The sequence below is a fragment of the Mesocricetus auratus genome, unplaced genomic scaffold, assembly GCF_017639785.1.
Source record: "Mesocricetus auratus isolate SY011 unplaced genomic scaffold, BCM_Maur_2.0 Super-Scaffold_100010, whole genome shotgun sequence".
Lineage (NCBI taxonomy): Eukaryota > Metazoa > Chordata > Mammalia > Rodentia > Cricetidae > Mesocricetus > Mesocricetus auratus.
The window spans coordinates 33,341,761-33,407,892 of record NW_024429194.1 but is presented as its reverse complement, the minus strand read 5'-3'; the positions used below and the strand labels follow the sequence as shown (position 1 = coordinate 33,407,892).

Sequence of the window (66,132 nt, the reverse complement as noted above, 5' to 3'; positions counted from 1 at the left end):
TTCAAGAGCTAGTTCCAGGCCAGGCTCCAAAGCCACACAGAGAAACCCCCGATTTGAAAAGCGAGAGAGAGAGAGAGAGAGAGAGAGAGAGAGAGAGAGAGAGAGAGAGAGAGAGAGAGAGAGAGAGAGAGAGAGAGGAAAGGAAGGAAGGAAGGAAGGAAGGAAGGAAGGAAGGAAGGAAGGAAAGAAGAAAAAGAAAATGCCCTACAGCTGGATCTTAAGGAGGCATTTAAGTTCTCAAGGCTAGCTTGTGTCAAGTTGACATAGCTTTCGTCAAATTGACATAAAATTAGCTGTCACAGTATGATGAAAAAAACCCATAGTATATTGCAATATGTATCTTTTAAAAGGTGAATAGAATGTGAAACATAAAAAAGAGAGAAGTAAGCCGGGCGTTGGTGGCACACACCTTTCATCCCAGCACTCGGGAGGCAGAAGCAGGTGGATCTCTGTGAATTCGAGGCCAGCCTGGTCTACAGAGCGAGTTCCAGGACAGCCTCCAAAATAATACAGAGAAACTCTATCTCAAAAAAATGTGTTGAAAGTTAACAGGAACTCTAGAGGCCCGTCTTTTCTTTTTTAAATAGGTCTCACTATGTAGCCCTACTGGCTTCAACCCAGTTATCCCATTGTTCCAACCCTGAGTGCTGGGATCATAGTTGTGTGTCACAATACTTGGAAAAACACCCTTTTTCTATTTAATTTTATCTATCTATCTATCTATCTATCTATCTATCTATATTTGAGGGATGGTTTCTTTGTGTAGCCCTAGCTGTCCTGGAACTAGCTCTGTAGACCAGGCTGGCCTCAATCTCACAGAGATCTGTCTACTTCCCGAGTGCTAGGATTAAAGGCATGCACCCCCACCACCCAGAAAACATGATTTTTATTAATATGGGTAATGGTTAAAGATATAGGAAAACACCTACTCCTCCTCCAACCCCTTTTGAGACAGGGTCTTATTATGTAGCCATGGTTGGCCCAGAACTCTGGACCAGATTGGCCCAGAACTCACAGTGATCATCCCGCCTCTGTATCCATGTGCTGGGATTAAAGGCACAAAACAAAACAAAATACATCTACTTTAAGACTGGCTCTAGCCGGGCGTTGGTGGCGGCACGCCTTTAATCCCAGGACTCAGGAGGCAGAGGCAGGCGGATCTCTGTGAGTTCGAGGCCAGGTTGGACCGACAACCTCCAAAACAGAGAAACCCTGTCTCGTAAAAACCAAAAAACTTAAAAAAAAAGACTGGCTCTAGCCAAGTAGTGGTGGTGTACACCTTTAATCCCAGCACTCGGAAGGTAGAGGAAGGAGGATTGATGTTAGATTCAGGCCAGCCTGGCCTACAGAGCTAGTTCCAGGACAGCCAAGGCTACACACAGAGAAAACCTGTCTCAAAAAACTCAGAAAAACAAAAGCAAAATACAATTGTTCCATATATGATGACTAAGGTTTTGTCTTTAAGAAGGGAAGTAGGGCACCACCCCACCACAAAAAATTTAGAGAGGGAGGGAGGGAAGGAGGAAGGAAGGAAGGAAGGAAGGAAGGAAGGAAGGAAGGAAGGAAGGAAGGAGGGAGGGAGGGAGTGGGGGAGTGGATATTGGACCGACAACCAACAGAGCCAGGTCACAATAGGAGACTGACAAAGTAACACTAAATCCTGTTGTTCTCCAGATCAAAATTCATAAACCAAGAAAAGCTTACATGACCTAACATTTGCTTCTTTACTTCAAGTTTAGCAAGTTCTCAATACCGGAAAAGTCATCCTTTAGTTCCCTTTGTGACACCAATTGTTGTACAAATATCTATTCTTTCTGAAGTTTTATCTGGGCACATGGTCACCTGCATTTTCCATCTCCCCTGGAGCTAAGAATGACCATGTGACTAAGTACTAGCCAATGCAGAGTGTCCAGCAATGATACAAACTGACTCAAGGTCAAGGCCTCAAATGGCTGAAGAATTATGTTTTCCTTTTCTCTTCTCAGAGTCTGCTGCCTGAAATAAGGACTTACATGGAAACACATGGACTAAGGCAGCACCTTAGAGAGGGTAGAGCAACAAATTAGGAGGAACTGGGCCTTCCGAATGTCATACCAGTTCAGGATTACCATGCAAGCAAGAAGTTAGACTTCTTGATTGTGCTACTGTTGGGGTATGTTGTAGCAGCTTAGCCCATTTCCCACCTATTACATCTTTTTTTCCAGACAAGATTTCTCTGTGTAACAGCCTTGTCTGTCCTGGAACGTGTGTAGACCGGGCTGGCCTCAGACTCACAGAGATCATCTGCTTCTGCCTCCCAAGTGCTTGGATTAAAGGTGTGTGTCATCACACCTGGTTTTAAGTCTTTTTGTTTATTTATTTTGAGACAGGGTTTCTCTGTGTAACATTGGCTGTCCTGGAACTCTGGCTATGTAGACCAGGCTGGTCTCAAACTCACTGAGATCCAACCACCTATTCTTTCTGATTGTTGAGATTAAAAGCATGTGTCCCCACTGCCTGGCTTCAGTTTTTGACTTTTTTATTAGCATGCTGAGGATCTATTAACAGAGAGTCAGAGAAAAGTAATTCTTGCCAGTGAGATGTACTGTTTACATGAAATGGCTTGAACTTTGTCCTTATCATTTTTTCTTTCCCCATTTGTGTGTGTGTGTGTGTGCATATTTATGTATGTATGCTTGTGGGTGTGGACATGCATTTGCTTGTACCTTGAGGCTAATGTCAGGAATCATCTCCATCGATTGCTCTTCCATTTTATTCATTGAGGCAGAGTCTCTCAATCAATCCCAGAGCTGGGTGATATGACTAGTCTTGGTCTTGCTCTGACGATTCCTCATCTCTGTGACTGGAATTACAGAGGAGCCTCTAGACTCATTTGAGTTCTGGGGAATCCAAACTCTGGTCCTTGCACTTAGGCAGCAAACACTGTAACTACTGAGCCCTTTGCTTTGTATTTTAAAATAGGTCCTTTTTTTTTCTAGACAAAGTTTCTCTGTAGCTTTGGAGGTTGTCCTGGAACTTGTTCAGTAGACCAAGCTGCCTTGAACTCACAGAGATCCACTTCTGGGTCACTAATGCTGGGATTAAAGGTGTTCAACACCATAGCCCCGTCTAAAATAGGTAACCCCCCAACATTTTAAGTGATGGAATAATAGGCATCACCACTATGGTTTGTTTTGTTTTTTAAGTATAAAAAATGGTTAAATATATTTTTTCAAATAAAGCTCTCCTATAAAGAAAAAAGTTAAATATTAGAAATGTCAAGTTTCTGGGCTGGAGAGATGGCTCAATGGTTAAGAGCACTTCCTGCTCTTTCAGCGGTCCTGAGTTCAATTCCCACCACATGGTGGCTCACAACCATCTGTAATGAGATCTGGTTTCCTCATTTGGCCTGCAGGCATATATGTAGACAGAACACTATATACATAATAAATAAAAAAAAGAAATGTCAAGTTTTAGTTTAACAGAACTGATGCTGAATTTCACAGATGGAGAAGTCCTGAAATTTGCAAATGTGAGCTCTTTAGTAGGTTTATGCCAAAGCTGAATGTCCTTGTTAGAGGGCTCTTAGATGTACATTTGAATAGAGCCTCCTCCCTAGCTTGTTTGCATCTTTACTTTGTTACCACCAGAGACTTTTGACAAAGCCTTAAACAACTGTTCAAACTAATATCTGTAGTCATTGTAAAGGAAAGTATCCTTACAAAACAAAAGGTATCGAAAAACATGTGGTGGCTCACACTCCCTGTGTGAAGGAGGCTGAGGCAGGAGAATCTCAGAAAGCCTGGGCTATCCTGTGAGATCCTGTCTTAAACAAAACTGAAGAGTTGAAGATGCAGAAACGATTCAGTAGTTACAAGGGCTAGCTGATCTTCCAAAGGGCCCAGAATTCTGTTCCCAGCATCCAAGCTGAGTGACTCCCAACCACCTATAACTCTTAACAAATTCTTCTGGCCTCCAAAGGCACCTGCACACTCATGGAATACACCCACACATACAAATATAAAGACAAGAAAAAACCTGGAGAGAAAAGCAGGGGTGTGGTGAGTGGGGTGCATTGAAATGCCTCAGTGGGTAAGGGCATCTAACCTGAACACTCACATTTCATTCCAAGGATCCATGCGGTGGGAGGAGAGAATGACTCCCATTTGTCCTCTGACCTCTACGGTTTGGGTTTGCAGTGCTTCCTCCCGTCCACCTCCTTCTACAAGTGCCTATAACCACAGCATGGGAAGAGGACAGAGACACACGGATCCTGAGTGTGTTGGCCAGCCAGTCTGCCTAACTGAAAAGGTGAGCTTCCAGTTCAGTGAGACCCTGTCTCAAGGCAACAGGCAGACAGCAATAGAAGATGACATCTGACATCGTGTTCTGGTTTCCATGAGGCATGTGTACTTTCAGACTCATACATATGTAACACACACACACACACACACACACACACACACAGGTGAAAATAAAGTAGTAGCAGTGAGCTATAGTTTTGCTGGGGCTGGAGATGCAAGGAAGAGACAAAGACAAAAGAGTCGGGTAATGACTTAAATCCTTGGTACAAGCTGCAAGATTCGTGTCTTTCTATGGAGCTGTGTTCTGTCAGAGCATTTCAGTATGGCAACACAGCAAATAGTCATACCATAGATTATATGTTACAGAACAAATTTATTATGAATGCTGATTCTCTTGGCCTTGATTCTAAACAAGGAAAGAATCTGATTGACCATATATAGTAGATACTCCAGATGCCCTGAGCCACACCTGCCCAGCCCATTTCTAACTTCAGCTTTCCTCGCAACAGACAGTTCCTGTGAGCCTTAGTGTCGAGCCTAGCCCCAGTATTTCTGTCTCAGGGCATTTTGTAAGGCCTCTGAAGCTCCATCAGCAAGCATATAGGTGTGGCAGGCATATAAGTTAGAAGATGACCCAAGTCAAGGTGATTGGGTGCGGGGCTTCTACCTGAGGTAACCAGGAAAGGTGGTTTTAATTTCTACTGGCCTTAGAGTTGTGAAGGTCCAAGAAGTGGCCACAGTAAAAGCCAAAGTTGGAAGATGAGGGGAGGGTTCACCTGTTTGCTTGTTTCCATGGCTACACCTATGCGAAGATAGACTGACCACCAATGCCAAGTAGGAGGAGCCATGGAAGAAGCATGTGGGAAGCTAGTGTGCTGGACCAGGAAGGTCTTAGTCTGTGGTTCCTAAAGGACAGTAGTCTAATGACTTCCACACTTCATCCAAGAAACATGCCAGAGACAGAGAATATACCAGGCTAGTGCTTTTCCAAAATGAGATGTATGAGAAATGTGTATTAACACTCCTTCAGGATCTTCCCACTGAACTAGAAGTTATTGGACCCAGGAATCTAAACTAGCTTTGTAGGTGATTAGGCTTCACAGGACATCTGACACCACCACTTTCTAGGTAGTTAGGTGCTGGTATTCAACACAAAACAAGGTAGACCTGGTCCCTGCCTCTTCATTATATTTTCCTCTCTCTGTCTCTCTCCCTCTTTCTGTGTGTAAGTCAGAGGGCAGCTCTCCGAAGCTGTGGCGTCAAACTTAGAGATCCACCTGCATCTGCCTCCCAAGTATTGGGATTAAAGGCGTGAGTCACCACGCCAGGCTGGTGAACAGCTGATTTCAATGAACTGGAATGGAAGGAAGGAGATGACATAGCAGGTGTGCCTAGGTCAAACTGAAAAGGGCCAGGGAGATCTTAAAGGATGGACATCAAACCTAAAACCTGGAAAGGAATCTGCCCCACACACAATAGCTGTCACTTCTAAAAGAAAAGAGGCGGCGTTGGGCTTGAGTCAGAGAAAAGGAACGCCGTGAGAAGCAGACCAAAGACAGAACTGCCTCCAAACAACCCTTGTCCACCGATACGCCCATCCTTCGCCTTCACTGATCATTTTGCTCATCCCTGAGGCTTTCGAAAAAAAACTCTTCTCCAAACTGCATAGGCTCCAGGGACGCCAAGCCCCAGGCGTGGCTCAACTCTTCTGGGATTCTCCGCCTGCATCTCACTGCTGCCCGGAACGGGCCTGCCCAACGTGATGACGTCAGTGTGCGCGCGCCAGCGGGAGGAGGAGTAGGGACCGCGGGCCGGCAGGCGCCCAGGCTTCGGTAACCTGTGCTGGGCGGGGGAGAGGAAGGGGCGGGGCGGGGAGCCCCCCAGAGTTGCTGGGTTGCGGACCCGACCCGGAGCGGGAGTCCTCGGCACGCTCAGCGCTCGCTTCTTTCCTGCAGCAGGCCCCGCACGGTCCGGCGATGGAGTTTCCGGACCTCGGAGCTCACTGTTCAGAGCCGAGCTGTCAGCGCTTGGGTGAGGGGCGGAGCGCGCGGGGGGGCGGGGCCGGACGACTGGGGCTGGGGACTGCAGGTGGGGCGGGAGGGTGGGCACTGGAGCTGGCAATGCCAGGAGGGCGGGGCTCGAAGTTGGGGGCGGAGGCTAGGGGCGTGGCCAAAGACATCGTGACCAGTGGAAGGGTTGCAATGTGCGGCAAAGAGGGCGGAGTTTTTCCTTTAGCAAGAGGAAAAGGACAACCAGGTTAGTTTCCCTTTGAACCTGCAATCCGACCCATTCTCTGTAGACTTTTTGCCACTCAAGTGCGATGCGTGCTCCGGCATTTTCTGCGCAGACCATGTGGCCTACGCCCAGCATCACTGTGGATCAGCTTACCAAAAGGTGAGGGGGCGATCGTGAGGGTGAAAGGGGGTGGTTGTAAGGAGAGGAGAGCGGGAGCAGATGTATTTCCCACTCTTAGTTATTGTGTTTCTAAGCCTTGGTACTGGGAAACTTTGTTTTCTAGTGTATTTGTGAGTGTATATCCAGGTTCTTTAAGAGTTTGGTTGTTTCTCAGACTGACTCCTGCCCCTTGATTATAGGATATCCAGGTACCTGTGTGCCCCCTCTGTAATGTGCCTGTGCCGGTGGCCAGAGGGGAGCCTCCTGACCGGGCTGTGGGAGAGCACATTGACAGAGACTGTCGCTCAGATCCTGCGCAGCAAAAACGCAAGGTAAATAAATAATGCCTGGGCTAGTGATGGACAACCCAGCTTCAAATACCGATGTCTGCCACCCGAAAAGGCTAGCTCCATGGGGCTAGAGGAGGAGGTAGGAGTTTCATAAATAACAAACCCTGCTTCATCTCAGATTTTCACCAATAAGTGTGAGCGTTCTGGCTGCCGGCAGAGGGAGATGATGAAACTGACCTGTGACCAATGTGGCCGAAACTTCTGCATCAAGCACCGTCACCCACTGGACCATGATTGCTCTGGGGAGGGTCATCTGACCAGCCGGGCAGGGTAATTGCCACCAAGTATTCTACTTGCTTTGCTTCGGCCATGCCTGCCTTGACCAAAGGAGTCTTTCTTTATGCTTCCCCCTGCCCTTTTGTTTCTGAATTGAGCCTAGGGCTGCAGACCTCAGGTTCTGAGATTACATATATTACTTCAGTCTCTTTTTATGCCTTTGAGATAAGAGTTCACTTTGCCCAGGCTGTCAGTGAACTCACTTGGCCCTATAGAGTTTTCAATTTTCCTGTCTGGACCTCCCAGGTAGCTGAAATTACAGACTATATACAAAATTGGGCCCAATTTAACTCCTCCTCAAAGTTTATGGTTTTGCAGAGTGCTTAGAGCAACTACCCTCTTGACTTCCAAAGCACACCCTGAGAGGTATGTTAGAATGCCTTTCTTCCCTACAGGCTAGCTGCTATCTCCAGAGCACAAGCTTCTACAAGCACTGTCCCCAGTCCAAGTCGGACCTTGCCTTCTGCTTCCTCTCCCAGCAGGTAAGTCTGCCCGTTCCTTCTCTCCCCCGTTAAGCCCCTTCACATCTCTAACCACAGCCTGTTTGATGTCTGCTGTAGAGCCACATCCCAGTTTCCAACCCGGACATCCCCTCCAGTGATTGCTTTGCAGAATGGCTTGGTGAGTTAGGGAAAGTATGGATATACAGAAGTACTTCTACATAGAGTGAAGTCCGAGGAAACTGGTCTTTTTTTTTTTTTTTCTCCCTTTGCAGAGTGAGGATGAGGCTTTGCAACGCGCCCTAGAACTATCTCTTGCAGAGGCTAAACCCCAGGTCCCAAGGTACCTACTCTGAATGAGGGCAAGATCTGTTTGGAAGGATGGAGGTGGGACCACTCCAACCCACTACAATAGCTAAAAACTTGGTTTCCAGATTAGATGAAATATCCCCAAAGGCTTTGATTTTCTCTGTGGCAATGGCAACATATGATAATATCCACCCTGTTGGTTACAGTAAAGATTGAGGTCACACTCAAGAGGTACTCGGCACCATGATGCTGACCGGATCCAATCCTGGGATTTTATATATTACAGTCAGAAACTTAAGCTCTCCCCTTCTCAGTTCTCAGGAGGAAGAAGACTTGGCGTTGGCACAGGCACTGTCAGCCAGCGAGGCAGAGTACCAACAGCAGCAGGTGTGAGGACTGGGTAGAACGGGTCCTGTGTTGGAGGGTGAGAAGTTAGGGTTGCTCCCTCCCAGTTGTGGAGAGTATTGGCGTGGTTGATTGTCTCTTTGCTTCCCTCCAGTGACTCCAGCTCATGCTGAGCCCTGACATGGGGCCTGCCCTCTCCTGTCTAGACGTTACACTGTCTCCTCCTTCTCCTCTCCTTGCTCCAGGCGCAGAGCCGTAGCTTGAAGCCGTCCAACTGCAGCCTGTGCTAGGGTCCTGGGCTTGGGGAGGGAGGCTCACCTGAGGACTGTGGCCCTCACATCTCCAGGGTACCCAGGGAAAGGAAGCACAGAGAAGCCCGGATTGCAGAGACAAACAGGAGTGACGTGGAGGACACTCCATGGAGCCTGGAGAGGAAGTTTGTGCAGCCAAGCCAAGGAAAGACCCTGTTAGCTCTGCTGCAGCAGGGAGGGTGGCTGGGAACCAATTCTCTGTCTGGGGCCTTGGTAGACTCTATCCCCAGCCCCTTTTATCATGTCTCCCCCAATATGTAATGGACAGGGAGAGGCCTGGGAAGAGTAAAGACCTTGGCAGTTAGTAAGATGTCTGTGTGTTTCTTTTTCCTCTCCAACCTAGAATAACCAGTGTCAGGAATGTTCATTCAATTCAATGATAGAGGGCCCCTTGCAGTCCCCCACACAACCCAGACACAGCTATCGTTGCACAGTCCATTTATTTCCTTACAGTGCTTTCTGGAAGACCCCTTTCTCTTACAATAGCAAGCACCAAACTCCTATAGCAGGATGAAATAGGCCAGAGAGGGAACACATCTTTTTCTCCTGAGTTAGCTTTTGGGAAAAGGTCACTTTTGTCACTATGCTATGTCCTGAGGTTTAGAGTCTTCAGAGACAGTTTCTTGTCCTTTCTGCTGCAACTGCCACATCTCAGCATACACACCACCTTGGGATAACAGAGCTTCGTGCCTGGGATGATAAAGCAAGTGTAAGTCTCACCCATGGGCTTCACCCCAATCTCAAAGAGAACAGAGGGAGACACCCTCCAGCGGCCTCTGCCCTGTTCATCCTGCATGGCTCACCTTCCTCTCTCTATGATGCAGCCGTCCTTGATGACGAGAATTTGGTCAGCACTGACCACAGTTGAGAGCCTGAGAGGTCAGACATCAGTTATCTACTACCCCCATCCAAAGTGGTCCAGTGGGCCAGCCATCGGAGCCCTGTAGTCCTGTACCTGTGTGCTACTACGATGGTGGTGCGGTTGGTGCAGACTTTGGCCAGAGAGGCCTGGATGGCTCGCTCATTAGATGTATCCAGTGCTGATGTTGCCTACAGAAAGAGCTTGGGTGAGATGGTCTTGCTACCCAGAGACTCCAAGGAGAGGAGGATGCAGGCTCCTAGTGGAGGCCTCAAGGATAGTTTGGGTTTATGAATTACAAAATGTTTTCTGTAAAAATGGACTGGTGCTCCCTTTGCAAGGTAGGGAACTGCTCAGGAAGTGGCTTAGCATGGATGGGAGAATGGCAGGCAGGGTTGGGGCCTCACCTCATCCAGCAGAATGATGTCTGGAGCCTTAAGAATGGTGCGGGCGATGGCCACTCGCTGCTTCTCACCGCCGCTTAGCTTCAGTCCCCGCTCGCCCACCTGCGTCTCATACCCTGTGGACAGTAAGCATCTCCCCACGTCACATGTGAATACACTTGGTTTCTTGGGCAGGTAGGCAAGGAAAGGGTGGAACTGAATTCAAGGGAGCAGCAGGATTTCACTGGGCAGGGAGAAAGACCTCACCTTCAGGGAAAGACAGGATGGCATCGTGAATGCCTGCAGCTTGAGCTGCGGCCTCTACCTCACTGTCCCCAGCTGCGATGCGACCGTAGCGGATATTGTTGGCAATGGTGTCATTGAAGAGGACAGTGTCCTGGGGCACAACTCCAATGTGAGACCGGAGAGAGATCTGGGTCACCTGAGTCCAAAAGACCAAAAGTACCCTGTCCTGTGAGACCCCTTCAGGCTTCCAGGAAGCACCAGGGATAAGCTGCCTAGGGGAAGATTAGACATGGCCACCCCTAATCCTAGTTGGGTGGGCAAATCACACAATTTCTCCAAGTCTTCCCCATTCATGAACAGAAAACATGGCTTCTGCCTCTTCACAGACAGACATGCATACTTCACATGGCACACTGTCCTTGTGATTACTTTCGTGGGTGACTGTCGGTCACATGACACTAAGAAGGTCCAGGTTCTTAAACTTTTGGAGGTCTGGGGAGTAAACCCAGGGGCCTTGGCTAGCTCAGTAAGCTTCAACTCCTCTCTCCCCCCCATTTACTTGGAGACAGGGTCTGGCTGAGTTAGTCAGGTTGGCCTTGAACTCATTTGTAGCTCTGGCAGAACTTGACCTTGCTATCCTCCATCCTGGGATTACATGCACCATCTGACCATACCAGGACCTAGCTTTTCTGCAAGGCTGTTATCTCAGGCATGCCTACCCTTTGTTGATCTTCCATAGATCCCTAGATCAGTCTTCTCTACAGTAACTTCACCTGTGAAATGTCCTGTCCATCTATTCGGATGCAGCCAGAGCTGATGTCATAGAAGCGAAACAGCAGGCGTAAAATTGTGCTCTTTCCAGCCCCAGATGGCCCCACCTGTTATATTGGAAAAATGGGAAGAAAATTCTCAGGCCCTCTGGCTTTTAAGGCTCCCTCTTTAAAAGGCCACCAGGGTCCAGGAAGGCTGCTACATTTGATCTTGTTGCCCGTTACAACCAAGCTCTGAATGCCTAGCCTGGGTCATGATGAGCCATCATCAACACTGAATGAGAGAAACTCAAGGAATTCGGGTCAAGTAGCTAGGTCTCCCCTCACCAGAGCCACCGTCTGTCCAGGCATCACAGTGAAGGACACATCCTGTAAAGTCTCCCGCCTGCAAGAAAGAATGGTGAATTCAGTAGTGGATCTCCTGAATCACACTAGTAGATGATTCTCCATCCCCAAAGCTACTAATGGTCCTTACCCTCTCCTGCCTATGATCTGTGCCCTATACCTCAGTGGTGGATTGCAAAGCTGGGCTTCAGAGCAGGATGAGGGTCAGGAAGGTGGTGTACAAGTAGATGGGGGGGAGAATAAAGGCAGGGCTCACCCATCAGCATAGCTGAAGTGTACATTTTCAAATTCAATCTGGCCCTTATGAAAACGAAGGGGCCCTGCTCCAGGAACATCCTTCACCTGGAGAAGAACACAATCAACATGTGCTACCATCACTGGCCTGGGATCCCAGACACAAGAAAATGCCCTCTCTCCTATCTCACGCCTCGCGCTACTCACTTCTGTTTCCTCTTTCAGCAAGTCAAACATGTTCTCCATGTCAATGAAGTTAGTCTGAATCATCCTGCAAAAATGAATGAAGGCTGGGGCTCGCTCAAGGAACGGAGAAATAGCAGTGCACCCTGAGCAGATGTGGGACAGGGATCAGGTTACCTGTAGTAGGTGCCAAACCAGTTGAGAGGCATGTACAGTTGAGTGATATAAGTGCCAAAAAGCACAAAGTCCCCAACCTGTAGAGACCCACAGAAGCAAATGTGTCACAGGAAGCCTGCAAGTTGCTCTTGCTGTCGCTTTATCTTCATCCTATCCAGGAGCCTGGCGGCCACCCACGGGCCTCAGGGCCCCGCTTCTCAGCCATCTACCCTTTCTTTCATGAGTCTGCCTCACCTGCAACTTCTGCTCACTGACAAAGTATGCACAAAGTAAGGAGCCGGCCAGGAGCCCAAGCCCAATCACCAAGTTCTGGGTCTGATTCAATACAACCAGTGAAGCACTTGATTTCCACTCCAAACCCTAAGGACAACAAACAAACAAACAAACAAACAGGAGGGAGGAATGACCTGTGGGACAACCACCACCAAATCCCACTCTGGTCTAAGCACCTTCAACTTTACCCCCTGGATTTCCCTCTTCTCAGTCCTGTTAATGACACAGGACAGCTCACATGAGTATCCTCACCTGATACTTGATGATGGCCTCTCGGTAGCGTTCTACTTCATAACCCTCAGCATTGTAGTATTTCACCTGAGGGGTTCACATAGCACAGAATTGTGGGATCATTCCCTCCAGAGTCCAGATCCCTTCTTCCCAATTTCTAAAGTTATTTTATTTTTATTTTTTTGGTCTTTTGAGACAAGGTTTCTCTGTGTAGCCCTGGATATCCTGGTGCATACTCTGTCTGTAGACCAGGCTGGCCTTGAACTCACAGATTCACTTGTGAGTGCTGCCTTCTGAGTGCTGGGATTAAAGATATGTACTGCCACTGCCTGGCATTTAAATTTATTTTTAGTAATTTTTTTTGTTTTGTTTTTCGAGACAGGGTTTCTCTGTATTGTTTTGGAGGCTATCGGTCCAGCCCAGCCTCGAACTCACAGAGATCCGCCTGCCTCTGCCTCCCGAGTGCTGGGATTTAAAGGCATGCGCCACCACCGCCCGGCTATTTTTAGTAATTTTTGAAAATGTTTTTGAAATGGGGTTTTATTATGTAGCTGGTTGACCTGGAACTTACTATGCTGTCCAAGCAAGATTTGAACTCAGAGACTCTTCCTGCCTCTGCTTCTTCCCAATTTCTAATGTCCCCTCCAATTCCTTTATCATCACGCTCCTCCACCTCTGCTTCTTCCCAATTTCTAATGTCCCCTCCAATTCCTTTATCATCACGCTCCTCCACCTCTGCTTCTTCCCAATTTCTAATGTCCCCTCCAATTCCTTTATCATCACGCTCCTCCACCTCTGCTTCTTCCCAATTTCTAATGTCCCCTCCAATTCCTTTATCATCATGCTCCTCCACCTCTGCTTCTTCCCAATTTCTAATGTCCCCTCCAATTCCTTTATCATCACGCTCCTCCACCACTCCTTGCTTCCCACCACCATCTTAGGGCTCCCTCTGTTACCGTCTCAAAGTTTAGCAGCGAGTCCACTGCTCGTGCCCTGGTGATGTTTTCCTGTGTGTTCATAGCACGGCGAAACTTGGCTCTCCACTCAGTGACCACAATAGTCAGGACTAGGAGAGAATGACAGGGGGGAGAAGAGCAACCCATCATCCCCAACAGCTGAGGCCAAAAATAGATGTCCATGCCCTGCGCCACACACACCAATGCTAGCACAACCTATGCTAGCACCCACGGTCCTAGACCCAGAAAGAGTGAGAACTGTACATTCGCCAAGGAAAGCAGATATCTTTGTAGTCTTGCAAAGTCTCGTGTAGAAAATGCTTCTGATGAACACATGTAAAGAAGATGCCACACAGTTTTCCCTGACTGGTCACACAGCCAGGACGTAATGTGACATACATACCCTTCCCTGGCTTTCATCTAAGATTCACCATTGACAGGGGAGTAGACTTCCCATGGCACCAGGAGTAGACAGCATAATTAAGGCCACCAATCCTCAGCCTGCTGAAGGTCAGTAGGCTGAGTTGGGGTAGGGCTCACAGCCAGTTCAGGAGTTGGTTCCCTGGGCAGCACTCACAGAGGTAAAGACTCATGCACAGGAACACAATGAGGCCAAACCAGGCATTGAAGAACATGCTGAAGTAGATGATGCCAATAATGATGTCAGCCAGGGTGGGGATGATGTTGAACACCAGGTAGCTAGAAGTAAGTCAGGTGAGAGCAAGGTTTGAGGATTTAGACCCAGCAATCTTATCTCTATGAACTTATTTTAGTGTAGTGTTTCATTTTCAACAGCAACAAATCTAAATACCTTTCAAGAGGTAGATGACTAATAAGGCTTGGTGGCAAAGGCCTGTAAACCCAGCCCTCTAGAGATTTAGGCAGGAAGACTGAAAGCTTAATGCTAGCCTGGGTAAAGACAGGGCTGAGGATAGGGACAGAGTGCTTCTCTGCCTCCCAAGTGCTGGGATTAAAGGCATGCGACACCAATGCCCAGCCCTCCAGGCGGTTTTGTTAAAGCAATTTTGAGAAAGAACCTATGTTGTGGTATCTTTTGGTTTAAAAAACAATAGCACAGCCAGGCATTGGTGGCCTCCAAAGCCACAGAGAAACCCTGTCTCGAAAAAACAAAAAACAAACAAAAATAACAACAACAACAAAAAAACCAATAGCATATTAGTTCTGAAGCTTCAGAGATTTAAAACAAAATATAAAAGCATGGCTTAACATACTAAACACAGCAGGGAAACCCTGGAGAAATGAATGGAATTCAAGATTTGTTCTATCAACATTATATTTCTTTTTAAGTTATATGCATATGGTTGGTGGGTGTGGGAGGTGCCTTAGAACGACAGAAGACAGTGTCAGATCTGGAGTCAGAGTGACAGGCGGTTGTGAGCTGCCTGAGGCAAGAGGTTTGGGGAACTGAATTCAGGTCCTCTGCAAAGCAGTATGTGTTCTTAACTGCTGAGCCTTCTCTCTAGCCCTCATTTTTGTTTCTTGAGATAGAATCCTAAATCATCCAAGACAGGCTCAAACTCATTATGTAGCCAAGGCTAGCCTTGAACTCCCGACCCTCCTGCTTCTACTGGGAGTATAGACATGTGCCACCACATGAGTGATCAGTCTGCATTATTTGAGTTATGGGACCTACTTCTTCCTGTGGTTTGCCAAAAAGACCTTAAACCAAGTCAGGTAGGAGAGCAAAGCAGTTCAAGCTCCGTCTTCCCAGCCCCCCCTCCCACACTCGGCGTCACACCTGAGCAGTCCTGTGACGCTGGATGTCCCCCGGTCCACAACCCGAAGCACCTCCCCTGTGCGCCGGCCCAGGTGCCAGCGCAGTGAGAGCTCGTGCAGATGGGAGAAGAGGCGCAGCTCCACACCTCGGGATGTGAACTGCTGTACCCGGATCCACAGGAAGGTCCGCAGGTTGCTCACGAAACCTGGGGAGACCAGGGAAGCCTTAGCGGGTCTCGGGGGAAGAGACACATCAGCCCAACACCAAGATGTGAGAGGTCTAAGAGCCCAGGGAACCTGTGGAAATAATTAATCAGAAGCAGGACAGTGTGGGAGTTCCCATGGGAGAGACTGATGTCAGCCAGGGTAAGGACAGAGTCCCTCATACCTGTACTGCCAGTGCCACCCCCCTGGAGGAACTTGAGGAAGACATAGGTGGTAACAGTCCAGGCCAGAGAGCTCCAAGGAGCCTTCGAAGTCAGTAAGTTCACTGTGGATTAAAGGTATCGGGGTTCACTGTCAACAACCAGGGCTCTCTAAGGCAAAACTGTCCCAGGTTCTGACCACCCAGCTCCCATCTTTTTATAACCTCCCCACTAAGGGCCACCCCACCACTAAGCTGAACATACTCTTCCACCCCCTCACCAATGTCCCTATAGAAGATGGGGACCAACACATTGAGTGCTCGGTCCAACCCCATGAGTCCAAGGCAGATGAGCACAATGAACTGTAATGCTGGACTCCCCCGAGGCCATAGGTAGCTACTCAGTAGGCGAAGCTTCCTGCCGAGGTCTCTCCAGGTGGATGTCCGGTCTGTGGATTGGGCCTAGGAAGATGACACACAGGTGGAGCATTAGAAAAAAGGACGACAGACAGGACCACAGTTCACAGGCATCTGAGGGTCACAAGTGGTCCCTCTCAGAGCTAGGAAAGCCACTGAGTCGCAGATTGAGCTTCAGCATGAGGACTAATTCACCTCTGGGGATAGGGATGATCAGGCCCCCCAAGAAATTTCTTCTCCTAAAGTTTGGCATTTAGACAAAAGCCAGCATTTGCTCAGAGGCATGAAGATAGTTCTACTTGCTAAAAGGAGTTATTCTGATCTCTGGCGAAATAGGCATCATAGTTATACAATTCAGGTATGACTATGGTCCCTATTGGCATGCCAACACTAACCTCTAAGCTCCGCCCTATTCACAAGCCCCGCCCTAGCTCATATATAACTTTGCAGACACACCCTCTCTCACACACCCCTGTTGCTTCTCCCTGCTTTCCCCAAAGACAGCCTTGGTCATTTGGAATACACTTTTCCCCTTTCACCCACACTGAGGCTGTTTGGTGTCTTTGCTGTGCCCATTTCATTCAGGAAGACTAATAAAACTAAACATTTACAAGGGACTGTGTTCTACCCCCAGCACAGCCACGAAGATATACTCTTGACTGAAAAAATTAGGTATACCTGGCTCCTTCCTCTCTCTCCCTCCCCCCCCCCGCTTTCCTTTTTGGTTTTTCAAGACAGGGTTTCTTTAACATCCCTGGCTGTCCTGGAACTCACTTTGCAGACCAGGCTGGCCTTCAACCCAGAGATCTTCCTGGTTTTGGAATTAAAGGCAGGGGCCACCAAACTTGTCATACCTGGTTTCTTTCTACATCTTGGTCTTCTTCATGAACCCGCAGGGTGTATGACTGGGGGCGAAGTCCAGGGGCCCAGAGCCCCAGGATAAACAGTCCTCCAGAGATCACATACCGCAGGACCCACAGGCCAAACTGAACCTAGAATGAAACAAAGTGCAGGTGTAAACCCCATTGTATTACTTCTTACAACGCTCAGATGCTTCTCAGGGGCCTAGCAACAGGTTTTAATAAAACCACAGTGACTCAGCACAGACACACCCATTCAAAGCTGGCTACCCCCACCAGTTGACTATCAGCTTCCAGACACCGCCAGACACTCCATTATTTTTTCTTCAAAGAGTCATCCTAAAGCATGGAGCCAGCAGGTCCAGAAACAGTACTTGTCAAACATCAGTGCTTCGCCTCCGCCCCATAATGCCCCTCACCTGCTGGCCCAGATCTGCCCTGGCCCACCACCACTGTGGGCTGTTCCACGATACCAGGGCCAAGTTCTCGGCTGCGAATGCCACGGTCCAGAGGAGCAGGAGACCCGAGCTATGCCTGAACTTCATCCAGACGCCCATTGCCAAACTCTGCCGTGCCTGGCGCCGTTCCGCCACCAGCAACCACAAGCCACAGGCGCTGGCCAGACTCCCCAGCATGGAAGCCAGCAGGAGGTAGCCTGGCAAGCGGACCCCCCGGGCAGTGCCCACTCGGCCAGCCAGGCCGGCCAGGGGCAGCGCCACCTGAAGTGTGGCCAGAAACAGCTGCAGGGCATAGGGAGCCACCCGAGAGTCAGCCGCCCAAAACAGTTCCTCTGTGCCAGAAGGCACATCCCGACGCCTGCAGGGAAGAACCAGCACCAAGGCCAGTGCCCCCAGAGCCATGAGTGTCGAGGGCACGAGTGTGAAGAAGAAGCAGGGACTCAGGCCATTCTGAGTCCAAGCCGGACCCAGCGGCCCTTCGGCCTCGCAGTAGTTGCCCACAGTCACCATGGCGATGTGTAGTTGCTGGCCGAACTCGAGGTCACTGCAGTATCGGAGAGTGGGCTGGCCACTCAGAGAGAGCCGCGGAGGCCAGGGTGTTTTGGGACATGGAGCTACGCCGCTGGGGCTGCGGGGAGGGCCGCACGTGGACCTGCCACACTGCCCACCCTGTCCGCGCACGCGTCACCTCCACGCACACTCACGCAAGCCACGTACGGCGTCCTTATCGATTCCCACTCGCTAGCAGATGGGACCCTCAGGCCCAGAGGCGCAGCACAAAAATGTTGTGCCCTTTACGGCAGCGGCCCCGCCCACGAGACCTACCCCGGGTTCTCATTGGCCAAGCGTGAGGAACGCAAATAGAAGGGCTGAGAGCCGGCTGGGTCACGTGTTCAGGGCGGGAAATCTGACCTGGAGACCTTGACCTCTGCAGAATTGTCCATCAAAATCAGCGCCTCCCGCCCCCGTTCTTTAAATAGCGATTACACTGGTCTCGAACCACTTCCGTTCCCTGGTCTTAGCCTCCTAGTACTGGGATTTCAAGCATGAGCCAACGGGATGACTTAGGTTTTCGGCGACAAAACCCTGAGCCTAGCACATCAACAAGCTACTGAAATACACAGGAAACAACAGCCCTTCTCTGAGCTCCAGCTCTGTATCCCCGCGGTGCCTCCGCTCTACTGGTTTCCAGAGTCTCCCACCCAGGTCTCTCTTACAGTCCTAAGAGCCCAGACGCTGCGTGAGAAAAAGAAGCCACAACCCGATCAAAGTCCCTTCTTTATTAAGGGTTATCAAGCTGTACAGGGTTTCCCACCCTGTTCTGCTGTGGCCTGCGACAGCAGAGGGCACCACCTTCGGCATAGTTTACCTCCCGCGGTCGAGCAGAGCTGGGAAAGGGGGTGTGGGGGAAGGACAGGAGCTGGATCCCAGCATGCAATGTCAAAGCCCTAGGCTAGGCGAGTCCGTTTTGCCTCCATCCTCCTTTAGGGGAGTGAGGGCAGGGCAGAGCTCTCTTGCTGGGATACAGGTGACTGAGGTCACAGGCCTGCCCTGTCAGTCCCCTACGCAGGTGGCAGAAGTACAAGCAGCAGCAGGGGGCCCAGGAAGGCCTCACACTCCCAAGTGCCCACCCTGAAAGTTGAAGAGGGCAGTAATGACTTTTCCTCCTGTTCCTGCCATTTAGATACCTTCCATCTTAGTGTCAAAAGACAGTGTGAGGGGAGCTGGGAGCGCCAGCTCTCACCCCGACAAAAAAGCAAAAGCCAAACAGAAGGGGCAAGCGAAAGAGAAGAGTAAGCAGCACACATGCCAGAGATGTGCCGGGAGCTGGGAGTGAGCTGGCCGTAGCACTGGTGAGGACTGAGCGTGAGGTAAGGGCCACAGCCTGGTCTGCTCAGCTATTCCAGACGGAGGCTAGGCTTCGGGGGTCAGGCTTCGGGCCCTGCCTCCCCACTCCACAGCTGGCACAGGTTCTTCTGCTTGGCAGCGACCGTGGTAGGAAGCCCTCTGGAGGCTTGCAGGGTGGATGCAGACATGGCAGTGCTGGGAGTGGGCTGCGGACCAGTTTCTAGCACCACACTCTGAGCCAAGGGAGTCCTGGGGACCAGGCTAGAGTCGTGTGTGCCCCTAGTCCCGAGGCCTCCAATTCTTCTTGGGCTCTGGCAAGCCCAGTGTTGGCACCTCCCTTGGCCAGGTAGGGACACACAAACACCACACACGTGGGGCCAGGCGACACTCAGAGAAGCCTCTCATGGCAGGCAGACGGTTGGCAGGGCAGCTGTTGCCTCCATCCTAGAGCATGGGAACCCTCTTCTGCCTTGTCTATACCTGTGGAGAGAAAATGACTAGGAGTAGAGATAATCTTCAGCTGTCTTCTTGCCTCAGAGGAGTCTAGAAATAAAGGAAATAAAAAGCTGGAAGCCTGGGGAGTAAGCCTTGAACTTCAGAGCAGTAAAAGGAAGTTTTTTTTAAAAAATTTATTATGTGTATATGGGTGTTTTGTCAGCATGCAAATCTGTGAATCACATATGTACAGCGCCTGTGGAGACAAGAAGACATCTGATTCCCTGAGACTGAAGTTATAGATGGGTTTGATCCACCATGAGGGTGCTGGAAGTTGAACCCAGGTCCTCTGAAAGAGCACCCAGTGTTCTTAAACACCAAGCCATGTCTCTAGCCTCAAGAAAGTGTTTTGAAAGGGAGTGGACAACACCATGCCCCGAGTGGGAGATACTTTGTTTTACAGGGGAAGTTGTTTCAATCTAGACGTCACCACTGGTGGCAGTTGAGCTGTTCTTGGCCTCGGAGCCCTTACCTTGTGCACCTGTGGGGGCAGCTCATCCTCCGAGCCCTCCTCTGGGACGGGCTCAGGATGTCTTGATGCCGGCTGCCCATCCTCTGCCCATCCTCCCAGGGGCAGCCTAGAGAAGTGAGAGGGAGCCCGGGGCACTGTGCCGGGATCTGTACAGAGAAGCAAGAACACAAAAAGCAATGTGAAGGCTTGGGGAACTATTTGGAGGGTTAGTCTCCTTGGATCCCGTCCCATTGGTATCTTTCTCCTTCTAAAGAACCACCCTTCGTGGAGACCTCTTTGCTTCTGTACTCCCAGTTGGATACCTGTGATGCCCCCGTAGCGCCTCTGGAAGCCGCCATGCAGGGCGGTGGTCTCGGGTGCTCCAGGCCGGGGTGTAGCACAGGGATAGCTGGCAGATCGGGGGATAGGTTGGGGGGCCCGGGCACCCTCTCCCCCCTCTTCAGGGGCACTCTCTCCACTCTCATCACTCTCCCGGCGGTGCCACACATGCCGCTCAGGCTCAGCCTGGGTCTGCTGCTTGTGGAGCTGGAGAAGTGGTGGGGGGCTGATTAGTTGGGGACAGGAGGATGTCTATCTGAAACAGCTGTACCCACCACAGTATCTTCCATTCCCACTCACACACCCTCCCCTACAATCTTACACGCACAGCATCTAAGATGTTAGTAGTGTACAGCAGATGTGCGATGCTCTACGGAGACCCCTGGAAAAGTCTCTTGAGTAGCTCAGGTTGACCCTGAACTCAACATATCATTGAGAATGATCTTCAATTTCTGATCCTCCTAACATCATCCCCCCTGGGATTATAGATATTTAGGCAATGCTGGGGATGGAACCCCTGACCCTGTATATGCTAGGTAAGCACTCCACTAACTGAGCTACACCCCAACTGATTTTACCCACTCTCTGATTAAGAACAAGCTAACAGAGGGTCTAAGAGTCAGGTGCTGTTTTAGGTACTCAACATGGTAGCGAACAAACAGAACTGCCGGTCCTTGTGGGGGTCGTACACTAGTGTTGATGGTGAGGAGGAAAAAATGATCATAAACTATTAAATAAAGACAAAAAACCCCTCAGATAGCACCAAGATGCTATGGAGAAAAACAGAACAAGAAAACTTAGGAGGCAGCTGTGTATGTGATAGCTCAACACGAGGTAGCAGGAATGAGGCCCGTCTGGTCTACATAGTCAAGAGCTAGATTTCTCTAAAAAGTGAAGAAAAAAAGGAAGGAGGGAAGACAGGAGGAGAGAAAGAAAGGGAAGGAAAAAGATTAGGAGGAGAAGCTAGGTCTAGATGCACAGGCATGTAATCCCCAGCTACTTGGGAGGCTATGGAAGGAAGATTACAAGTTCAAAGCCAGTCTAGCTAACTTAGTGAAAATGGCTTTCACAACAGTAAAGAAAAAGAAGGCTGAGGATATAGCTCAGTGCTTGCCTAGCATGTCCAGGGTCCTAAGTTCAATCCTCAATACTGAAAAAAAAAATGAGATTCAGGAAAGCAGAGGCAGGCGGCTTTTACTGATTACCATTAAAAAGTCTTGGAGTGAGGAGGAGGAGGAGAGAGGTCTCTAGGAAACAGGAGAGCACTCTTGGCTAAAGATACCATTAAAAGGACATAAGTGAAAATGGAGACTACAGAGCGCATAAGAGGCAGAGAAGGGCTGAGGTGTGCTGTTGTTCAGCGGCCCACTCACCTGGTGCATATAGAGGGCATGGAGGCTCATCTCCGTGGACGCGTACTCTGACAGCACCAGGCTCTGCAGCTGTCCTTCCCACACACTGCTCCCGGAGCTGGCTGTCCTGGCGTCCACTCTGTCCCTCCCAGCGTAGACAGAGAGCAGTCATCAACATTTTCAAGATCTAAAAACGTTTCTGTGGGCGACTGCCATGCCCTCCCATCATGACCTGCCACCACTCACCCAGAGCCTGTCATGGTGCAGGGAGCCCGGCCTTGGGGAGCCTGTCCAGGTTGTAGTGGGGAGAAGGATCGAAGGGCAGAAGCAACTTCAGCCCTGTGCCTGGAGCCCTGCAGGTCTCTGGACAGTGGGGGTCCCCGGCAGGATGAGCCAGCTACCACATTTGCAATAAGGCTCAGGGGCTATGAAAAAAAAGGGGGGGGGGTGAACAAAATTCTCAGGGTAGGGTGAGGCCTCTAATGTCCTGAACCTCAGGACCCAATGGCCCAGATTGAACAGAGGCAACCTTCCACCCTGTCACCCTATGTCCCGTGCTTATTCCTCTCACCGGAATCCACTGTGCCCACCGCCCGGACCCCAGATACACACCTCAGACTCAGACTGTAGGGACTGGATGGACGTGAAAAGGGCATTCTCAGGGAGCAGACCACCTGGGGCAAGGCCAGCAGCTGCTCCATCTCGCTGAACCTGCTCCTTGAGGAAGCCCAGGAAAGCTGTGCTCTCACGGGGTGGCTGCCAGCCAGGGTTAGTGATGGCAAAGTGCATGAGTGACAACTCTGTCTTCCCGTCCTCAGCCTGCTGGTACACCGAGGCCTCGGTCTGCCCTCCAGACAGCCACTGTGCAAGAGAGAAGGCAGTAAGCAGGCCTGGGTGCTTACAGGAACCCTTCCTTACAGCAATCTTTCCTGCTGGGAAGAGGCCTTGGCTCTGGAAGATCGTGACTTCAGTGCATTGTCATATCTGCCTAGTAACCCCGATGCCCACCCCAGGAGTGGCCACATACTGGATCAGCTACTAGTATTGCACTTTTCTCAAGGGAACATGGCTGATGGTTCAAATCAAGGCTGGGATCCAGCCAGATTCCTGTTGACCATTGTGTCCCTGGTGCAGCGATGCCCCACCTGCAGGGCTACCCTTTGGTGCTTTGCTGGTCCCGAAAGGATAGCTTTAGGCAGTTTTCCCAAGGTTACTATGAGCCAACACTGTCCCTGAGCATCTGCCCTGACCTCCCTTGCTCGGTACCTGAGGATGACCATGCTGGCGAACGTCCATTTGAGCAAAGGAGCAGGTGTCTCCAACACCAACGACCTCTACTGTAAAGTTGCGGAAGAAGTCTATTATCTCCAGGGCCCGGGGGCGTAGGCAGAAAATGAGAATGAGGGGCGTGACGATGGGACTCAGCAACTCCTCCAAGATGAACACCTAGAAGGGAGGGGACTAAGGTTACAAGCAAGCAGGAGACAGCCCAGTCCTCATCACCAAGACACCAGTCAGTTTCTAGCAAGCCCTAACTCCAACTCCACTCACTGCCTTGTACTGGAAGAGCTGGGCAAACTCGTCCCGGGTCTGCGAGCGGTGGGCATTACCCTGCCAGTGGTCAGGCATGTAGTGGATATGAGCAAGGATCACTCGGAGCAGCTGCTCGGGGCAGAACACCATGTGCTGGTCTGGGATGAAGGACCTAGTAGGATCGGGTTCACGGTAAGACATAAGCCTTTCCCAGAATGCCAGTCTGCTTATTCCCACCCACTGCCCTGGCACACCTGCACACGGTCACCGTGACTCCCAGAAGTGTGACGGTAGTGAGGACATGCTCCACAGCCAACACATCTTCATCGTAGATAGTGAGAGCGATGAGCACAGCCAGGATAGAGCCAGCGAAGAAGGCACCGTTCTTGGCCAGCAGAGTCAGCAGGGGCGACAAGAAGCAATTCATGTACTTGGAGGCAGGCTTGTAGCCACGGTTGAGGCGGGACTGCAGCTCGTGTTCCAGCTCGTTGAAGTGGCGGAGGTAGCAACGGCCATACAGTGACCAGCAACGTGCTCCCAGGGCCCCTGGCTCCCTCTTCAGCACCTCAGCATAGCTGAAGAAGGCATAGAGGATCTGCCAGATGAGGATGAGGGGACACAGCAGGAAGTTGGCGATACCAATCCACAGGATGCGGTGGCTGAGGCGCTGGGCCAGCTCGAGCCGTTGTCCCCCACGTTTGTACTCAGGCTTGAGGCTCCACTCATTGAGGAACAGAGAACCAGGTCCCCAGAAGAGGATCAGCTCAAAGTTGTACTTGAGACCACGGGTAAAAAAGACAACCTCTCCAAGGCCAGGCAGGCGGAAGCGCAGGGGCAGGAGGGATTTGTTCACCAGGGCCACCATGTAGTTCTGGAAACGCAGGATGCGATGGTAGATGTCCAACTCTGTCAGCTCACGCTTGTGGATGCAGATCTGATGCTCCTTCTGCGTCTGCACAATCCGGGCCTGCACTTCCTGCCATGTGCAATAGGGGAGGGCCGACTGCAGGGCAGGGTGGACAAGAGCACACGAGATGTTACCTGAACCCTTTGCTCCACCCAGACCACGTGCTTAGATGAGAGAGGTTTCCTGACCTGCTGTGCTAGTTCAGATCAGGGATGCCCCTCAAGGGCCCATGTGTTAAGGGCTTGGTCCCCAGCCAGTGGTACTATTAGCAAGTGGTAGAATGCATAAGAGGTACAGCTAGAGGGATTAAATTAGGTCATGGGGGCTGCTCTTGGAGGAGATAACGGGGACTTTGGATCCTGCCCCTTCCTGCCTTCGTCTTTACTTCCTGGCAGACATGAGGTGAACAGGATTCTTCTGTCATGTGCTCTTGCCATGACATAATGCCTCACCAAAGGCACCAAAGAAACTGGACCAACCAACTGCAGACTCATATCTCCAAAACAGAGCCCAAATCAATCTTTTGTCTTTATACACTGATGGAGGGTGTCCTTCTGTATATGTTTCTCATTGGTTGATTTGTCCCCGTAGCCAGGCAGGAAGCATAGGCAGGGCTAGCAGACCAGAAGGCTGGGGAGAGGAAGGCAGAGGAGCCACTGGGGAGACACCATGTAGAGGCAGAAGGAGTAACATGCCGGGGCATCACTGGGTAAGTCAAGAGCACGTGGGAATACTTAGATTAGTAAAAATAGGTTAATAAATAAGAGACAGACAGCCAGTAAGGAGCCTGAGCCATCAGCCAAACAGTTTCTAATTAATAAAAGTTTCTGTGTGTTTATTTGGGCCTGCAGGGCAGTGGGACCAGGCAGAACAGAAACTTTGGTCTACAATACACTGATTATCTCAGATATTTTTTCACGTTAACAGAATGTTGACTACCGCACCTGCCAGTGACAGCTATGGACATGAGATGCTCAAATACGTCTACCTCATCCTTCCTAAGATATCTTAGGCTGTGTTGCTAATGGCCCAACTTCTGCTCTTACCATGGGGATACGTAGAGCATGCAGGTAGAAGGAGTGTATCTCCCAATAGCAGCAAATGTTATATATGAATTTGATAAGCCGGTGGATCCAGAAGACACCAGCAATGACCAGGATAGTGATGAGTGAGCCATTTTCCTGAATCCTGGTAGGGAAACAGAAAGGGAGGTAGGGTCCTTGAGGTTAGAGTCTTTGCAACATGTTCTGACAGTGAGTTGCTGCCTCATATCCCACTCCAGTCTCTACTCAATGGCAGTATCTCAGGGCCTTCATCCTTACCTGGCACTACAGACTTGGGCAGGCAAAAAGGCATCTGGCAGAGTGACCTTGACGGGCTCAGTAGGATGAAGACTGTGGTTCACCATCTTGTTGGCAAATAGGATGTCGTAGTCCACACAACTAACCAGGAAGGTGGTGAAGGCAACCACAAAGAGGAACTGCCTGGGAAGTTGGAAAGAAGGGATGGACGACAAGTCAAAGAGGTGCCGGCGAAATAAAGTGGAGAAGCGGTGAGCCTGGGAACCACCGAGCAGGGTGGGAAATCAAAGGGGCTGGAGACTGCCTAATGACCTCTGTCAACTGCTCAATCTCATAAGACATTTCAGGCACAAATTGACTCCTGTATTTTCCTCTTAGGATTAGGTGCCACAGAAGCACCAAGCAATATTTTCACATCATGATAATCTGCAACCATCATTGGACTTGATTTTCAGAGGTTTTCTGATTATGGCCTATGGGTGTGTGTGTGTGTGTGTGTGTGTGTGTGTGTGTGTGTGTGTGTGTGTGTGTGTGTGTGTGTTTCAAAACAGGGTTTCTTTGTATAACAGTCCTGCTGTCCTGGAACTTGCTTTGTAGTAGAACCAGGCTGGCCTCAAACTCAGAGATCCTCCTTACCTCTGTCTCCCAAGTCCTGGGAGGCCCAGTTAGTGAATTCCTTTTTTTTTTTTTTCCAGACAGGGTTTCTCTGTGGCTTTGGAGGCTGTAATGGAACTCACTTTGTAGACCAGGCTGGCCTCAAACTCACAGAGTTCCACTTGCCTCTGCCTCCCCCAGTGCTGGGATTAAAGGCGTGTGCCACCAACGCCCGGCGTGAATTCCTTTCTTATCATTATGAAAAACATCAACAACAACAACAACAAAAGAAGTCCCATTCTGCTGGGTGTGGTAGTTCATCCCAGACTTGAGTTAAATCAAGCAGGTAAATTTCTGTTCAAGGCCAGCCCAGTCTACAAAGGGAGTTCCCGGAAAGCCAGGGATACAGGAAGAAACCCTGTTTCAAACAAACAAACAAACAAGCAAACAAACCCCCACTCTTCCTACCTCCTCCCCCTCTGGCAACACCAGAGTATTGCTCCCTACTGAAAAGGCTCTCTAACCCGCAACAGCACCAGAGTATTGCTCCCTACTGAAAAGGCTCTCTAACCCGCAACAGAGGCAATGTGTAGTCAGACAGAACACAGGCTCTTTCTTCAACTACAGCCTAATACCTCCTGACTGAACCACATAGATCCTACAGCCTTGAGAGTGAGTTGTAAGTTGTCATGAAAGAGATAACCTGGGAAGCTCTTCTTGCAAGAGGTGAGGCTGTAGATTTTGATACCATGCTGGTCCTTAGCTGTAAAGAGTTGGAGCCTAGGATTGAGTTGGATTGGCAGGCATGATGAGCAAAAGGGAAGATGGGGATATGTATTCCTTTACCACAGTACCCATCCCTTTGTATACTTACATGAGTTCAAAAATCTCTCCAATGAGCATACACGTGAAGCCATTCTTCTGATGCAGATTATAAACGTGTGAGTGTTAAGAACAAATGGCCAGGAAGCACAGACACTTAAGAACACAAGATTTTGATGTCATCACATTCCCAAGCTGAAGTCCTGGATCTATAACTTTCTGGAGTGTGACCTTTAACAAGTTACTACTCTGAGCTTTTTTACAACGGCAAATTAATAGCAGACATACTTATCTTTTAGGATTATTAAGTGTAAGAAAATGCATTCAAAATGACACAGAAATGACAGAGTCAAAAGACATCATTACCATTAACGATCCTTAGAACATAAGTGCATAAAGTAAATATGAGGTATCGTTATCTTTTTTTTTCAAGACAGATTTCTCTGTGTAGCCTTGGCTGTCTTGGAACTCTGAACTGCACACCAGACTGACTGCCCTTGAACTCAGAGATCTACCTGCTCCGCCTCCCAAGTGCCGGGAGGAAAGGTGTGTGACACTATTGCCCAGCTGTTATCATTACTTTTTTTTTTTTTTACGAGTCAGGGTTTCTCTGTATTGTTTTGGAGGCCTCGAACTCACAGAGATCTGCCTGCCTCTGCCTCCCTAGTGCTGGGATTAAAGGCGTGTACCACCACCGCCCTGCTGTATCATTACTTTTAACAATCGTTATTTCACAACGAGTTTCATTTCCCCTTCCATGGGCTGGAGTGGAACTCATCCCCATTTCCCATCAGGAACCTAGCTCAGAGAAAGGTGAAACGGTCCCAGAGCAGCTCCATCACAGAGACATAAAGGATATTCGAGAGAAGAAGAGGTCAAGGTTTTCGATGTGGTGCCAAGGTGCTGTAGAGCAGTGGTCAGATGTCAGATCCCTGAAGTAACTGTCCCCCTGCCACCCTGCCCCCTCAGGGTTCTCCCAGTAACTTCCGCCCATGCCCCTGCTCTGGTTGTCAAGTCCCTAAACTCACATTTGCTCCCCTCAGCCACGTGCACCAACAGGTCCTCTTCCCCTGGGGGCGAATCGCTATAGGAGGCCTCTAGGCGCTGATATTCGGTGTCAAACTGTGCCATCACCACAGCCACCTGTCCAGCTTGTTAACCTGCCATTGGGGAAGAAGAACCTGTATCAGATCAGGCACTGCCTGCTTTCTGTCCTGCCCACCAGGCCAGAAGGAATGAGAAAGAATCCTTGGGATTTGTCTGTAACACTAACTTCCTTAGCTCAGAAACAAGCAGGAATAATAACCCTGGAGGAACAGTAAGTGTGGGACTTGAGGGCCCTTAATTCTGGTCATCCATTCCCAGAACCTTTACTGGGTGGCTACTGTGCCAGAATCTGCCCCCTTTGGTGTGGGGCGAACTGCTTCATCTTCTGTCCAGTGAAGAGAACATTTCCTCCCCTGCCCCTCCTGGAAACCCTGGTCTCTCCAGAGACTAACAGTTTGGAAGTATTTTTGTAAACAAATGTTTAAGATAAGCACATGGCCCTACCAGCTCCATGGACAGTTTCTGCTCCACGCCAGTCCTGGATGCCCTGGTTGGACAGCTGCTGGAGGAAAAGGTGTCAGGCCTCAAAGAGTGGGGAGTTGGGACAGACAGGAATCCAACCCTCCCACCCAGCCAAGCTCCACTAAAAGGAGGGCACCTTTAGTTGTGACAGACCTCTCCTGGATATTCTATGTAGGACCATTCATCTACTTCTAGGATACCCAGGGATAACTAAATGCTCTGACCCTGTGCAGACTGATCAGGACAGGCCCAAGTCTATACAGTCTACCTCAACTTCAGAAATCAGGCATGCTTTTGAGTCCAGAAAATCCCAACAAGAGTCTTAAGATTTTTCTGAACAACCCCTTCTGCTTCCCTAACATCAAAGACCTAGGTAGGCATGGTTTCTGGATGGGAAATTTCCAGTCTATGTAGTCTCCAGATCCTGGTTGAATAAGTGGGTTCCCCAGGTGCCTAGAGCCAGGTGGGGTCAAGGGTATGGTATACTCCAAATCAGCGAAGACTCTAGGGACGGTGGATTTTGGTCCGATCTGGTCCCTGAAGGAGTCCCTAGGTTATCGAAAGCCCTATCCCTCAGGAAAAACACTCACCTGGTCGGTGTAGACCCTGGGCCCATGGATCTCCCCAGGAAGAGCCTGTGCTTAGGGGTGTTTGTGGATGGTGGAGGGGTCGAGCCAGACCTACAGCTGATAACCCTGATGGGCTGGGATGCCTCCCCAAACCCAGCCACCTAGACCCGAGCACAGCGCGCCCCAGGGTCGCCCGGCCCCAGGCCGGGGGCTAGGCTCCCAACAGCGGACAACCCGGCGCGCGGCCCCGGCGCACGCGCGCTCCCCTGGCCGCGCGCGCCCTCTATCAAAACATTCTGGCTGCGCGCCCCCGGCCCGCCCGCGGTTCCCCTTCCCTCGTTACGCATCGCGAGCTCACTTGGGGATCTGTGGGCACCCTTGGCGAGCTTGGGCCTGGGTCTGGGGATTCCAGTTACCAGCCTCGCGTGTCACCGCAGGAACCGCGACCCGGGCGATTCCAGAAGCCCGGTCTGTTCTTCTGGGCTCGGCCAGACCGGGAGCGCTAGGCCCTCCGTCTGTCATTCACTGTCACCCGCAGCCAGTCTGGCCAATAAACAAAGGGGGTGGAGACATGGTGGCCAATTCTTGGCCCAGGGGGCAGGACGAAAGGTTGGAGGCGGGTCTTGTAGCGCAGTGGACCAATACTGTGCTCCACGTGATGCGGGGCTGGGCTACGGACGCCGCTGTGTGTCCCCTTCGCGGCTCCGTAGCCGCCAGATTGTGTGGTGTTGCAGAAATCCAGCTTTCGAATGGTAGACGTGCGTGCGACTCGGCTCTCGAGTCATTCGTGGCGGCTTCCGAGGGCGGGGGCGAGGGACAAGGTTCAGTCAGCATCGACACAAGTCGATCGGTTGGGTAGCCTCCGACTGGTAACTGCTGGGCTCGACTGGGGCCTGGGTGCTCTTCATGTCACTTCCGTAAGACCCTCCCGTCTTTACCGCAGAACAGATTCGTGTGGCAGGTGAGGGCCGAGGGGCGTTTCTGCGTGGGGATGGCCAAGCCGGGCCGGCTGGAGACTAGGCAGTAGAATCTCGTCCCGTTTCTCCCCCCCCCCCCGTTTCTGCTCCAGAAGTCGCTTCTGAGTTGTTCTGCTTAAGCCATGTCGCCGGCTCCAGGTGCAGCCCTGACCTCTGCCTCGGTCTCCCTGTTGGACCTTACTGCGGAAGCTCCACTCGTTCGGGGCCTTAGCCTGGTGAGCCAAGCACCGGCGGAGGCTCTGCCCGGGGCGTCGTGTACTCCCTGTCCAGGTATCCGGGATGCTTTGGGATGGACCTATGATGAACGTCACAGGGTTCCGTGGAGTCTGTTAACACGGAAGACTTTCACACCATGATTTCCCAGTTTAGGAATCCACACTGATTCTTCTGTTGAACAACACCCCTCCCCCCATATATTTCAACCTTGGGTGATTTATGGCTGTGGCCCGTGAATTGTTGCCAAATAATAAGTCTCTAGTTTTTGTGTGTATCTCATCACGTTAATACTACTGCTTTTAAAATCGCAGGTATTAGGTCTATTTCAACTTGAAATGGACTTTAGTCAGATCTATTACCTTGTGCTAAATACAGACTAATTTACTGATTTTATGTTAGTCTTTGGCTGTGTTTTCTTGCACTTTTCTTAGGTTGTCTGCTATAACTGGAATTGTAAGATGTAAATTGGAATCTAGGAACTGATTTTACGTAGTTGAAAGTAATTTTAATCTGGGAGTTGTGGTACACACCTGTAATCCCAGCACTTATGAAACTAAGGCAGTAAGAAGTAGGAGTTCAACAACAACCTAGACTATACAATGAGATCTTATCCAGAAAAAACAAAACAGAAGGAAAAAATGTTTTAAGTGGTAGAGAATGTAGCTCAGTAGTAGACCTGGGTTCCATCCCCAGTACTGCAGTAGTATTTATTATTTTAGGGCTTACTGGGGAGGGAGCTGAAGTCCAGATACCTTGAAGTAAGGTTTTGTTTAGGTATCAAGATGTGGTACAAGATTGTCCCTGGACTTGTTTTCCTGGGCGTGTGCTTACTCATCCTCAGGGGCACTGTGTACATCCACAGGTTTGCCATTGGGATCAAGGGGTGTAAGGGGCTGCCCATTTCTGCATCAATGTAAGGGGTATAAGGGGCTGCCCATTTCTGCATCAATGTAAAGGGTATAAGGAGCTGCCCATTTCTGCATCGATGTAAGGGGTGTAAGGGGCTGCCCATTTCTGCATCAATGTAAGGGGCTGCCCATTTCTGCATCAATGTAAGGGGTATAAGGGGCTGCCCATTTCTGCATCAGTGTAGTTTTGTTTGGTTGGTTGGTTTGGCTTTGAGACGGGGTCTTACTACATAGCCTTGGGTGGCCTGGAACTCGATATGTAGAACAGGCTGACCTCTAACCTCTGCCTCCTGAATGCACCACCATATGCAGCTTCAGTTAAGTATGGTGTAGAGAGACAGGTGTACTTCTAGAGTTAATCTTAGATACTGTGTATCTAAGGATGTGGAAAACATCGACTCAGGAAGCATTTTCCTGATTGATGGAAAAATGGCTGTTTTGATACTTTACCCTTGCTAGACACTTCTTCAAGTGTGTTAAGTAGCTCTTAATAGACGGTGGGGGGGTGTAAGACGCGGGGTGGGGGAGTGGGGGGTTTGGAAAGGAAGGGTGCAACAACGACGCAGTGGCTTGCTTAGGGCTTAGGATATGTGAGGTCTTAAAGCCCCAGCACCAAAAGAAAATGTTTAACTTTCCATTTGTTTTCTACAAGATTTCCCTAAACAATCCATTTGGATCATTGAAATGTCATGTTTGTGTTAGTTTTACATGTATCTTTTCAAAGGTATATTTATTGTACAAAATAGTTACTGTATCATTATTTCATGATTGCCAGATTGTAAATTCTTGGAAGGCAAGGTCATGCCATCTTTTCTTCTTTATTATCCTTTTAATAGGTATTCGGTACAGTTCTAGGTATTGTAGGTTCACTGTGGATTGGATATAAACTCTTTCTACTTTCAATTATCCTTTTCTTCTGTTCTAAAGAGAACACAAGTTCAGGAAGAAAAGTATCCCCATGTTCTCTGGACATTTCAGAGAAATTATTTTGTTCAGCCTGTGACCAGATCTTCCAGAACCACCGGGAACAGGTAAAAGGCCAGGGTATAGGGCTAGCTCATAGCAGCAGAAGTATCCTGGTGGGTGGGATGAGGTGTCTGGTTTACCTTAAGTTATAAAGAGCCATATTTTGTCTAATGCACTTGGTGCTAGCTGGTTAAACTTCCTAGAGTTCTGTGACTAGCTTTGCTTACTGTACAAGGCCAAGGCAGAATGTACTCCCACTCTCTGCCTCCCTTTTCCTTCATGCCAGAGAGAACATTATAAGCTTGATTGGCATCGCTTTAACCTAAAACAGCGTCTCAAGAACAGGCCTCTCCTGTCTGCTTCGGACTTTGAAAAGCAAAGCTCCACAGGTGATGCTTGGTGCGGGAAAGCGTGTATGAGAGCAGGTGTGGGTGGAAAACGCACCACGGGGTTTGAATAAAGGACAAAGGTGGTGTGTCAGACTTATATGTCCCACATTTGTCTTCAGGAGATCTTTCCAGCATCTCAGGGTCAGAAGACTCAGACTCATCTAGCGAAGAGGACTTGCCAACACTGGATGAGGGGAGGGCTGAGTTTGAGAAACCTAGCCGACCCAGAGGGTTCTACCCACATCGTGTCCTTTTCAGAAATGCCCAGGGCCAGTTTCTTTATGCCTATCGCTGTGTCCTAGGCCCTCACCAGGCAAGTACAGTGCAGGTTGTGTGATCAATCTCAGCTTTCACAAATTGGACCTAGGTTTTCTTTAGCCAATGCATGTCTTATTTCCTCTCTTCCTTTTGGGTTAGGCTATCTTACCTGACAGCATAACCTTGAATTGAAACTGGCCAGAATCTTGAAAGGGTCAAATATAAGGGGATTAAGTCTAAATTGTGATTCTACCACTACTTCTCCAAGCCTCAAATATCCTTCTTTGTGAAACGGAAATGAGGCTAAGGTAATAAATGAGATAATGCAAATGTAACACATGGTTTCTTGTTCTCAATGCATGCATCACGTGGAATGTTTCTGTTGCATCTGTCATATAGGTTCCCCCAGAAACGGAAGAATTGCTAATACAGAACCTGCAAAATGGAGGTTCCAGATACTCCGTGGTGCTCATGGCTGCAGCTGGGCATTTTGCTGGTGCCGTTTTTCAAGGGTGAGAGGGTGCTGCATGGGGCTTAAGGATGGATCCCATTAATGTGGGAGTATCAGCTGGTCTCCAGTACTGAGTATGTACCATCTACAGAAGAGAAGTGGTGACACACAAAACCTTTCACCGTTATACCGTGCGGGCCAAGAGGGGCACAGCCCAGGGGCTTCAGGATGCCCAGGGTAGGGCATCACGTTCTGCTGGAGCCAACTTGAGGCGTTACAATGAAGCTATGCTATATAAGGTGAGTTAGGACTCACAGATATCCCTCTGATCTCTCAGTCTTTATAGTTTTCTGCATAGACAATAGAATAGAGATCTCCAGGAATATTCTTTTATTCTCTCCCTCTAGCTGACACTCCCTGCATATGATCAAAGGGCCATTGTTTTGTGTGGAGGTTTGTTTGTTTTTCTTTTCTTTACATCAGATGAAACATGCTAAGTGGAGTTACTCTCTTTAGGATGTTCGAGACTTGCTGGCAGGGCCAGCCTGGGCTAAAGCACTGGGGGAGGCAGAAACAATACTGCTACGTGCCCCACGCTCTGGCCGGTCTTTGTTCTTTGGAGGTCAGGGGGCACCCTTGCAAAAGGATGATTCCCGACTTTGGGATATCCCCCTCACCACCCGAAGACCCACTTTTGGAGAGCTTCAGCGTGTGCTTCATAAGCTGATGACCTTGCAAGTGTATGGTGAGCTATTCTAGGCCTTGAGACCTCATACACAGACCTGTATATACCATGGGGTTTTCTAGCCTGTGGACTGCAGCCCAATTGACCTGGACTGGCTTCTCCACACTTAAGTCTGTGAAAGACTTTTTTGTTTCATGCAGATGAAGACCCTCGAGAAATGATCAGATTTCATTCACTTGAGACACATTGGAAGCCAGTGAGAGAGGAGAGGAAAAAGGCTACTGATAAAGAAAAAACAAAGGTCCCCAGTGATGAAAATAAGGCACTTGAGCAGGATGAAGAATCACTCAAACAAGGTTTGGGCACCATCTGGCAATTATCATATATATCTGCATGTCTGCCTTGGAAATGCAGTGGCCAGTTCTCATAACTGACCCATCTACCATTTGATAGGTGAGCTCTTAAACCATACCCACATCCATCCACTCATCCCTACCAGCATCTGTTTATAAAATAGGTACGTTGTTAAGCCGGGGGTTGGTGGCGCACGCCTTTAATCCCAGCACTCGGGAGGCAGAGGCAGGTGGATCTCTGTAAGTTCGAGACCAGCCTGGACTACCAAGCGAGTTCCAGGACAGCCTCCAAAGCCACAGAGAAACCCTGTCTCGAAAAAAAAAAAAATATATATATATATGTACGTTGTTTTGAGATAGACTTACTTTAACCCAGGCTGGTCTAGAACTCACTGTGTAGCCCACACTGGCCTTGAAATCATGGCAATCTCCTGTCTTAGCCTCCCAAATGCTGGGATTACATTCATGAGCCGTCATACCAAACTGCCTCCTTATTGAGGCAAGGTCTTTTGTTAGTTAGCCCAGGATGGCCTGGAGCTCTCTATGTAGCCCAGGGTGATCTTGAACTTAGTGTCCTTCTGCTTCCAATGCCAGGACTAAAGGCGTGCACCACCATGATGGTGCTTCCTTCTATTTTGTACTGTCCTAATGCTGTTCACTGGGAGAGTCCCAGGACAGAATAAAGACACTTCATTTCAGGATGATCTGAGTATCTTTTTATAAATGTAAACCCATCTGAGGATACCTACATCCTTCCACCCTCTCCCTATTCCTTAGATGGAGCTAACATCATATTTTTTCTAGGTTCAGAGTCTCAGGAAGAAGATGGCTCCCAAGTAGAGTTGGAACTAGTAGAATTGACACTGGGGACCCTGGATCTTCGTGAATTTGAGGTCTTGCCCAAGCGGAGGAGGAGGAAAAAGAAGAAGGAGAGAAGTCAAGATCAGCAGTGTGGGACACATGTGACACTTCTTCAGCAGTCTCAAGAAGATGAGACATTCTCACAGCCAGACCAAGTGGTTACAACCCCATTGGACAGTTTGGTTGATGAGGCCAAAGCCCCTGGTCAGCCAGAGCTCTGGGATATGCTTCTATCTGCTTGCCGTGCTGGGGATGTTGAGGTGCTAAAGCTCCAGCTAGCTAGTGGGCCTGTAGACCCTGGCGTTATGTCCCTACTCAATGCCCCCTTGGGCTCTGGTGGTTTTACTCTCCTGCATGCAGCAGCCGCAGCTGGAAGAGGCTTAGTAGTTCGTCTGCTGTTGGAGGCAGGCGCTGACCCCACTGTGCAGTAAGTATCTCCATCCTGAACCAGTTTAGAGAGCATAAGGAGGTAGCTCCGGTTCCTGTTGGCACTTGAAAAGCAGGAGGCAAGTTAACTTGGTTTGGGGTTTTTGTCCTTAGGGACTCTAGAGCTCGGCCACCTTATACTGTAGCAGCTGACAGATCAACACGAAACGAATTCCGAAGGTTCATGGAGAAGAATCTTGATGCCTATGATTACAACAAGGCTCGGGTGAGCTGGAAAAGGAGCTACAGAGTGGGAGGGCATCAGAGATCCTCACTAGGTCCTTCCTACTTTCTTGTAGTTTTACAATATCTTTGGGAAATCCTCCAGGTGCCAGCGCCACTGACTCAAGAAATGGAAGCCCGGCAGGCTATGAGGAAGAAGGAGCAGAAGGCAGCCCGACGACAACGGGGACAGCAGCAGCAGAAGCAGAAGGAGCAGGAGGAGCAGGAGCGAGAAGAACAACGGCGATTTGCTGCCCTCAGTGACCGAGAGAAGGTGAGGCCATAGGTTCTTGTACTGCAGGGCTTCCATAGGAGCCTGCCTTCCTTTCCGGATTGAGCAGTCATTTCCTGGATATGCTGTTCACCTCTGTGAACCCCTTTTTTTTTTTAACATCTATTCTGTTTTTCAGAGAGCTCTGGCTGCAGAGCGCCGACTCGCTGCCCAGTTGGGAGCCCCTAGGCCTCCAGTTCCTGACGCTGCAGTTGTCGGTGCTGGGTATGGGAGATCAGGGGATGAGTGAAGGGGTGGGCTTCTGTGTCATAGGAGTCACTTGGGGTACAGGGAATGATGCCTTCGTGGTCAGGAGGGTTGCGGAGGGGATTCGAGAGTCCCTGGGACCTTTAAGGCTGGGCAAGGCTTAGATGGGAAAGTGTGTGAGGTGTGTCCAGTCACTGTTCTTCCCTTTGCTCAGGCGCTGTTGGAGCTGTGGAGTGTCCCTCCAAGGCCTTGTTCCCTTTCACTACCTCGACTTCTCTTTCTGCTCCACTCATTGCCTCCGAGACCATCGCAGTCAGGCGGGGAGGCCTTCTTCCTGATTTCTCTGGGCCCCGAGAGGATACATTCAGACCTAGAGTTTTTCTTCCTCCTCATGGAGCTTGAGATTATGTGGAAGATGGGGGTGAAGGACACTCGGGAACAAGGGCAAAGTCGGCCACAGAGGTGTGTGGAGCCAGTGCTGTCTTTGGAATTTTAATCACAATAAAGTTTGGCAAGAAAACTGTATCTGTACTTACATTCAGAGGGATCGTAGCCTTTGATTATTTATGGTTACTGTGGCCAGCACCAAAGGATCCTGCCCTGGTCCCAGATTCAAGGGTTATCTTTCTTTCAGTGCCCGCTTAACTCCATTGGTTCATATGAATTTTGTGTTTCTGAGAGAAAATAGGTATATCCCCAATGCAAAGTGCTATTGAGGATAGGCTTATCCAAAAATTGGATTTTGGGCTCATGAGGCACGCTTTCTAGCTCCAACAATGTGATTTTGTTGATCGATCTACCAAACAGCAGAAGTCTTGGCACGTATAGGGTCTGTTGTGGACCCCTCTTTGTCCAGTATCGGCCCAAGTTAAACCCATTGATCCATACTTGGCCCTGGAGAAGGGATGGAGTGGAAAAACAAAAGGTCAGCTCTCCACAGGGTGGAATTATCCCCTTTCAGGTTTCTAATCAGAATAGTAATTTCTATTCTTGTTTTTCTTGTAATGTGCCCTCCACATTTCAACTACCACCATTAGCAATACCTTGGTCCATCCGGGTAGATACAGAAATGTGTCCCCAAGCTTGCCTAACACTTGAAATGTTGTGGAATAGAAGGCGGGGCCAGAGGAAACTTGAGGCTGTGCTCTTTTCATCAGCTGCAGGGGGAACCACCACCTCACAAGCTTATCAACTTTGAGAGGGAACATCAGCCACTCGGTGAGGATTGTCTGCCCCAGAAGTGGTGGTTGTAACAGGCCCTGTGGGGAAGCCAATGAAAAGTCATTCACCGAGTCTACACACATGCCCTCACTGTCCCCAGTCAAGCTCCGGAATGTAAGTGGCCATGTCCACATCCTCAATCACTATGCCTCTGCCTAAGCCTAAGGACCGAGTTTTCCATTAGGCCCTGTTCTCCAAGAGAGGTGGTCAGTAGTGGGGAAGCATAGGCAAAAACAGCTTACCTTGAAGTCACTGTGGTTAGACCCGAAACTGAGCCTTCCCATATTCTCTAGCAATATATCCAGCTTGGCCCCTATTTTCCCTGTCAAATATAGTTCGTGTTTCATATTCCGCTCCAGAACACCCTTGAATATCTGTGGATAAGAGATAGGTTCTGTTGTGTAGCTTGGTCTGTTTGTGGACCCCTAGCAGTGGAATAGGACCTGTCCCTGATGCATGAATTGGCTCTCTGGAACCTATTCCCTATGATGGGATGTCTCATCAAGCCTTGATGCAAGGAGGAGGAGCTTGGTCCTGCCTCAACTTGATATGCCATGCTTTGTTGACTCCCATGGGAGGCTTTACCTCTTCTGAATGGAGATGGAGGAGGAGTGGCGAGGGGGGGAAGTGGGGAGGATAGGAGGAGCAGAGGGAGGGGAAATGTTGGTAATGTAAAATTTTAAAAAGGTAGAGAGATAGGCTCTAGTAAAGCAAAGGTCCAAGCATTCAGTTCTTGGCGACTGCATAGTAAATCACATTAGAACACTATTTGGAGGAGAATGTAATCATCTTGTTGGTTATCTACCATTCTTCTGGTACTGTACATTCATACAGGGTCTCTATGTGGTCCAGCAGCCACAACTCACTATGTAGCCCATGCTGTGACTTCCCTGCTGCAGCCTACTGAGTGCTGGGGATACACCTATGCCCTACCACATCCCTGGTTAACAAACTATTCCTAATCATGGTCTCCCTCATCCAGCTTATAACCAGAACCTCTATCCATGTGGAAAAACAAGTGGGAAAGGGTTAGAGATGGAGAAACTGTAAAGCTATAGGGTTTGGGGGAAGGGAAGGAACTGAAGTCATAAGTTGGTTGGGAATTAGGTCTTACCCCATCCACCATCACATAGGCACGGTCATGAACTCCATTATTTGGCACCCAGAATGGTGTTGGTTCTACAATAGTGTAAGTCAGGTATGTCCGGTACAGCATAAAGCCATGGTCCTAGATACAGAAAAATGGGGACTTTCAGATGAGCTGGTGATAAGGACCATCTCTGTGAGGAAGATTAGTAGCTAGAGTAACTTTTGGTTGTAGCTGCTGAAGGAGTCTGCCATTCCCATCAGATGCAACTTTAAGCCTTACCTGCTTGACAGCCTCAAAGGTCAAAGGCAAAACTGAACGGATGGGGCCATGGGGGCAGAGAAAGTCTAGGAAAGACAGCAAATTCCCATCCTGTGAGGACAAAGGGCAACCAAACTGCTAAGTGTCTGAATTGGCGGCTGCTCAAGGTAAGTGATTCAGAAAACAATGGTGTAAGACCAGGAAAGAGGAGGAGAAACTTACCAGGTTCACAGCCAGAGGTCCAAGCTTCATCTTGGGGCTGGGGGGAGGTAAAGGTCCCAAGGGAATTTCCTGGAACTGAGCCCAAATTCTCTCAGTAGTCATAGGAAAAGCAAAACAATCCAAGGCCCTAAAAGAAGGTTCTTGACCTGGAACCCAGGGATGGGCTGCAGGGAGCCATGAAGACCCTATAATTTTTCACATGTGTATAGTTCCCCAGATAATCCTACAGGAGTGGTAAGTTTTTCAAGGAATGCTAAGAGGGCTCTGTTACCCAAACAAACACCACCAGTTTGTAGGGCTCCTTAACAATGTGGGCATTCTCCCTTCTCCCCAATTAATAAAAGGGCACCTTGCTGATGACACTTCGAAGTGCAAAAAGCTTAGGTGTGGGATCCCCTGCTTCAGATATGGGTGCATCATAGTCATAGCTGGTAGTAATTGGAAGGAAGCGTCCCTTCTCGTCAGCACCTGGATTAAAGTAACTTAATTAATTCGACATCATCTTAGGGCAAAAGCACTAAACAAAGAGCTTTGTGCAGAAAATCTTGCAGTTAGAGGGGAAAGTGGTAGACATCCTATCTGTCCAGCCCAAGATTTTGATTCCTTGTTACCTCCTGCTTCTACCACAGGGACAGTACTCACCATTCCAGTATCCAAAGTTAGTACCTCCATGGAACATATACCTAAAGTGGGGGTGGGTGGGAGAAAGGGCAAAATCTGACCTATCAAATCTTAACTGTAAACCCCAACTCCCAGGAAAATGATTGTGTCCCCAGTTACATGTTCACACTGGCTCCCAGCGTGAGCATTTTTTCTAGTCCTTCGGCTACTGCTGAACTGGACCTCGTGGAGTGATTCTGACCCCAGTAGTCCAGCCAGCCTGTATAGTACTCAGAGTTCACCTAGGGGGAGAAGTGAAAGGAGCCATAGTGAGATGGGGACAAAGTTAGCCCCATTCCAGCCAGGTTACTTTTCTGATTCCCCTTCCTGATGGCCCCTCACCAGTGGCCCATGGGGTTCATAACTCCGAAGCAGGGAGAAGATTCTGGTCACGTTGTCAGCTGCAAAAAGAAAAAGGGTAAAAACATGCATCACAGAGAGGTGCCCAGACTTCACTCCCAACCCTTGTTTAGGAGACCTGGGCCAAAATCTATAGTGGTATAGAGTCCCTGGAGGGAACCACATTTGAGTCCCTGAGGCCCATCTGTGGTGAAGAGCAAGATCTTGTCTCCTAGCAATGCGCGGAAGAGGCCAGCCAAGTGTCTCATGTACTCGAAGTCACAGGCCCTGTAGCTACCATACTCATTCTCCACCTGCCAGGGAAAAGGAAAGAGAGGGGCCCAGCTATGAGGACACCTTGTACCTACTTCTCTTGCCCAGCCCACTTCCCATTCATACCTGAATGCTAATGATGTTGCCCCCATTGTGGTAGAGATATGGATATATCTTGGGCAGCAAGACCTTGAACCAGGAGTCCACAGCAGCAAGGAAGTCTAAAGGAAGGAGCAGTATGGGCTGCTCATTAGGAGCCACTACCTTCACAGCTCCCCTTCCCAAAATCCTTGATATTTTCCTTAGTGCTACACTCTAGGCTGTAGCTTCCCTTACCCTGGCTCACAAATAAATCTGGGGGATTTTATTATTTTTATTTGTTTTTTATATTATGAATGTTTTGCTTGCATGTTATGTCTCTGTACCATGTGTTTGGTGACTGCAAAGGAGGCCAGAGGAGGGCATTGATCCTCTGGAACTGGAGTTACAGATGGTTATGAGCCACCATATAGCTGCTAGAAATCAAACCTGGCTTTTCTAGAAGCTCGCACTCTGATGTACTGAGTCACCTCCACAGTCTCAGGAGCCGTGACTCTTAGAGGAAGCTCTAGGAGTACAGGAAACTATAGAGTTTCCTAAGACTCCACGTAAGAAAAAAAGTCTAAACACATAATATGGAGCTATTATATAGTCAACCTAAGAATGATGTGAAATTTCACAGAAAAGTAGTATTTGACTTGTATGTACTCTTATCTAATGAACAGTCCATGTGATTTCATGCCCTAAATTCTCAACTATTTATTACTTTCATGATCCCCCCTCTGCAATGCATTCATGCATGTTATTTTCTCTTCCTGACACTTTTTCTCCCATCCCCCTTTCTCTAGTTGATGTTAATTTATGCCTCAATTCTTTATGCTCATATATATATATTTTAAAATGGGGCTTCTCTGTGTTGCTTTGGAGCCTATCCTGGCACTTACTCTGTAGACCAGGCTGGCCTCGAACTCACAGAGATCCACCTTCCCCTGCCTCCCGAGTGCTGGGATTAAAGACGTGCACCACCAACGCCCAGCCATGCTCATATTTTTTAATTACATTTATTTATTTATATGTGTCTGCTTATGTATATGCTATTATGATATGACAGCCGGGGGGTAGTTTAGGCCAGCAGTCTGGGTAACAAGAAGTAGTTAAATTCAATGTTGTTGAGAGTAAAGTGTGTGTGTGTGTGTGTGTGTGTGTGTGTGTGTGTGTGTGTGTGTGAATAAATGTATGTGCTGTTGTGGCACAGGTGTGAAAGTCAACCTTCAGGAGTCAGTTTTTCTCCTTATACCATTTGGGTCCCAAATATCAAACTCTGGCTATTAGGCTTGGTCACCGGCATTTTTACTTATGTCTTAATTCTTTTTTTTAGACAGGATCTTCCTATGTAGCACTGACTATCTTAGAACTCACTATATAAATCAGACTGGCCTTAAACTCACAAAGATCTGATCTGCTCTGCCTGCCTCTGTCATCCAAGTACTGGGATTAAAGGTGTGTACCTCCACCATCTGGTTTAAAAGAACTTCTTTTTTCGAGACAGGGTTTCTCTGTATTGTTTTGGAGGCTGTCCTGGAACTCGCTCTGTAGACCAGGCTGGCCTCGAACTCACAGAGATCCACCTGCCTCTGCCTCCTGAGTGCTGGGATTAAAGGCGTATGCCCCCGACGCCCAGCTTAAAAGAAGTTATTAATAATATTTATTTAGTGTGTATATGTGTGTATGCACGTGCGTGCACTCAAGCACTCAAGCCATGGACAACTTGAATCCAAGGGATTCAAACTCAGGCTGGCAGGTTTGGAAGCAAGAACCTTTACCTGCTGGCCCATCTCATAAGCATTATTTTGTTTTGTTTTGTTTTTCGAGACAGGGTTTCTCTGTGGCTTTGGAGGCTGTCCTGGAACTCTCTTTGAAGACCAGGCTGGCCTCGAACTCACAGAGATCTGCCTGCCTCTGCCTCCCGAGTGCTGTGATTAATGGCGTGCGCCACCACCACCTGGCCTCATAAGCATTATTTTTTAATTCTTTTTTGTTGGAAAAAAGGTCTCATAAGGTAGCCTTGACTGAACTAGAATTTCTTATGTGGACTAGGCTGGTCTTGAACTCACAGAGATCTACCTGATTCTTTCTGCCATCCAAGTGATGGGATTAAAGACATGTATTGCCATGCTCTGCCCATTAAAAATACTTAAATCATTTAATTATTTTTCTTTCCTTTTTTGTTTTTGTTTTTATATATGGTACTATATCTGCACATATACCTTCAGTCCAGAAGAGGGCATCAGAACCCATTATAGATGTGAGCCCCCATGTGGTTGCTGGGAATTGAACTCAGGACCTCTGGAAGAGCTGTCATTGTTCTTAACTGCTGAGCCATCTATCCAGCCCGTATTTTTTTTCTTTTTATGTTTTACATAAAGGATGTCCACCCAAGCACATATGAAACCATATTTATTCATTCAACAAATATGTATGGGTGCTGACTGTGCTTCAAGCACTGTTCTGGTTATATAGAAGGGAAAACAAAAATAACCTCTGACTTATGAATTCTCTTTTTAGGAGTAGAGGCAGACTAACACATGGCAGAAACTACAAGGCAGGAAAGGAGGCATATGATAGTTCAGTCTAGGATGCTTAAAATTTAGAAGGTGGCAGGAAGTGTCCCTGAACGTGACTTCCGCAGAGGTGCTGAGGGAATGCCACATATGAAGGCCTTACCTGAGGCTGCTAAGTGTGAAGATAGCATGAGGCAGTGTGGCTGGGGCAGCAGGGCAGACACCAGGGAGATGAGCCTAGGGCCTACTAGACTGTTTCAGGGATTAGTGGTTCATATTCGGAATAAAAGGAAAGCTTATTAGGGAGGTTTAAGTGGATACATGATATAACTTGATATGTATATTCAAACTAATTTTATAGAAGCTCACTGGCTCAGACTATTCAGGAGGGAAACCAACCAGAAAGAGCAACAGGATGAAAAAAATGAAGATGTCAGCAAGGGGAGGCTTGGGCCAGTAGGTGGTAGTGGAAGTGACCGGAAATAATGAAATTCAATGTTGTTGAGAGTCGTACAAGATTTTTCTGATGGGCTGAACACAGGGTGACAGGAAAGAGTCTGAATGCAGGAGAGATGTGAAGGGTTACACTACAGTATTTAGAGTGCTCAGGTAGAAGATGGAGTGCCATTAGCTGACAAGGGGAGATTTAGAAACAAGCAGCTGGTTTGAAAAGCCATACCAGAAGCGTAGTTTCAGTTATATCACGCACTTTTTATTTGCCTATAAAGGGAAGCAACATAGGACTTTCGTATGTTTAGAGAAGTCATGGAAAAGGTACTAGCAGAGAGGTGCATATTTGGGAGCCGTTCGATTCTTCAAGGGTTAATTCTAGTACACAATGATGAGATTGCCTAAATTAGAACAAAATTGGAAAACAGGTCTATCCAAGGACTGTATCCTGGGACAACCCAGCACTTAGAGGAAAGGGAAATGGGAAGCAGACTGAGACTGGAGAGGGTGACCGTCACTCCTGACCCTCCTGTCTCTACCTTGTAAGTGATGCCTGCTATGCATCACACATTATTTATTATAAGTTTTATTTTGCACAGGGACTAGGTCTCTCAGTTCTCAGTTTCTAGCATTCTGCTAAACATGAAGGAAAGAATCTGCCTCCGCCACCCTTGTCTGCCATGAAATCTGCCAGGGTTCCCCTCACACACTATTCATAAAGATGACTTCCAAGTAACGGATGGTCCTTTGTTCAGACACTCGAATCTTTTGTCTCAACTCACCTGGATCTGAGCTTCTCAGGTGAATATTAGGTTTCCGAAGCAACCAAGACGGGAGACCTCCCTTGAGAAAAACACAAACGCAACGTATAAGCACGAAGGGTTTTTGTTTTGTTTTACAAGGTTTCACTCTGTAGCCCAGGCTAGCCTCAAATTCAAACAACAGTCTTCCCGTCAGCTTCCTAAATGCTGGGATTACCAGATAAACTACCTCTTGAGCTAGAGATAGCTTTGTTTTGGGGTGCAGTGGGGGAGGACAGAAGAAGGGAGTTGAGGATAGTGCTAGAAATGCCCTCTACAGTATGAGCAGAAAGGAGAGTATGAAACCCCACAAGAGCTTCGCCCTTGGTTCTGCCCTTCTCCGACTCACTCACCATTTCCCACTCGGCACAGATGTAAGGTCCGGGTCTCAGTATGACCAGCAGGTTCGCTCTAGCTGCCTCATTCAAAAAGGCAATGAGGTCCCGGCTGCCGTCAAAGTTATAGATCCCAGGCTCTGGCTCATGGTAGTTCCAGGGCACGTAACTGAGAAAGGAAGATGTTAACAGGACCCAGAGGTAACTAGGGGACTCAGAACTTGAGAGAGAGAAGCAGCTAGGAGGAGGTTCTGGGCCGCCATTTCCCACCCTTGCCTGAGGAGTCCTGGAACTCAAACCCTTTTCAAACCCAGTCTGTTTGCCTGGGGACCCTGTTCTAAGGAAGAGTAAATGTCGCTTCCGCCAAGCCCTAGAGAGCACTTCTTACAACTGTACAGCGTTGAGGCCGCTCAAGTGCATCTTGAGAAGCCGGTCGGCCCAAAGTACCCGCGGTACGCGAAAGTAGTGCAGACTGCCAGAAACATAGCGGAACGGGACGCCGTTCAGGAGGAACCTGTCATGTTGCCGATCCACTACGAAGGAGCGAGCTTCTGCCTGCAAGGGAAAAAGCCTGCTCTGCAGAGGTCTGGAGCGAGGGTCAATGTCTACCCAAAGCTTAAGAGACCGAATTGACCCTGTCTGTGCGTGACCATCTCTCTTCTGCCGACTCTTTCCCTTCCCCCACATCCAGATAGGCAGTTCGACCCGCTCAGTTTACCTGGGACCGCAGCAGTAACAGCAGCATCACAAGCCGCAGCAGCAGGGAAGTCGGATCAGGCAACATCTTAGCAGCCATGGCACTTACAGGGTTCTTCTGCTCTGTGAGGGCTGCCCCACCCACCATGTGTCAGATTCCTGGGAGGGAACCTCAGCAAGCAGAGAGGCGGAGACCACCTCAAGTTTTCAGACAGTTAACCCGGACTTTGCCTTTGACCGGCAGCCACCCAACCTTGCACTAGTTTGAAAAATCCTTTACATCTCGCCTTTATTCAAAGCGCTGTTCGCTAATGGGCTTCAGCAGCAGCACCTGGGAGCTTGTAAGAAATGCAGAGTCCCGGGTCCTACCCAAGACAATAGAATCAGAATCTATATTTTAATAAGGTGCCTTGCTCTTCTATACCGAACTCTCTAAGGACTTGTAGGGTGTCTCGAATCTCCATGACCAGCAAAGGATCTGGCACACATCAGGTTAAATCTATGAGTGGCAACAGAACGAAGAGCTAAAACAGGTGCAGAAACAGTGAAAATCTTCACGGTGCTCATGACTATGGAAAAGGGAAACCGGGTTACAAGGAGTCTGTTTCTCTCTCTCTCTCTCTCTCTCTCTCTCTCTCTCTCTCTCTCTCTCTCTCTCTCTCTCTCTCTTTTATTTTGAAGGTGCACCCCTTCCCAACATATCTGCCTATCTAGGCAAGAGATGTGAAAACAACTGCATAATACAAAGGCTTGGAAATCCAATTTTCCATTTCTCCTGCCTTCACAGCTGTAGATGTGAGAATCAGGGTAGAAAATACAACAATTTCTATTTATCGACACACATTGAAGGCTATGTGTCAGATAATGTATGACAGATGCTTCATTTAATCTTGAAAGAAAAATACGGTGAAATAATTACCATTTTCATCTTACAGACAAGGAAAATGAATTAAGTGGCTGTCCAAAGTCACAATTAATTCAATTGAGCTGGAATTGCAAGTTGTCAGTTTGGCCTTATAATTCACAACACTTTTCCCTAGGTACTGCTGCTACAACTGGGAAGAGTGAGGATCTGAGAGGCTAAGTCACTTCCTGGAGGTCGCACAGCTAGGAGACTATTAGGACCAGATTTAGAAACCGGCAATCTGTTTCAAAGGCGCACTCCGACTCTAGCTAAGGCGATGGAACACAGGCTAGAGGCTTGGAAGGGTTAAGGGATCAGACGTCCAGGCATATAAGGGCCAGGACCCACCCCTCCCTGGGCCCTCCTTCAGGCTAGACTGTAGTAGGCCACTTTCTGAGGCCTCCTACCTTCGACATTGGGGGACGGAGGTCCTAGGGGCCTCAGGCAGAGCCCGGTTTTGCTCCCCTTTGGTACAAGTCCCTGAGTCTTGACCCTTCCTGAAGGCCAAATGGGAACCCTCAGCGAGATACAGAAACCATTCCACCCCCCCAGGTCTAGCCGGGCCCCCGACTCTCACTTCCGGGTCCCCATAGCCTCTTGCTGCCTCTTGTTGCTAGGATACAGCGGGCCGTTACTTCGACGCGAACTGATGATGTCACCGGGGCTTCCGGTCCCTGGCCCTTTGCTCAGGCCCGAAGCAGGTCAGTGGAGAGTCTGTACTGGCAGACCCTGGACTCGGTCCCGGGCGACGGAGGGTGGGATCAGCCAGAGGTGGGCTCAAGTCCCGCTCCTGCGCAGCCACCTCATGCCCGACGGGCGTGAGAGCCGGACCTGGCCGAAGGTGTGCCGGGGTTGAAGGAAGCGGCCTGGTAAGACGCAGCGTGGCTTGACGCGTTGAAGCGCCAGAACTCAGCCTTCTTAGCTCTGGAGTCTCCGGGGCCTGTTTCCTTTAGACGAGGATCTCGGTTCCCGGAGCTGGACCTGAGCTCTCTGTATGGGTACCCCAGTGGCTCTCGGGATTGTTCTTGACCCTCGACCTGCTGTTTTCATTCCAGCATGCTCCGCTGGGCCCCCAGCCCATTGCCTGGAAGAGCCCACTCTCCTTGGAAGAAAGACCATCCTTGAAGAGGATGACTGAGACATTATGGGCCACGCACTGTGTGTCTGCTCCCGGGGAACTGTCATCATTGACAATAAGCGTTACCTCTTCATCCAGAAATTGGGGGAGGGGTGAGTGTTTGGAAGTCACTTAGCTAGTCCCAGGTCATTTAGGGACAGTGGTCAGCATGTGATTGAAACAGAGCATTAGCCTTAGATTCTACCTCACCCGACTCAGCTGCATGGGTCAGGGAAGTGGACTGTGAACCCTGGCCTTCTGGATGCATCTTGTGGGACCTTAAGTAAATGGTTTCCTTCTCTGCTTAATAGAGATTTCTCACTGAGGGGCTTGCGAGAATTGAGATAGTATTTTTTTTTAAACGTGTCACCCAGTGCCTGGCTCATAAACACCTGATTGATGTTATTGCTACTTGATATTAATTGAATATCTTGTAGTCAGACCATGGAACCTCAGTGATATCTGTGTCCCTGCTCTTGAGGAGATCAAACCCTAAGTCTTGAAGCTATATGAGAGCCACATGTTGGGAGGGTTTCTACTCCATGGGAGAGGCACCCCTCCTCAAGGGCATCCCTCTGGGTCCAAGCCCTTTGGGAGATGACCATGGTCCTTCACTGACCCTGTGGGAGATGACCATGGTCCTTCACTGACCCTGTGGGAGATGGGAGATGGCCATGGTCCTTCACTGACCCTGTGGGAGATGGCCATGGTCCTTCACTGACCCCTGTGGGAGATGGGAGATGGCCATGGTCCTTCACTGACCCTGTGGGAGATGACATGGTCCTTCACTGACCCTGTGGGACATGGCCATGGTCCTTCACTGACCCCTGTGGGAGATGGCCATGGTCCTTCACTGACCCCTGTGGGAGATGGGAGATGACCATGGTCCTTCACTGACCCCTGTGGGAGATGGGAGATGACCATGGTCCTTCACTGACCCCTGTGGGAGATGGGAGATGACCATGGTCCTTCACTGACCCTGTGGGAGATGGCCATGGTCCTTCACTGACCCCTGTGGGAGATGGGAGATGGCCATGGTCCTTCACTGACCCTGTGGGAGATGACATGGTCCTTCACTGACCCTGTGGGACATGGCCATGGTCCTTCACTGACCCCTGTGGGAGATGGCCATGGTCCTTCACTGACCCCTGTGGGAGATGGGAGATGACCATGGTCCTTCACTGACCCCTGTGGGAGATGGGAGATGACCATGGTCCTTCACTGACCCCTGTGGGAGATGGGAGATGACCATGGTCCTTCACTGACCCTGTGGGAGATGGGAGATGACCATGGTCCTTCACTGACCCTGTGGGAGATGACCATGGTCCTTCACTGACCCTGTGGAAGATGACATGGTCCTTCACTGACCCCTGTGGGAGATGACATGGTCCTTCACTGACCCCTTTGGCCCACAGTGGGTTCAGCTATGTGGACCTAGTGGAGGGGTTACATGATGGACACTTCTACGCCCTGAAGCGAATCCTGTGTCATGAGCAGCAGGACCAGGAAGAGGCCCAGAGAGAGGCGGACATGCATCGTCTCTTCCACCATCCCAACATCCTTCGCCTCGTGGCGTACTGCTTGAAGGAACGAGGTGCTAAGCATGAAGCCTGGCTGCTGCTACCCTTCTTCAAGGTCAGAAAGACTGCTGGTTACAGAGGGGATTGTAACACATTTCACAGCCCTACCAAGGACTCTGTGGGTGGTCAGACATAAACATGCTGGGAACACACGTACTGGTTTGGGTCATTTTAAATTTGGGGCTTACAGGACCATAGGGTCCCATAGGAATTGGACATCCCACAGAGCCCCGGATGATCAGTAACAGTGTATGTGGTAAAAGGTTGACAGGCCTTGACCCAATAGAAAGGAGTGCCAGGTAGTAAGAAGAGATTTCAAAACCATCTCGACATAGGAAAATTTGTGTTGTAGAGAGGTACACTGTGGAATGAGATAGAAAGACTGAAGGACCAAGGCAACTTCCTGACTGAAGACCAAATCCTGCCATTGTTGCTGGGTATCTGCAGAGGCCTTGAGGCCATTCATGCCAAAGGTTATGCTCACAGGTCAGTGGGAGGGCCCTGTGCACTTATTGGCACCCAGGGGAAGAGCTGGGTCAAGAGAATTGGGATATGTCTGCACTCTCCCCATGGTGCTCCCTGGCATCCCAGCTTCCCTGTCCAGGATGCCCTTGGGGTCATTTTCACTTCCCTCCAGGGACCTGAAGCCCACCAATATTTTGCTTGGTGATGAGGGGCAGCCAGTTTTAATGGATTTGGGTTCTATGAATCAAGCCTGCATCCAGGTGGAGGGCTCACGCCAGGCCCTAGCTCTACAGGTAAGAGAGTCTCCAGGTTCCTTTGGCCATTTCCCCCCCATCCCCAACTCATTCTGATGCATGCACTGATTTGGTCATATGATATGGCTTGTGCTCCACTTTTGAGCTCTGGGGACACTGTTCCAGGACTGGGCGGCCCAGCGGTGCACCATCTCCTACCGGGCACCAGAGCTTTTTTCTGTGCAGAGCCACTGTGTCATCGATGAGCGGACTGATGTCTGGGTGAGGAGCATATAGGCGGGAACTTGGGTGGGGAAGGGTGTGGCTCTGTAGTTACTATGGAGTAGAGGGAAGGGGACCTTTGGTTTCTGTTGCATGGAACCCCAGAACCACAGTATGTCACCATAGTTCCCCACTTCCTTCCTGGGAACCATCAGTGATATCGTTCTCAGGAAGTGGAGTAATCTCTGTGGCTAAACTGGGTCAACTGCTGGAGGCAGTAGCTAAGCAGGGGCTGAAGAGGCCTCCTGCTAACAGTTCCTCAGGGTGAGGTTAGCATAGTTTTAGCTTAAGTGGTCTCCTTTTACCGTAGCAATAAAAGGGATACCATTTTTCCCTTTCCAGAAACTAACCAAATTATGCTCAGTCCCTAGGCTGCGTGCTTTATGCCATGATGTTTGGGGAAGGCCCTTATGATATGGTGTTCCAGAAGGGTGACAGTGTGGCCCTTGCTGTGCAGAATGAACTCAGCATCCCACAAAGCCCCAGGTGAGCAGCAAGAGGGACACCAAGCACCGTAGACTCTTGCCTAGAGCCAGCCAAGATGGAATCTTAGCAACTTTATTCTAGGCGACCTCCAGTTCTCTGCCCTCCACCTCCCACAGGCATTCTTCAGCATTGCGACAGCTTTTGGGCTCTATGATGACTGTGGACCCCCAGCAGCGCCCTCACATTCCTGTCCTCCTCAGTCAGTTGGAGGCATTGCAGCCACCTGCTCCTGGCCAGCACACCACCCAAATCTGATAGGATGACGTTTTCATCCCTCGTGGGAACTCCTTCCACTCTACCCAGGATGGCTCTTACAGCTAGGGGCAAGGATGGTGGGTCCTTGAGTGCTCTGCTCTCTTATCCCAGTACCTAGGCAAGGAGCCTAGGGTGAGTTGGGGGAAAGTGAAACAGAAAATAGGGCTCAAAGCTGGACTGCTGGGCACACATCATGTTCTGCCTCCAAATCTGGGAGCAGGAGAATACATAAACAGGAGAATAAAGTGAAAACAGAGCATGTGTATTTTAGGTCATTGTGTCTGGAGAGAAAAAGAACCAACTGTCTGGTTGCCATTTCCAAGGGACTAGCCTGGGAGGAGGGACTGGTGTGATGGCAGAGGCAGACAAGACTTCTTGAGATTTGACTGCTTGGCAGCAGACAGGTCTTTAAGCTTCCCATGGTCAAAACCAGAGTCTCCAGCTTGAGCTGGTTTCTGCCTGTGCTGAAGAGTGGGACCAGGGTCCCTTTGCAAGCACACTCAACTAGTTCTGTCACTCATTCTGAAGGTGGGTAGCTTAGAACAGCCCAGCCCAGCAGGTTTGCCAACTCCATGACCTCTGGGTGGAACATACTAGGTCTCCCTTCCTCAGCTGAGGACAGAGGGAGTGGAACTGGCTTCCATTTTTTTCCAGTCTCCCTGACTATCCTAGCTCATACACAGTTAATAATTGATGAGGCCAGTGGCCTGTGGCAGTATCCAGCAGGCACTTCCTGCCCCATTTGCTGAGTAAACAGGCACCCTGCCTTAGCTGGGCTTTAAACCAGTTCCTCAGGGAAGGGCACTGCGTCCCTGAATCACCAGGGAGGGGAAGCAAGGGCAGGATTGGCTGTCCTGGAGATTTTGAAGCTTCCTCCCCCAAGCCATGCCCACCCCTACATGCTGACGTCAACCTGAGTCCTAGGGTGCCTATTAGTGAAGTATAATTTTTCCCTAGGGTCCAGGCAGGCTTCCACCCCGAGCAGAGGCTGAGGCCAAAAGAACACAAACAGGGGAGACATCCTGACTTTTAATAGCATAGCTCAAGCCCCAGTAAGCAAGATAGACAGCAAGCTATGCAAAGCTGCTGGAGGTGGGGTGGCACAAACAACCAGGAGATTGCCCTTGTTCCCGCCCATCCCCCAAGTTTGTGAGGTGGCTCTACGCCCAGGAACTTTGGGCCCGCCCAGCCCCCATTCCTAAACCCTCAGTGTACAACGAAGCTTGGGCCAAGTCTTGCTTCCAAAGCCATTGAGTTTGAAGCAGCAGCAGCAAGAGCAAAAGCAGTCAATCATCCAATAGAAACCACCAGACACTTGGAAAAACAAAAACAAAACAAAAAATCTACCAGACATCAATTACTATTAGGAAAAGTGAAGGATTGGATCTTGCAATAGTTTATAGCTAAACAGACAAGTCCAGGATTTAGTCCTTGTTTCTTTCCTATTCTGGGTGTCCTTAGGACCTTACATCAAAGTCCTTAAGTTCATACTTTCTGAGGCTCAATACGGGGCCCACCTTCAGCCACATAATGGTAAAAGGTCACGAGCAGCAAGTAGCGGGAAGTAGCAGCCACAGCAGAAGCTCAAGCAGTCACAAAGGGGACAAGAAACCGTGCAGGGAGACTTTATTTCAAAAGGATTTTGCAATAAACAATGAAAACAGGCTCCAAGCAGCTGTCTATTCTTCTCCCTCATCCTCATCCTCATAGGAGTCGATGCCTACTTCCTCATAATCCTTTTCCAGGGCAGCCATATCCTCTCGAGCCTCAGAGAACTCACCCTCCTCCATGCCCTCACCCACATACCAGTGTACAAAAGCCCTCTTTGCATACATCAAGTCAAACTTGTGGTCCAGGCGAGCCCAGGCCTCAGCAATGGCAGTGGTATTGCTCAGCATGCACACTGCACGCTGCACCTTAGCCAGGTCACCCCCGGGCACCACAGTGGGTGGCTGGTAGTTGATACCAACCTTGAAGCCTGTGGGGCACCAGTCCACAAACTGGATGCTGCGCTTGGTCTTGATGGCAGCGATAGCAGCATTCACATCCTTGGGCACCACATCTCCACGGTACAGCAGGCAGCAGGCCATGTACTTGCCATGCCGAGGGTCACACTTCACCATCTGGTTGGCAGGCTCAAAGCAGGCATTGGTGATCTCTGCCACTGACAGCTGCTCGTGATAGGCCTTCTCTGCAGAGATGACTGGTGCATAGGTGGCCAGGGGGAAGTGGATTCGAGGGTAGGGCACCAGGTTGGTCTGGAACTCTGTCAGGTCCACATTGAGGGCCCCATCAAAGCGCAAGGAAGCTGTGATGGAGGAGACGATTTGGCTGATGAGGCGGTTGAGGTTGGTATAGGTTGGACGCTCGATATCCAGGTTACGGCGGCAGATGTCATAGATGGCCTCGTTGTCCACCATGAAGGCACAGTCTGAGTGCTCCAAGGTGGTATGGGTGGTCAGGATGGAGTTGTAGGGCTCCACCACAGCTGTGGATACTTGTGGAGCTGGATAGATGGAGAACTCCAGCTTGGACTTCTTGCCATAGTCCACAGAGAGCCGCTCCATCAGCAGGGAGGTGAAGCCGGAGCCGGTGCCCCCTCCAAAACTGTGGAATACTAGGAAGCCCTGAAGTCCTGTGCACTGATCAGACTGAAAGGCAAGGAAGAAAGAGCAATGTAGGTAGGGAGAGGCCTAAAGTAGCTCAGAAGTTAGGGCAAAGACTGAATGTCCCCCCTAAACAGCATTGAATTCTAAAACATACACCTGGAGACGATCCCAGAAATGGATCTGAAAACTTCCTGAACATTGACTCCAAAGCTGCCAAGCTATAGTCTCACCAGTTTGCGGATCCGGTCCAGCACTGGGTCGATGATCTCCTTGCCAATGGTGTAGTGGCCACGGGCATAGTTGTTGGCCGCATCTTCTTTCCCAGTGATAAGCTGCTCTGGGTGGAAGAGCTGTCGGTATGGGCCATTTCGGATCTCATCTGAAAGACCATATATCACATTGCTGAGGCAAAAAACCACAAGGTTATGCTCAGCAGAGACTCTCCTCCTCCCCACCCTCAAGAGCAGAAGATACATGGAAGACTAGCTCATTCTTTTGCCAGCCCAGGGTCAGCATCCATCTTCATCATCAAATAAAGTCAAGGGGCTTCAAGATCACAAAAACCCAGTCTAGACACACTGCAAGAGACACTGGACTTTCCTCAAAAGTGAACCCTCCACCCCTGCTCACCAATCACAGTAGGCTCCAGATCCACGAAGACTGCCCGAGGCACATGTTTTCCAGCTCCAGTTTCACAGAAGAAGGTGGTGAAGGAGTCATCCCCTCCACCAATGGTCTTATCACTGGGCATCTGTCCATCAGGCTGAATCCCATGTTCCAGACAGTAGAGCTCCCAGCAGGCATTGCCCATCTGGACACCTGCCTGCCCCACATGGACTGAAATGCACTCACGCTGAGGGATACAGAAAAGGTCACAGCATAAGTGCCACATCCACAACTCCTCACTTAATGAGGTCCCCTCCCAGGCTGTCACCTATTAGCTAAGATTACTCAGTTGGTAAAAGTATGGTAAGGTTGGAGCCGACAGAGGTCAGAAGCAACTGGCGGCCTCTCCAGTCTCCTCAGCACAGGGCTCCCCAGATTGGAGGTGTCCAGCAGGGCAGACCGACCCCTTAGAGAATTTATCAAGTGAGAGCTGTATAATCCTGTTACATCCATGGGACACCCAGAGAGGACAGGGAGGGCAATGCTGTACACATGACAGGCACGGCTGCAGCAGCTACAACAGGGTGTGTGTGTGTGTGTGTGTGTGTGTGTGAGAGAGAGAGAGAGAGAGAGAGACAGAGAGAGACAGAGAGAGACAGAGAGAGAGAGACAGACAGACAGACAAGACAGACAGACAGACAGACAGAGACAGGCTTTCCAGCTGCCTCCAGTCCATGCAGCTTCTAAAATATCTTTTACATTTTATAGCTAGCACCCTCCTACTTGGTTAATCTTTTGCCTTGAAGATAAAATTTCTCACGACCCTCTCCCCTTCTTTCCTGTGGGCAAAGAGGTGTCTCAACCTTCCATCTGGTATTAACTGACCATTCTGGCCATCAGAATACGGTAACCCCCACCACCTTTAAATCCCATCTGGCCTTGGGGAATCAATCCCATCTGGCTTCTCTCCCCACCTCCACCCCCACACTCTGCATGGCTTCACCACCTCCATCCTCCGCCTCAGCCCGCACGGAAATAGCAGCAATAATGCGGGTAAGCGCTGACGGCAGGTGCAGGCAATACAGGTATACTGGCGCACTGGCCGTCCGAGGCTCCGGCCAGGCAGTCTATAATTTAACCCTTGCAGCACCCTCTCCATAACCAAGTGACGCGCGTGCGCGCGCGCGGGAAGGGGGGGTTGTTTTTGCAATTTCTACGTACCTAGAAAAGGAAGTGGAACCTGCCAGGAGGCCCTTGAGGAAACCTGCCTTGCCTCACATACCAGGCAAGGGGAGAGCCATCTGTACCTGGGCCCTAGTCTGCTCTCCCACTGGAGTCTTTCCAGTTACTTCCCAGCCGAAAGCCCGGATTGGGTTTCTGCCCCCGCTCCGGAGCTATAAATACAACCCCCTACATACACCTCTTTCCCTTCCCCCGCCAACCTGGCCTCGGCCAGGGCTGTCGATCAGCGCCAGCTGTCTCTGCCTGTCCTCCTAACACCAGCGCTCCCGTAGGAGGGGCCCGCTGGCCTCCCCAGGCCAAGCCCCATTCCCGCAACCCCTCCTGGCTCAGAAGGGGGTGCTGAGTCACGTATGGGGGTGTAAGTGGGAAGGAGGCACACCGAGGAAGACGAGGTGCGGTACTAAGTAACCCCTTCTACCATCCGGCGCCAAGCACGTGTTGGGTCAGTTCCAGGGACTCAGGGGATAGGGATGGGTGACGGGGGCAGCCTAGCAGGTCTTCCGCCGCCCGAACAGAGGACTGGACGCAGGACCGCGTGACTCCCCTCAGGAGAGTTGGGACATAAGACGCTTGGTTCGGCAGGAGGGCACTACAGTAGGGCTCCTCTCTGCTAGTGAAGAAACATCCCTCCCCGGTCCCCAGACTCTGAAGGTGGACAACACACCAGGCCAAAGTCACCGGGAGGGCGGGGGGAGTGCAAAACTCTTGCATCTCCCGGAGATTTGGAAAGCTAAGTGAAGGGTCCTCGGCTTCTCAAGAGGGAGTTCCCCAAAGGAGCGTGACATTTACAGGACCAGAGAGATCCCACGGGGACTCACTCACCATGATGAGTCTGGGTTGTGCGTCTCACGTTGAGTCGGGGTCACGGGTCTCGGTGAGATCTGCGGAGCTGCAGTGCCGCACCACTCTTATAGGCAGGAGGCGGGACCCGTACGCTCAGCCCGCCCACCGTGGGGCGGGGCGGTCTAAAGACCACACCCTCGTCAGGGTAGGTGGCCTCGAGGAGTGAAGCCAAGTCTGATTCCCTCCCCCTGCCGTGCCGGATTCCCTCACCTGTCGGGTTTGGGTTAGAAGCAGAGGCCCATTTTCGTTCCTAGTTTTGAGCCGACGCCCCGAATTCCGAAGATCCGAAGCAGGGACGCAGGGTGCGGTGACAGGGCGTGTCTGGACTGCACCTGTGTCATGCGAACGCCCATGGTGCAGGTGTTCCGATTTAGTGAGGATGAGGTTCAAGCAATCCAGAAGCGGCTGTCCCTGGCCTTCTCTGCTGTCCTCCCAGCGTCGCCTCCCGGGAGCCTCGGGAGGGCAGCTGGGTTGCTGGGGCTGATCGCACGAGACCCCCTTACAGCAGACCGCCGCCTGCTGGTCCCCGGCCGAGATGGCAGGCTTTCGCCCACACCTGTGGGAGGCCGAGGACCGGGAACTACAGAGCCTGAGCCCCAGGGTGCCGATCTCGTAGACTGTCCCGCAGCGCTGAGCCGCACAGCCAATCTGTGAGGGCCGACGCGAGAATCTGCCGCTTCTCACCCGCCACCCGCCGGTCGGAGGCTCCGTCATCAGCGCCGTCACTATTAGTGCACTCTCGCCACGACCGCCTGCCTGCTGCGGCGGAGCACAAAACCCAGAGCCCCCAAGTAGCATCCAGGCGACCCTATATGCAACCTCGGGCTAGTGACTTGGCTTCATTGAGTTCCTGGAGTTAACAGCCGAAGAGATTCCTCCTTTTAACGTTTCATTTCCTTTTTGTACGATGACAGGCCTTTCTAGTTCTTTCTGCTTTCTCATACTTATTATTCTCACCAAGAAAATCCATAAGGCAGAGACCAGGTGCAGTTGTCATGGCCTTAAGACATCCAGGCTGGTTGTCACTCAGAAAAGATTCACCGGTCTTTCTTCCCATCCTCTTCTTAGCGACAGGGCTGTTTGACAACATAACATAGTACCGTGTGATGGCAACTTTCTAACAACAAAGTAGCTAGTGGCGTTTGATTTTGAGAAGATGCAGAAAAGAATACATTTGACAAACTCTCTCTTCCCAGTCCTTGCCATCTGATTAGGAGAATTAATGTTCATCAGGAGAGGCTGAAGGTGTAGTTTAGTTGGTGACATGCTTGCCCATCATTTGTGAAGTCCCGGGTTCAATCCACAGCACGGGGTGGGGGGGAGGATTGGGGGGGCGAGGAGGAGAGAAGGGGTAAGGCGCTCATTCATAAAACAGAAATGAACAAGGACATTTAGGGCATTAGGCTGCTTCCACACATGAGTCATGGTCTTGTCAGAGGAAAGAGCCTTGATGACCACAGGACACAGTGACCACTTTGCGGTCTTTCTCTCGTTTCCTTGTGTATCCACACAGCAGGAGAGATACAAAAGAGGTATCAGGCAAAACTCTAAACTTGACTTTTGGATGCGGCTCTTCGTTTGTAAAAACTGAGGTAACCGTTTCAGTTGTGAGCGCCAGACAGGTGCAAAACTGTGTACACAGCCAGCAGAGCAATGTACATAGAACCACCTGGATTCCCATAGCTTCTATTCGCACTTATCTTAATGTATGTACTGCAGACCACTCTAGTTGTTTATGGTCCTGCCTTACATCCCTGAAGGCAAGGGCTATGTTGCATCATTCAGTTTCGTTTGTTGTTTTTTTAGTCCCTGGATCTTAGCATGGCACTTAGAACATTTGCTAAGCTTGCATTCATTCAATGAATTGTTACACTTCATAGGGCCCTGAAGGAGTTGCAACTGAACAGTTGAGTGGCCAAAGTCCCTCTCAGAAATGTTTCATTCTGCTGGTGGTTTAGCGTTGTGATACAGTGTTTGCTTAGCATGTGCAAGGCCCAGGTTCAGTCCCTAGTACTGCAAAAAGCAAACAAACAAATGAAGAAAGATTTTATTTGGACTTCATGGTGTTGGCATATGAAAAGAGCAAGAATTTTTGGGTTGCAGCATCCCCCAAGTCCCCTCCATGTGTGAAGAGTCCCTAGGACTCACAGATTTTTCACATAATTGTGCTCATGACTGAGGTAGACAGCAGTTATGTAGCAATGATGGGCAAACTGGGTTAGAAGGGGAAAGACGCTGGTGGAGCCTGGGGAAGCCTATGCTTCTTACCTCCCATCAGAGTTCATGCAAAAGTGCTCTCCTTCAACACAAAAACCAGTAACATCTCCCCGCACTACTTCCGTTCATGTGTGGGGAGCCAATGAAGACCGGAGTGAACATGTAAGAACTTAGTGAATGATGCCCTGAGTGCATGTGTGTTTTTCATGTGGGCACAGTCATGCCAACCTCAGACTCATGGGAAAGCACCAAAGCCTTCTTCAGTCAGGCTCAGAATGGCAAAGCCTTCTTCTGGTCCAAGTGTGAATGTTTACGAACCCTTGGTCAGTGTAAGCAAAAACTAGCAACCGCAGCTTCACCAGATGTTTACAACATGAGAGTGCTCCCTTACAGAGACTAACTCCTCTCCCTGTGCTATACATAATAAATGTGCTAAGTTTCTAGTTGTTTCAATAGTTAGTGGGTCTCCACCGGAGTGCTCACAGTCCACCTGACCCTAGCTTTTCTGTTTGTGTCTCTGTCTTTCTTCATTCACTTGACTTGGTCAGGTTTCCATACCCAAGCCTCAAGGGATATAGTACCCATGGAAACACACTGGGGACTCAGTAGCTGAGATTTTCCTGGAGGCTTGCCCCATAAGCACCTCTGCCTACCACTTACCAAAATCTTAGCATCATAGTGGAAAGTGAGTATTTGGCACAAACCGTATTGCCTAGGCAGTCTATTTACAGTGATCTGTCTATATCCACCCACTGTTGACTGGGAACATTGAGAACCAGAGTCCTAGGTGCTAGATGATGGCGCCTCACAAGGAGACCTGTCTCCTCTGCTAACTCTTTTTCTGCAGTCATATGAAATCCCAGTTGTCAAATGTACCTTAGTACTGGGAGTTCATTCCAGACCTGTCTTCACATTTAACAACTGTGGTAGGCAGAATAATGCCCCTTTATATCCACTTTCCAATCCCTGGAGCTTGTGACTGATACTTTATAACATATTTATTTACATTATTATTATTATTATTATTATTATTATTATTATTAGAGACAGAATCTCCTTGTGTAGCCCAGACTGACCTTGAACTCATGATCCTTCAGCCTCAGCCTCCTGAGGACTAGGGTTCCAGGTGTGCACCAGCACAACCAGCTAGAGTTTTCATTATATCATTTCTACTTTGGGATTGTTGAATGTTTGTTGCATAAGTATTGTAATGTTTCTAGGGCTTTACAGAAAGAATAAAATTACATTGCATCCTCACACAATGGAAAAGAAAAAAACTTTATTACTCCCCCTGCAACCTCTGGCGCACTCCCGGCCCCCTCCAGGATGTCTGGGATTACAGGTGTATGCCACCATGCCTCGCCTGCCTTCCTGCTCTTTACAATATTTTGGGGGGCTTCAAATAATGTATTGTAGCCGGGCATTGGTGGCACACACCTTTAATCCCAGCACTCGGGAGAGAGAGGCAGGAGGATCTCTGTGAGTTCGAGGCCAGCCTGGTCTACAGAGAGAGTTCCAGGACAATACAGAGAAACCCTGTCTTGAAAAACAACAAAAAAATGGAATGTATGTCTATTTATGGCCTAAACAATGCAGATATTTATTACCCTGTTAGAAGTTAGAGTAGGACCGATCCAGGGTTAATTCAATGGTTAATTCAGGGTTAATCCAGGGTTAATTCGATAATTCCAGTATTTCCAGTTTTCTCCTCTCGCATCCTCAGTAGACTGATGACATCTTTTCTCATGATCATAAAATGGCTGCAGAAACTTGAGTATCATGACTTCATATGACACTGTATTAAGGTAGGGAAGGAGAAAGTTTTCTTACATTTCTTTTCATCTAAGAGAAAAACCCTCTGCAAGAAAAATGGAAAGGTAAGGGATGGCGAGGGACACATTAGCAGACATCCTTATGACTCACTAGCCTATTCCACAACCAACTTCGGGGGGGAGAGGATGAAGATCTGGAATGATCTAGATTCACCTCCTTGGTCTGAGCAATCAGAAAGGTGAGTACTTAAAGAAAATCTGACGGAGAAGTGGGGACAGGGCTGTTTCGGAGGGCTGCTGTGCCCTGCCTTAACACGTAGCTGGTCCCACTCCCCTCCTGCTGCACCATTAGTCTAAACCTGCTCCCTTCTTTCCTGCACGCCTGAAGTCACCTTCCAGCCAGTGTCGTGGTTCACCTTGAGACCCTACAGCACATTCCCCACACTCTTGTGCTCTCTCCAAATCACAAACCTGCCCTGCAAACACGAGCCGGCCGGCCACTGAGTCTGCAACAGGACCTTTGAGGTCTTCCTTACTCTGGGAGCTCATCTTGCCCCAGCCTTTCTCCCCCACCTTCCTGAAACACAACAGGTTTGTTGCTGCCTCCCAAGTCTTGCTTGGCTTTTCTGTTAGAAGTGCTTTTTCCAGGTTTTGTTGTAGCCAGATCTCAGCTGTAATTTTTTTTTGAGATAGGATCTCACTGTGTAGCTTTGACTGACCTGGAATTCACTTTGTAGACCAGACTGGCCTTGAACTCACAGATTTCCCTCTGCCTTAGCCTTCCAAGTGTTGGTATTAAAGCACGTCTGGATGTAATATCATCTTCTCAGAGAGATATTCCTTCACTAACCTCAAGCAGTAGCCTCCTATTACCTTGTATACTATGTGCTATGGCTTTTATATGATTATTATTATTATTATTATTGTTATTGTGAGTGGTATGTGTGAGTATAGGTACACATATGCCATGATGAATATGTAGAGGTCACAGGACAACTTTCAGGATTTGGTTTTCTCCTTTCACTGTGGGATTCAGGAGTCAGATCCTGGTCATCAGGTTTGTTCTGTACGTACTTTAATCTGCTGGGCCTTCTTGTCGGCTGACCCTTTGGGTTTTATGTTTGTTGTCTGTCTCCCCCAAGGAAAACTCCTTAAAAAGACTTCTTGTCTTCTCTGCTGGACCCCTCACTAAACCCCAGGCCAGTGTTTTGGCATGTAATGACTGCCCAATGATATTTGTTAAAGGAATTAGCAATATTGACTGTCCCTTATTTTATAACTTAGATAACATTCATATGCTTAAAAAACTCAGTCTTTGGTTAAGCATAGTGGCATATGTCTATAATTCCAGCACCAGGGAAGCTAAGGCAGGAGAGGAAATTTGAGGCCAACTTTGATTATGTAGTGAGTTCCAGGACAGCCCTTGGGTGACACAGCAAGAAAGACCCTGTCTCAAAAACAACAAAAAGAAAGAAAAGAAAAAAGACCTCATCTCAACACAAAACAAAACCCAAATCCCTCAGCATTTTTTAACTGTTTTGCATGATATCCATCCGACATTTGAATAGCAGAGCTGGTGGTGACTAAGTCAACTCTGAGGTATCTGGGTTCAAAGTCTGGAAGAAGTTTGTTTGTTTTTTGGTTTGTTTTCTTGTTTTTCGAGACAGGGTTTCTCTGTATTGTTTTAGAGGCTGTCCTGGAACTTGCTCTGTAGATCAGGCTGGTCTCAAACTCACAGAGATCCTCCTGCTTCTGCCTCTAAGTGCTGGGATTAAAGGCCTGGACCAGACCTGGCTTAAGGTCTGGAAGAAGTTGAAGGACTTCTCATTCCATGTGTATCAATCTGCTTAATAATTCCTAAAGTCTCTGGTTTCTTTGTAGGCCAATTCAGCATTAGGTTTCTCTCACCAAACCTGGGTATTATCATAGCCCATGTCTCTTCTCTTTGCCAATTAGACCAGAAGAAAGAGAATATTCTGGCTTTGGAGACTCTGATCCATATCCACATTGGTAGGCAGCCATCTGGAGATTCTGGGCTAGTCCTTGTCTGGGTGGTAAGTGGGTCTTGGAAACGGCTTCTATCTTAGAACAAGTTTCCTAGCATTGGGCACAGTAGCTAGAATTTCACATTAGCCACTATTTCCTGAGCAGGATTGCTAAGGCACATACTTTTAGTTTAATGACATCTAGTTCCTGCCTGTGGTTCTACCTGGAGGAGGAACTAAAAAAATCACTGTGATGTCTAAAACAATGCTGGAATCCACTGAAATGGAAGCCATTGGTAAGTCAGGCTCTAGGTTTCTCTGCAGCCACTGTTCAACTGGTAAAGAAATCGATTTAACAGAGGTTCTTGTCTCATCAAAGGAGAATGCTAAAGCTAAATTGGGGGCAAGAGAGTTGAGGGAAGTGCACAGGAGTGATTTTGGCTGGCCATGGGATCAAGACTGAGAGGAAGGAGATAAAGACATGGGGTGGGTAGAGGTATTTAAGATGGCACCTAGCCACATACATATATATATAAAATCTTAAATTGAGATAGGAGGGTTTGTAGGATTATGAACACTGCTGTGTGCAAGAAATCTCAGAAGAATCTTAATTCCACCACTAATGAACCCCCAAGTGACCTTGGGCAGGACACCAGAGGCTTCATTTTCCTTTCCTTCATCCTGGGAGAGATAGGACCATCTTGTCTCCTTTGCAAAGCTGCTGAGGGAATCAAAGTAGACAGGGACAAAACTTCATTACGAATTATGAAGGAAAAGCCAAGTATGGTGGTCACGCCTATAATCCCAATACTCTGGAGGCAGAGGCAAGAAGATCAGCCAGGGCTACACAATGAGACCTCCCCATCTCAAACACACACACACACACACACACACACACACACACACACACACACACACACACACACAAACTCATCATCTTGCTTTGCCAGTGGAGAACAGCAGCACTTCTGGGTCATGCATTTGTGAAAGTTTCTCCCCTTTGAGAAACTTATATTGCCCCTTCTCCCTATTGGACAGATGAGAAGTCCAGGGCAAAAGAAGCTATGTGCTTGTAGGTCTTAGACATGGCTTTTGTTAGACTCTAGCTCCCTATATTTCACGGCATTCTGAGTTTCTACAAGAATGCCCTAGGCGTTATCTCTTGCTTGATAATTCATTATTTCTGGATTGCTGCAGGCACTTAGTGCTGCCTGCCCCCCCCCACTCCCTGTCCTTGCCAACCTCAGGAGAAGAATGTGTCACTCAGGGGGGCTTTATTTCAAAACCCTCTGCCAGCTGAGAGGGTCATCCAAAAAATGGGATTGTATGACTGGCAATGGACCTGCCATGGACACTTGTGTGTGTTACGAGCCCTGGCCCTCCTTTGCCCATCCCTCTCAGCTCCCCTGTTTGGATCAGACTGGACTCTTAGGTTCTTGCTTGCTGTTCCTGAAACAGTCAAAAGGCCAGCTCTCCTGGGACATAGTGTTTTTGGGGTTTTGGTGTTTTACTTATTTACAACATTCCCCATTGAGAGCCACCAGAAAGGATAGATCAGAAGTAGGCTCTCACAGACGCATCTTTCTTCCCAGTGGCAGACACACAGGCATCAGACTCCAGTCATTTCTGGCTGGGCAGTATGGTAAGCAGGGATGGGGGCCCAGTAGGTCCAGAAGGTTGGGGTAAAGAAAACTTGGGAGTCCAGATGTTTGTGGTGCTACAGCATGTAGTGAAGTAATGTTAGGTTAGAGAGAGACTTGCATATGTATGTACTGGTAGAGGGAGCATGTACAGGGAATGGACCAGAGCCTAGGACAGTCTAGGCTCAGGAGCAGAGCTGTTCAAGGGCTCTGAATTCAGGGGTGACCAGTGGCAGGGAGGTCACCAGAATTTGAGCAGAAAGTGTAGACATTTTCCATTCTGGTTGAATCTTCAAGCCCTGCACTCACTTACCAATGCAGACTTCCAGGGCTCTGGTTCCCTTCCTTCAGCTGTGGAAGGACAGCTTTGGAGACATGCCCTTCTGTAAACTGTCATTCACTGACTCATTTGTCACACCTTTGACCTCTCATGTCAGCTCCGTGTTAGCAGGAGAGAGAGCATACGAAGGGAATGCTACATGCATCTGGAGCTGTTGGTCTGGGTTGAACAGGGGCTAGGCACTTTTGATACCTTCCACTGTCTTTCCACCAGGCAAGATAGAAGAACAGTTAAAGGCATGGTTGGAGCCAGGCTATCCCTGCTCAGAATATGTCTGCTTTTGCTCATGACCTTGAGAAGGTGGCCTAATCTTTCCGAGGGTCATATTCCTTCACTGTAAAGTGTGTGTGTGTGTGTGTGTGTGTGTAGGGGGTGGAGGTAGCTACCTAAGGAATTGCTGTGAAGATGAGCTGTGTGAGACTTCTGTAATGTATCACGTGGCATCTAGTTCATGCTTATTAAATGGGAACCAAACAGCACAACAAAGCCTTTTGGGTAGAAGATTATACCATGTTTACCGAAATTGGATCTCGGAAGGAAGCCACAGTGAAGAAACATGTCTCCAGAGGCGAGTTTCTTTGTTCCAAACCTGCTGCTTCACAGCATGGAGCATTGTTCCCTGAGAAGCCAGATACCCTGGGTAGGCTGATGGTTCCTGGGGCCAGGACTGTGTCTGATTTCATGGATGGAGACTGAATAGGCTCAGGGATACTTTAGCGGGTGCTGGCTTTTTGCCAGGCAAATCAGGCTCCCTCCCTCCCATACCTGGGGAATTCTCGAGTCTTTGAATATCTAAATCTCTCACTCGTTATTTTCTTTTATAATAACACCAGGGTCTGAAAAACTGATAAGGCTCTCCAACACGAATGAAGTCCCCCAGTGTGTATGTAAGGTAATGGGCTGAGCAGCTGTTAAGTATTCATTCATTCACCTCTCATAGAGGGCTCTTACTGTCACCTACATTTTATAAGGACATCAATACAAAGGTTAAGATTCTTATATAAGAGCAATAGAGACATCCTAGGTCTCAGATGCAGATCACTTCCGGATAAATTCCATTCACCATTCACCCCCGAATCATAAATCCAGGTCCATAGGTCATATTTTATTTTATTTATTTATTTATTTTGGTTTTTCGAGACAGGGTTTCTCTGTGGCTTTGGAGGCTGTCCTGAAACTCACTCGGTAGACCAGGCTGGTCTCGAACTCACAGGCCTGCCTGTGCCTCCCGAGTGCTGGGATTAAAGGCGTGCGCCACCAACGCCCAGCCCATAGGTCATATTTTAAAAGCCAGTGGTGTGCTAGGTTTATGAATAAAGTATCCTCGTTAGATGTTACAAAACACTAGCCAGGCATGGTGGCGTAGGCCTGTAACTCCAGCTGCTTGAGAGGCTGAGGTAGGACGTTCACGAGTTCAAAACCAGCCTACGTAACTTAGTGTGACCTCATATCCAAAAAATATTAAGGACTGAGATGAAGCCATAGCGATGGAGCAATTGCTCAGCCTGTGTGAGGCCCTAAGCTCAGCAAAACTGATGAATCGGTAACAAATGAAACCATGAAATGTAGTAATGCAAAAGAGTACAAGGAATAATATGAATGAACACTGGCTACCAAGCCTCCAAGTAAATCCACTTCCTTCTCCGGCCAGAGAGAAGAACCATTATCCCAATTTTGGTATTAGCATCTTCCCTTGATGTTACTATCCCTGTATCTGCTTTCTCTTGCTTTCCTCTCTTTTGGCTCCCCGTTTCTGAACATAGATGGTTTTTACTATCGCACTCTGCCAGACCCATTGGATCCCCTCATTGGAGTGCTTAGTCACTGAGGGAGGCACTAGAATCTACCCACATCTGTTTCCCCCAGAGTTTTGGCACAACCCCAACAGCCAGTGCCCTGTGGGTCCTCAATGCTACCAGTAATGCTTAGACACGGGAGGTGGGGAAAGAGGTGCAAAGTCCATGCTCCTTGGCATTCAACTAGAGAACCATGGAAGGAAAGGGGCACAGAAGATAAGGTATCGGCTTCTCCAAAGCTGTCCTCTGCCTGTTTGGTGTGAGCACATCTCAGTCCACTTGGGGAAGTCCAGTGTGCAGAAGGCCATTGCCCACTGGGAGCTCTACTTCCTGGAGCATGAGATCCAACCAGATGGGCAGATGCCCAGTGACCAAGCCATCAGTGGAGGATATGACTCCTTCATCACCTTTTTAGTGAAAGTGAGACTGGAAAACATGTACCCCACGCAATGTTTGTGGGCCTGGAGACCACTGTGATTGGTGAGTGGTGATCAGATCCTGTCACAGCCTTGTTTCCAAGCATACAATAGGTCTACAGCATTGCTGAAGAGCTTTAGAATTAATCATCAAGGGCTTCCAGGTCCTGCAACCAATTTCCAGATCTGCATCCCTTTTTTTTTCCTTTCCTTTCCTTTCCTTTCCTTT

At 49.2% G+C, this 66,132-nt stretch overlaps 7 protein-coding genes across 20 annotated transcripts; 3 read left to right on the top strand and 4 right to left on the bottom strand.

Moving 5' to 3' along the window:
• The first annotated feature begins 5,965 nt into the window (after positions 1–5,965).
• On the top strand, positions 5,966–9,012 carry Zfand2b (zinc finger AN1-type containing 2B). 3 transcript variants are annotated; one of them, XM_040753287.1, is made up of 10 exons: positions 5,966–6,115; positions 6,239–6,314; positions 6,583–6,677; positions 6,878–7,009; positions 7,146–7,297; positions 7,699–7,785; positions 7,864–7,924; positions 8,019–8,086; positions 8,367–8,439; positions 8,744–9,012. In XM_040753287.1, the coding sequence occupies exons 2-10, from the start codon at positions 6,260–6,262 to the stop codon at positions 8,798–8,800; spliced, it is 780 nt and encodes a 259-aa protein (XP_040609221.1). In that variant the 5' UTR covers positions 5,966–6,115; positions 6,239–6,259; the 3' UTR covers positions 8,801–9,012. The 3 variants fall into 3 exon arrangements, with proteins under 3 accessions (XP_040609221.1, XP_040609223.1, XP_040609222.1); XM_040753289.1 differs by having other exon boundaries at positions 8,643–9,012; XM_040753288.1 differs by having other exon boundaries at positions 5,995–6,115; positions 6,242–6,314.
• A 117-nt stretch (positions 9,013–9,129) lies between these two features.
• Abcb6 (ATP binding cassette subfamily B member 6 (Langereis blood group)) lies at positions 9,130–18,010 on the bottom strand. The gene is made up of 19 exons (XM_040753273.1): positions 17,163–18,010; positions 16,738–16,875; positions 15,748–15,928; positions 15,491–15,592; positions 15,125–15,308; positions 13,943–14,064; positions 13,366–13,475; positions 12,431–12,496; positions 12,140–12,265; positions 11,906–11,982; positions 11,753–11,816; positions 11,568–11,653; positions 11,294–11,351; positions 10,970–11,074; positions 10,218–10,392; positions 9,975–10,087; positions 9,664–9,758; positions 9,512–9,580; positions 9,130–9,398 (listed from the first exon to the last, which is right to left on the bottom strand). The coding sequence occupies exons 1-19, from the start codon at positions 17,709–17,711 to the stop codon at positions 9,290–9,292; spliced, it is 2,529 nt and encodes an 842-aa protein (XP_040609207.1). The 5' UTR covers positions 17,712–18,010; the 3' UTR covers positions 9,130–9,289.
• Positions 18,011–18,466: 456 nt separating this feature from the next.
• Positions 18,467–29,515, bottom strand: Atg9a (autophagy related 9A). Of its 6 annotated transcripts, none has more exons than XM_040753275.1 (16): positions 29,340–29,513; positions 28,395–28,452; positions 27,872–28,003; positions 27,703–27,746; positions 26,896–26,960; positions 25,449–25,610; positions 25,173–25,314; positions 23,474–24,222; positions 23,238–23,391; positions 22,953–23,132; positions 22,299–22,547; positions 21,933–22,111; positions 21,708–21,825; positions 20,319–20,541; positions 20,017–20,162; positions 18,467–19,529 (listed from the first exon to the last, which is right to left on the bottom strand). In XM_040753275.1, exons 3-16 carry the CDS (start codon positions 27,972–27,974, stop codon positions 19,524–19,526), a joined length of 2,520 nt encoding a protein of 839 aa, XP_040609209.1. In that variant the 5' UTR covers positions 27,975–28,003; positions 28,395–28,452; positions 29,340–29,513; the 3' UTR covers positions 18,467–19,523. The 6 variants fall into 6 exon arrangements, with proteins under 6 accessions (XP_040609209.1, XP_040609208.1, XP_040609212.1 ...); XM_040753274.1 differs by having other exon boundaries at positions 28,395–28,449; XM_040753278.1 differs by lacking the exon at positions 29,340–29,513 and adding an exon at positions 29,003–29,243.
• Positions 29,516–29,653: 138 nt separating this feature from the next.
• Ankzf1 (ankyrin repeat and zinc finger peptidyl tRNA hydrolase 1) lies at positions 29,654–36,691 on the top strand. Of its 3 annotated transcripts, XM_040753283.1 has the most exons (14): positions 29,660–29,942; positions 30,051–30,228; positions 32,010–32,113; positions 32,335–32,437; positions 32,557–32,750; positions 33,095–33,207; positions 33,298–33,445; positions 33,663–33,891; positions 34,032–34,187; positions 34,989–35,472; positions 35,586–35,697; positions 35,800–35,967; positions 36,104–36,189; positions 36,386–36,691. In XM_040753283.1, the coding sequence occupies exons 2-14, from the start codon at positions 30,081–30,083 to the stop codon at positions 36,507–36,509; spliced, it is 2,169 nt and encodes a 722-aa protein (XP_040609217.1). In that variant the 5' UTR covers positions 29,660–29,942; positions 30,051–30,080; the 3' UTR covers positions 36,510–36,691. The 3 variants fall into 3 exon arrangements, with proteins under 3 accessions (XP_040609216.1, XP_040609215.1, XP_040609217.1); XM_040753281.1 differs by having other exon boundaries at positions 29,657–29,942; positions 35,586–35,967; XM_040753282.1 differs by having other exon boundaries at positions 29,654–29,942; positions 35,586–35,967; positions 36,104–36,691.
• On the bottom strand, positions 34,886–46,727 carry Glb1l (galactosidase beta 1 like). Of its 2 annotated transcripts, none has more exons than XM_040753284.1 (17): positions 46,597–46,727; positions 45,138–45,247; positions 44,808–44,974; positions 44,438–44,588; positions 44,067–44,127; positions 40,361–40,455; positions 40,101–40,275; positions 39,965–40,023; positions 39,743–39,864; positions 39,605–39,645; positions 39,312–39,430; positions 38,963–39,037; positions 38,762–38,851; positions 38,507–38,620; positions 37,635–37,766; positions 37,215–37,430; positions 34,886–37,065 (listed from the first exon to the last, which is right to left on the bottom strand). In XM_040753284.1, exons 2-17 carry the CDS (start codon positions 45,213–45,215, stop codon positions 36,802–36,804), a joined length of 1,959 nt encoding a protein of 652 aa, XP_040609218.1. In that variant the 5' UTR covers positions 45,216–45,247; positions 46,597–46,727; the 3' UTR covers positions 34,886–36,801. The 2 variants fall into 2 exon arrangements, with proteins under 2 accessions (XP_040609218.1, XP_012969167.1); XM_013113713.3 differs by lacking the exon at positions 46,597–46,727 and adding an exon at positions 46,427–46,580.
• On the top strand, positions 46,644–50,694 carry Stk16 (serine/threonine kinase 16). Of its 2 annotated transcripts, none has more exons than XM_005070474.4 (8): positions 46,644–46,720; positions 47,075–47,249; positions 48,552–48,771; positions 49,069–49,202; positions 49,354–49,474; positions 49,601–49,696; positions 50,061–50,182; positions 50,299–50,694. In XM_005070474.4, the coding sequence occupies exons 2-8, from the start codon at positions 47,164–47,166 to the stop codon at positions 50,435–50,437; spliced, it is 918 nt and encodes a 305-aa protein (XP_005070531.1). In that variant the 5' UTR covers positions 46,644–46,720; positions 47,075–47,163; the 3' UTR covers positions 50,438–50,694. The 2 variants fall into 2 exon arrangements, with proteins under 2 accessions (XP_005070531.1, XP_005070530.1); XM_005070473.3 differs by lacking the exon at positions 46,644–46,720 and adding an exon at positions 46,739–46,888.
• Positions 50,695–51,453: 759 nt separating this feature from the next.
• Positions 51,454–56,373, bottom strand: Tuba4a (tubulin alpha 4a). Of its 3 annotated transcripts, none has more exons than XM_040753285.1 (4): positions 55,948–56,373; positions 53,677–53,899; positions 53,277–53,425; positions 51,454–53,088 (listed from the first exon to the last, which is right to left on the bottom strand). In XM_040753285.1, the coding sequence occupies exons 2-4, from the start codon at positions 53,855–53,857 to the stop codon at positions 52,117–52,119; spliced, it is 1,302 nt and encodes a 433-aa protein (XP_040609219.1). In that variant the 5' UTR covers positions 53,858–53,899; positions 55,948–56,373; the 3' UTR covers positions 51,454–52,116. The 3 variants fall into 3 exon arrangements, with proteins under 3 accessions (XP_040609219.1, XP_005070529.1, XP_040609220.1); XM_005070472.4 differs by lacking the exon at positions 55,948–56,373 and adding an exon at positions 55,717–55,866; XM_040753286.1 differs by lacking the exon at positions 55,948–56,373 and adding an exon at positions 54,874–55,032.
• Positions 56,374–66,132: the final 9,759 nt, after the last annotated feature.

Bases quoted from the DNA above. Each gene is read 5' to 3' on its own strand.
- Zfand2b (XM_040753287.1), top strand. From the start codon at position 6,260: ATGGAGTTTCCGGACCTCGGAGCTCACTGTTCAGAGCCGAGCTGTCAG. The intron at 7,010-7,145 runs GTAAATAAATAA...GCTTCATCTCAG, and splicing joins CTGCGCAGCAAAAACGCAAG to ATTTTCACCAATAAGTGTGA. The intron at 7,925-8,018 runs GTGAGTTAGGGA...CTCCCTTTGCAG, and splicing joins TTGCTTTGCAGAATGGCTTG to AGTGAGGATGAGGCTTTGCA.
- Abcb6 (XM_040753273.1), bottom strand. From the start codon at position 17,711: ATGGTGACTGTGGGCAACTACTGCGAGGCCGAAGGGCCGCTGGGTCCG. The intron at 14,065-15,124 runs GTGTGACGCCGA...ACTTACTTCTAG, and splicing joins AGCGTCACAGGACTGCTCAG to CTACCTGGTGTTCAACATCA. The intron at 9,759-9,974 runs GTGAGGCCCCAA...CTCTTTCTGTAG, and splicing joins ACATCATTCTGCTGGATGAG to GCAACATCAGCACTGGATAC.
- Atg9a (XM_040753279.1), bottom strand. From the start codon at position 27,974: ATGGCACAGTTTGACACCGAATATCAGCGCCTAGAGGCCTCCTATAGC. The intron at 25,315-25,448 runs GTAAGGATGAAG...TTTCCCTACCAG, and splicing joins GCCCAAGTCTGTAGTGCCAG to GATTCAGGAAAATGGCTCAC. The intron at 22,112-22,298 runs GTGTGTATCTGG...TTTTTTTCATAG, and splicing joins CCCTACAGTCTGAGTCTGAG to CCCCTGAGCCTTATTGCAAA.
- Ankzf1 (XM_040753281.1), top strand. From the start codon at position 30,081: ATGTCGCCGGCTCCAGGTGCAGCCCTGACCTCTGCCTCGGTCTCCCTG. The intron at 32,751-33,094 runs GCAAGTACAGTG...TCTGTCATATAG, and splicing joins GTGTCCTAGGCCCTCACCAG to GTTCCCCCAGAAACGGAAGA. The intron at 34,188-34,988 runs GTTTGGGCACCA...TATTTTTTCTAG, and splicing joins TGAAGAATCACTCAAACAAG to GTTCAGAGTCTCAGGAAGAA.
- Glb1l (XM_040753284.1), bottom strand. From the start codon at position 45,215: ATGGCTGCTAAGATGTTGCCTGATCCGACTTCCCTGCTGCTGCGGCTT. The intron at 44,128-44,437 runs GTGAGTGAGTCG...GTTTTTCTCAAG, and splicing joins TCTGTGCCGAGTGGGAAATG to GGAGGTCTCCCGTCTTGGTT. The intron at 40,456-44,066 runs GTGAGTTGAGAC...TCCTTCCTTTAG, and splicing joins CCTGAGAAGCTCAGATCCAG to ACTTCCTTGCTGCTGTGGAC.
- Stk16 (XM_005070474.4), top strand. From the start codon at position 47,164: ATGGGCCACGCACTGTGTGTCTGCTCCCGGGGAACTGTCATCATTGAC. The intron at 49,697-50,060 runs GTGAGGAGCATA...AATTATGCTCAG, and splicing joins ATGAGCGGACTGATGTCTGG to TCCCTAGGCTGCGTGCTTTA. The intron at 50,183-50,298 runs GTGAGCAGCAAG...CACCTCCCACAG, and splicing joins AGCATCCCACAAAGCCCCAG to GCATTCTTCAGCATTGCGAC.
- Tuba4a (XM_005070472.4), bottom strand. The intron at 53,426-53,676 runs GTGAGCAGGGGT...ATGGTCTTTCAG, and splicing joins TCTGGAGCCTACTGTGATTG to ATGAGATCCGAAATGGCCCA. The intron at 53,089-53,276 runs GTGAGACTATAG...CTTGCCTTTCAG, and splicing joins TGGACCGGATCCGCAAACTG to TCTGATCAGTGCACAGGACT.